Below are 72,089 nucleotides of genomic sequence, written 5' to 3'. Positions count from 1 at the left end.
GGAAATAAAAGTCCACTTAAGTATACTTAAAGAGAATAGGCGGCTAGCGCAAAATGCGGCATCGGCATCTCGAAGCGGCACTTCCGGTGGCATCTCCAGCGGCCATCAGTGCAGCGGCATCTCCAGCGGCCATCAGTGCATCGGCATCTCCAGCGGCCATCAGTGCATCGGCATCTCCAGCGGCCACCAGTGAGCGGCATCTCCAGCGGCCATCAGTGCATCGGCATCTCCAGCGGCCATCAGTGCATCGGCATCTCCAGCGGCCACCAGTGAGCGGCATCTCCAGCGGCCATCAGTGCAGCGGCATCTCCAGCGGCCATCAGTGCATCGGCATCTCCAGCGGCCACCAGTGAGCGGCATCTCCAGCGGCCATCAGTGCATCGGCATCTCCAGCGGCCACCAGTGAGCGGCATCTCCAGCGGCCACCAGTGCATCGGCATCTCCAGCGGCCACCAGTGAGCGGCATCTCCAGCGGCCAGGACTTTCTGGTGCAGCGGGATCTCCAGTAATCAATATTTTTTATTTTATTAACTGCATTTTAACTAAATAACATTATGTAGCTACCACAGAGTAGCATATCATGTGTAACTTAGCATATCCTTTGTAAATAAAGTTTTGAGTTTCTGATTCTCCATTACATCAGAGAGCTGCAACTGTTCTGAGTAGCCTATTGATACAGGCTAGGTAACGTTATAGGTTTCCAGCAAGAAGTGTCAATCAATATCACTTAATGTTTCAGAAAATGCTGTTTATTAAATTAATTTGAAATGTTATTAAATATGAATATAAACGGTTATTCCGTGTACAGAAATGAGTTCCGTTAATACAGAATAGAGAAATGAGTTTCTGATGTGCTGCACAATTCTGAAATTAATTCAAATAAGCTGTTAGGCCTACAAAGCTGAAATTGCGGCGGCATCTCCATCTCCAATTCCAGCGGCCATCAGTGCAGCGGCATCTCCAGCGGCCATCAGTGCAGCGGCATCTCCAGCGGCCATCAGTGCAACGGCATCTCCAGCGGCCACCAGTGAGCGGCATCTCCAGCGGCCATCAGCGGCATCTCAGCCAGGGACTTTTCTCCGGCAGCAGAAGCCGCTGGACATATATTTTGTTTTAATAGCCTATTTATTTTTACAATACATTCTTAAATGATTATCAAGTGATGCTAAAATTTTTATGTATGTTTTGTGAATTCCGTTTGAGAACAAGTAATTTACAAGCGATTAGTAATTGATTTAGTTGATTAATTAGTTATGAAACATGACTATAAACAACAGGACAAATGTGAGACCGAGAATAAAACACAAGGACAAACAGTAGATAAGTAGCCTATATGCTACATTTTAATGAGCAATTACATGATGGGGCCTTTGGGAACAGAAGAATGAACAGGACGCCGTTATATAGGCTACATGAATTGTCTGCCCGATTCCTCGTCTCGTCTGCCTGGTTCCTCGTCCTCCCTGTTCCCAGTCTCTCTAGTTCGTCGATCGTCTTCATTCAGATAAGACAACTCTCCATGTGATCTTCAACCAGTTACCGTTTATATTCATTTATCATTCACCCTGCTTAATCCGTACTGTGCTCGTTCAATAAACCTATTTGTGAATTACCTGTTTGTGTCCTGACATTCTATGATAATAGCTTCCGTGCATTGGATGACATGCTGTGTAAATTAATTACACAATCTATGATCCCAGTTAGGACGACCCTTTCAGGTAGATAAAACTGGCTGCTTGAGAATCAGCCAATCAGGAGCGTCAATGTGCTAGTGCCAAATTCGGCGCGCGGAAGGAGACAGTTTAAGTTCCGGTTTCGGCGCGCGGAAGGAGACAGTTTAAGTACCGGTTTCGGCTCGCGGAAGAAGTTTCCATAGACAGTAAAAGAAGTTTCAGTTTCGAGAAAGTTTGGAAGAGAGCGCTGGCGTCGAAAGACTATATATCTTTATTTATATAGATTATTTAAGAGAGTGTTGCTGACTGTACTGATTCACAAGTTCCTAGAATTGTGTGCGTGCAACTATCAAAACACACACACTAGCCTATACATTTAAAGTTTTTCAATAAAACACCTAACGGAACATCTTGTCTGCATTCTAATCGATGCCCCCTGGTGGCCACAACCATTTAAAGACAAATTATAGTCAAAGTCAAACGTATACAGTCCTTTCCAATCACCAAAATAGTTATTTGTAAAAAAAAATGTATATACATCCACATAATTTGTTTGAATGTATGGATTCAATGCATGTGAAATAATCTGCTAACAACTTTCAGTGTGAAGCTTAAAGTATCATAATTTAATATTAATTCAGATTTCAAATTTGTATTATTTATGAGCTGTATAGTTTCCAACATTAGGTGGTCAAATGGTCTTTAAACAGAAAAAGAATTGTGTTGGGTAAGAGCAACTATACCAGCCTGTGTCATGTGCCTCTGGCATCAATACCACATGCAAAGCAGTCTTCTATTTTTACTTAAATTGTTGCTTGTAAAGAAGTAATGCAGTTTGGATTCAAATTCAAATGATTAAAATACTATTAGAGATACAATTGTGTTATATATTCACTGATGGCCGCTGGAGATGCCGCTCACTGGTGGCCGCTGGAGATGCCGATGCACTGATGGCCGCTGGAGATGCCGATGCACTGATGGCCGCTGGAGATGCCGATGCACTGATGGCCGCTGGAGATGCCACCGGAAGTGCCGCTTCGAGATGCCGATGCCGCATTTTGCGCTTGCTCTCTCTCTTAACACAATTAAGTACACTCAAAGATTTTAGATATAGAAGATGGTGCAATCATATGAATGGGAGAAAGTGCAATGTGCAATATGGTGGAATAAGTCCCGCCTTCTAAATAAAAGAGCAAATCACCAATTGGTAAAGTCAATGAGTCACTGCAGCTACCATTAGAAGCTCCAGATCAAAGCCACTTGAAGGCAAGCTTGCAAGGTTGGCAAAAAAGCTGTAATGTGATTGGTTATCAAGGCACACGTGATCCATGTTGGCCGTTACGCTTTCTCCAACGGTAGAGCCACGGACCCTCGTAACTCCCAATAATAAGACCATCTCTGTCCAGATGCTTTAGAAACAATTAGTTTTCTGACAGCCCATGCTGTAACGCTAAATCCAAGGAAGGCGAAGATGAAGCGAATATAACACAAGGTTTATTTAAACAACTCAAAACTAAACAGCCAACATGTATGACAACCTTTGAAAAAGAAATAAAACCGTGGACTGAACATAACGGTGACAGAACGCCCCCCTCCGAGGAAGCGGCTTTGGAGAAGGAAGAAGAGTTGGCAAAGGGATGAAATCAAGAGGAGACAAAGGGCTGCTGAGGGTTGGCGGCAACAGAGGAGTGGCAACCTCCGAATGATGACGAGGTCCCAGCAGCGAAGATGGAAATGACCCGATCGCACAGACCTAGAGCTTTCCAGTGCCGACAGCCCACGGCAATGTCGAGGGAGGGAGGAGCCAAGATGGTGTTGTGGTGGCTGATGTCATCTAGGGGACGACCGACGGAGACTAAAGCCTAGTTCACACTACATGATTTTAAGCCCGATTTAAGCCCGATTTGCAAATCGTTGAGCTCGCCGACAGGTCAGGGTGTTATCGCGTGCAAATCGCGGGGGATTAGCGGGTGATGAACGCTCGCCAATCTGTTAGTATGAAAGAGCCAACAACGCTTCAAAGACGCTCGCAGACACCTCGCAGACGCCTCGCAGACGCGTCGCCGAGCCCAGAAAAATATCTGGCATGCTAGATATCCAGAGCTGTCGCACGACTCAAGCTCACGTGATGTCATGAGCTACAGCCAATCAGAGCAAGGCATGTTCGCGTGTTGTGTTCTTCTTCGTCTTCTTCGCTGGGTATTGGCGCGCGTGCTGTTTCGCGTCATTTCCGGTTCGTTTTATCGCGTGATTTTTCGTGACAAAACGTGGTTTGTAGACAAGATAGAATCGTTGGGTGACAGAGTTGTTGTCAACTCGTGTAGTGCGTTACCTCCTGTTGCGGATCAATCACGTTGTGTCGTGTGGTGTGAACTAGCTCAACAACTTGAACACTCCTGATTTCACAGAGAGCAAGTCATGTAGTGTGAACCGCACAGTTCAGCCCGACGTTTTAAAATCATGTAGTGTGAACTAGGCTTAAGGTGTAGAATCTGAAGGCGCAGATGGGGGGTCGATGGAGCCGAGCGATGGTGCAGGTTCAGGAGACCTTGGCGCAGCTGCTGCGACAAGCGTCGGAGGCGGAGCCAGAGTACCTGAGGACTGGGGCTATGCCGGTGTGACCGAGGACAGAGGTGAAGCCGAAGGGAAGGAGGAAACCGCTGTAGCCGCAGGGGTGGAGGGATGGAGCGCAGCAGACGGCCCGTATATCCGTGGCAGAAGTAGAGTGATGATTGACCAAGGGGGTGTAGCCGCAAGGCCGAGGGTCTCCGGTGAAGCCGAAGGTGGGAGGAGCCAAGGCAGAGCCCACAGGTCGACGGGTCGAGATGGAACGAAGGGTAAAAGAGGCCGGAGGCGGTGCCGCAGGCTTCTGGTGGTTGCATGACCTGCGGTTCGACGTCACTGCAGGGCATCCCCAGAGACAGCACAGGGCTGTAAACATCCGGCAGCGGCAGGACTGGAAGACTGGCCTAGCTAGCAAAGATGAAGCGAATATATAACACAAGTTTTTTTTTTAAACAACTCTAAACTAGACAGCCAACATGCGAGACAGCGTGTGAAACACAAACAATACCGGACAAATTAAGAATGCAAAAAAAGGAACTTACAGGGATAGTTCATCCAAAAACCTGAAGCCATCCTAGTTGTATATGACATTCTTCTTTCAGACAAATACAATCGGAGTTATATTAAAAAATGTCCTGGCTCTTCCAAGCTTTATAATGAGAGTGAATGGGTTTATTTTTTTGGAAGTCCATCAAAGCACATCTATCCATGATAAAAGTGCTCCACACGGCTCTGGAGGGTTAATAAAGGCCTTCTGAAGTGAAGCGATGCGTTCATGTAAGAAAAATAACTATATTTAAAACTTTATCGACTAAAATAACTAGCTTCCGGCAGACGGCCAGAAGAGTAACCCTTGAACTTGATGCACAATGTAATGACGAACGGGGTTACCCAGCCCTGTTTGTTTGAACCGCGAGAGGCATCAAAGCTTATGCTACTCCTACATCCCACGTCATACATCGTCAAGTGTTACTCTTTTGACGTAAGTCGACTTGCTCACGACCGTCTGCCGGAAGCTAGTTATTTTAGTCGATTTTCGTTATTTTGCTGCAGTCCGTAAATTTTTGCAATCTAGCGGTTAATTAACAGAACTGCATGCGTCTTGCGGAAGAACATTGTAGCCGGAGCTACTTCTCTCTGTTTATGCAGGGCTCTCAAGTGTCACGCATTGAGCGTGACAGTCACTCATTTCGGTCTTTTGTCACGCTCTCCCGCCACACATTGTATTTCTCACGCTGAAAAACTATTTGTAATATATTTAATATGCCGCCCGCAGCGCCCAAAACTCTGGCCGCGCTGCTCTCACTGTGAACCGCCATGAATCAAGCGCGTTTCCTCTGGTGTTGTTCGTCGAGCTACACAATAGCTAGACATGTGCCGGTATTCGGTTATGCGATAAATCGCGGTAATGAATATGCACGATATTGTTATCGCGGGGACTTCGAAATACCGTGAAAAATAATAGATCCGAATTTAGATTTTTAGAACGCGCATCAGCTTATTTTCCATCAACCGCTTAAAAAACAATGCGTATGCTGCGCAAAACACGTGCGCACTTTGATGTAAACAATCCCCACATCACATGTATAAGCACTGTGTGCATGCAGTGCGCACTCTAGTCTAATGTAAACAATCCTCACGTGGAGAAGAAGCACGGCGGAAGGAGGAACGCTGCCGACTATTTATCCCCCGCATGGCTGCCAACTCTCACGCATTCAGCTTGAGACTCACGCAATTGACACTTTCACACGGTCTCGCGCCACACATCCATTTTCTCACGCAGAGAAAAATCGCGGAGCAAAGAGGACACTGACACCGACAGACTAGACAGAGCAGGTTACTTTTGATATGAAAAAAAACATCAGCTCTCAGGTTCTGTCCATTTTATAACGAAATTCAGACAATAAATACTGTTTTGCTGCTTGTAAATGTGACGTGACAGATCGCGCGCCTCAGTTCAAGTAAACCGATCCTCTGTTACTTTTTATTAAAGATACAGTACAACCCACCGAAAGGTACGTACTTTCGATCAATCAGTGTTTTTCAACCACGGAAAGAGGTCAATAAAACTGCAGGAGAACAATTATGTCACAGAACGTTACATTTACCTCAGGAAAGCCATTTAATGTTAGTTGACTATAAGAAAACAGCTATAGAGAGGAGTATTTTGCTAAATATGTGCACTATATTACATATTTTAATATATGTTTACTTGTCATTATATAATTGTTATTATAATGAAAATTACGGCATATTACATTTTTATATTTATATTATTATTATATTTATATTGTATGCATTATATTTAATTTCTCTCTGTATGTTTACAGCATTATGTGAGATATTTTTTCTTGAGAAAAAATTTAAATGCAGGCTATCTACTGTAGCCTACCTAATATTTATCCAAATGAGTCAATATTGAATCAAGATTGAAATTAAATCCAAGAATTTAATTGAAATCGTGAAAATTGTGTTAAGCAATAATACAAACAGTAGCCTCAGTAACTGTACCATGTAAACATTGTAACATGTTGTCACTAAAAAATAAAATTAATGTTTTGACAATCACAATTACACATTGTGATGCAAGTTTTTTTTAGATACCCCCAATCCATCTGTTTCTCTTGTGCAATTAAAATATCGTGATAATACCGTATACCGTGATAAAAGCTCAATCAATTAATCGCAGCATGAAAATTTGATACCGGCACATGCCTAACAATAGCCAATCAGAAAATAGCACTATTGTATCTGGGTAAGATTTTGCGAAATCCATCGGATGTGATGTGCATGCGCGCTCCCGAGCCTCTCTCCTTTTTATATACAGTCTATGCGACGGCACTGCAGCTAACGACATGGAGTCTGATAACACCAAAAAACGACCTGCCTCCAGCACAACACACACTCCAACACAAACTCCACATAAATATAAAAAACAAAACAAAAAATGTATCTGCTGAAGCTCGTCAGGCCAAACGTGAATCGGATCGACTAAGGACAAAAACACGGATCAACATCGGCAGAGTGTTTGAATTTTGGAGAGACCTCCGAGAGACCTCCGCTGTGTTTTCAGATATGCTGAAATAAATAATGGTAAACTGTAATGAAATAGCAAGGTAAACTACAACATACATGAGATGTGAAATGAATACAAAAGACTGTTCCAGGATAACAAAAAGTAGGTGCTTTAGGATGTAACTTTTATTTTATGTACTAGATCTACTGTCTAACGTCACTCATCCCTCTACTATCATATTGTTTATAATACACATTTCCAGACACGTTCAGTACAGTAATGTTACTTCCTACGATCTTACTGTTACACTGAAATTGTTCAGTCTAGTTCACTAACCGTTTTCGTTATTATATTATACATTCATCTATGTTGACATTGCTGATTGTGAAAGATATACACGAATAGTTAGTGAAATGCCTTATGCTAGATAACACACATGTCGGCTAAATGCAGTCAATGTAATGTTATCATGGTACGAGCATGGAGCATTAGTTCAACGTCAAGCTGATAAAAGTAGTCTATTATTGTAACGTTGCAATGGGAGTTTACATGAGTTTCCAGCATGTTGTGTGATGCTTTCTCCGGTGTGTTGAAAGTCTCAGTGTGGCCGGTACCATGAGTGCTCGCTCTTGTGTTCGAGCACGCGCAAGAGCACGAGTGCTCTTGTAAAAATTGGTTGCAATCTGAAACATCACCGATAGAGGCCGCTAAAAAATACATATAGCACCTTTAAGTGTTATTTTAAATATATTATAAATAATATTTTTTTAAATATATTTTTGTGCTTTAAAGAAATACATTTATTTTGATGTGTTGACTAAAATACTGTAATGTGTCATTTGATATTATGTTTAAAGTTAATATATTTGTAATGCACTAAATTGCAACTTCAACATTACAAATGTGTAATTACAAATATATTTAAATACATGACATGAAACTTTCAATACTGAGAAATCACATTAAAGTATCTTTTATCTTACCACAAATGCTTATCAGTACACTGGGCAATACACTTTAACCATATTTCAATGACAAAGTAATTATGAAATTGTATATGTAAAGATGAACATTTTCATTAAATTGTACTTAAGCTGCAATTAAGTGTCCAAAAACATTAAGTGAAGAAGTGATTCTTATGAAACTTTAAGCCTTGTTCACCATCTGTAAAGACTGCTTATACAGACTGCTAAAAGAAGCTTTATGCTATGCTAATGTCATATGCCGTTAGCTAGAACACGTCTGACACATTTGCTACATTAATTAGATTACTGTGTCGTCCAGAGGTGAGGGTGATATTCATTATAAATTCATAATCGGGGAAACAAAGGGCTCCCGGCTGCATGACTGACAGGTAAAGTCACCTTTGGACCTCCTCTACTCAGCATAGACCAGCGAGGGCAGCAGGGAGCTCACCAAATTGGGGTTGAGAGGACACACTGCTGAAGCTGTCTTATTAAACCACACAGGGTTTGTTGGGTTGTCTGTGATGTGTGTGTGTGTGTGTGTGTGTGTGTGTGTGTGTGTGTGTGTGTGTGTGTGTGTGTGTGTGTGTGTGAGAGAGAGAGAGAGAGAGAGAGAGAGAGAGAGAGAGAGAGAGAGAGAGAGAGAGAGAGAGAGAGATTGTGGGTGTATGTGTGTGAAGGCAAAGCGTACAGTGGGCATGAGTGTATGCATTACCCCTCCCGTCACTTTCACACATGGCGGTAATGAAGCTGTCATGGCCGCCAGCATGTGGATATGGTTGATATTCAAATGAGAGAGCCATTCACCTTCTGAAGACAGACCAGTCCAATTACGGGCGCAGAGACAAGGCCCAGGAATAGGGCAGATGCACTGTTCCACTGCCGTTATTTGCAGTCTGGAAAATAATTTTCAGGGCAAATTCCCTCGCATGGTGTCTAGAACACAAAGTAAGGAATATTTGATGACGGGCTGATGAATTATTAGAAAATAATGCACAACCGAAGTGGTAATGTGGCCACGACGCGAGTGTGCATTATTTTCTAATAATTGAATGGACTGGGTTCAATTATTTCGCTTAGATTATACTGCGATTGCCACACCTCAAGACATTGTTCAGATGTTGTATTTCAAGACAATTGTCAGGTTTTTGTCCTTAAAATGCTTTTGTGTTTAGGACTAATTTCTTAAGCCTCCGTTGCTAATGCAATTTTAAAAATGCAGTAAACATTAATTTAACAACATTAAATATAACATGAAACCCTAATGTACATAACTGATTAGAAAAAGAAAACTATGAAGAAAGTTATTTTAACAAAAATACATCAAATGTGAAGTGTCATGCAGGGAATTGTGGGAATGTCAATTTACGTTTTTTCACTGTAAATTATACAATGAGTTGCTCTTTTTCACTTTCAAAAACTGTAAATTTAACGGTATTTTACAGTAAAATTACATTAAATGTACCATTAGATCTATCACAGTTATTTACCGTATATAGTACGGAAACTTTCTGTTAACCAATTAACAGTCTTTTACCGTTAAAATCACGATCATTTTTTACAGTGCACTTAAGTTGCTAAACTATTTTACTGATAAAAATCGTCAGAGCAGCGCTAACAATACCTTTCTATGCGAGTGTGTATCTGTACTGTATGTGTGTGCGTTTGAATGGGAGAGAGAGCGGGAGAGAGAGAATGTGTGTGTTTTTATCCAATTGTTTATATATTATATTTCTTATATTTATTGTCATTGTCATTGGGTTTTGGTTCTTTTGCTGTTGTAGGACCTTTGAAATAATTGAAATCGTTTGGCGAAGTAATATGGAACTGTAATGCGGTCAAGACCTGCCTGGAACTACTTTAGCCATGCGTTTCCCTGAAAATAATTGCACACCTTAGATGTTTTTTAAACCAATCAGATTCAAGCATTCAACAGCCCTGTAGTATGGATAATGCATTAAATTAAATAGTCTTGCAGTTGATACTGAATATTATTTGGTAAAACAGTAAGTTATTCATTTTTAAGTTTGCAGTAATGCAAAGGTCCAGACATTTTTGTTTATGTCGCACTTGAGGATACAACTGTGATCTCGTGCGTTAGCCTGGCACCTAGTGGTGTGGAGTACAAAATCGCCACAAAAAAAGCAATTGTTTTACAGTACATTTGCTGTTATTCACAGGCATATTTGTCACCAATGAATGATTTGTTTTACAACTGAAAGTTAACAATAACTAGATGGGTTACTGAGATAGTAGTGTTAAGCTGGTGGTGTGATCTCAACATGGCAGCCTCTGTGAGATGACCTACTACATGCTAATTAAAACAGCTTTTTCTAGATTATTGATATAACTGGAATCTTTACCTCATATGAATTTACATCATTTTACACTGTCAAACAAATCATTTTGCAAATTTGTCAATTCATTTCTTTAGCACTTTTTAATGAGGAAAAAATGACTGATTGCACCTTTCAGGAATAGTCAACCCCAGGCCCGATGGACCTCTTGTGCTGTCTCCTAAATGAGAGGAGTATTGTGACAGTAAATTTCTTTTTAGCCATTTCAGATGCTGCTATTGACTTCAGCGGTATAGTGCTCGAGTCTGAGAGAGCTATTGACTAGTCTGTAATTGTCTGTTTCCCTCTTCTACAGACTGTTAACCTTGAGCTGCCACAGGGGGAAGAGGAGCAGGAATGGCCATGGCTGTCAGTCCCGCTCCACTGTCCTGACAGCACTAAAAACCGAACAGACCTTCACCTTCACCAAGTTTGAAGCAAACATGTCTTATATCTAATGCAAGGGTTTTCAACAAGGGGCCCACCGGGGATCTATAAAACAGAAATGTCTAAATATTTTAAATCATGACATTTCTAAATTAGAACTGATTATATTCTAACTGAACGCCCTAACTGACCACATTTTACAGTGCAGCAAAGTTAGTTTATGTTAAGTCTGCAGGTATGAGGGTTTTACCTTGATACTATAAATAAAGACAACATCTTTCTAGATTTGCAAGTCTGTTTAAATGAAAAGGTCCCTGAAAAATGTCAATGTGCTTCTCGCCAAATAAATTCCTGTATCATAATTTTTTTTAGACATTTGATATATTTCTTGATATTCTATTTCAGGCCTAGTTATATATGTATTATGGCATAAAATATTAGATGATTCTGATTTAATTTATTGTTAATAGGTAATAAATTCTCAGTCTTATTTATCTGATTCAAAACTTTGAATCAGAAAACTTTGAAACTTCAATGAATTTACATTGAAGACATACAATTATGTTTTTATATGGTTAGAAAAAAAAGTCATCATAAAAAAAAATTCAACCAGGGAGCAAACATTTTCCCTATATAAATGTTAATTTCTGATACTGCTGATGATTCTGTTGTGTGTGTGTTTCTGTGTTCATCATAGTGTGTGGAGGTCATCTGTTCATGCTGAATGCGCAGAATGAATTCTCCACAAACAGAAGCTGCAAAAGGTGACGGAGAGGGGAATGACTCCACAGGGGACACCACCATCTGCTTCAGGGCTTGTCAGCACTTTTTATGATACCAACTGCATATTGTCTCACAACATACACATGTTCACTCATACACAGATTAAAGTCATATTTAACATTATTTAGTTTGCATTTGACCTTTATTGTGCTTATGCATGTATTGTGTAGTGGATCAAGTGATGATTGCCATACATCAAGATACATAAGTGATTGTTGTTGTAAAATTAACATCTAATGGAGCAAGTGGATGTTCAGAATTGACATTATATATTTTGAATGCAATTTACCAAAACTGAATATTTTAAAACTTATATTCCAAATATAATATGATTTGAAACTCGTATGAACTTTTTTTCTGTTAAAGTTGCACAGTTGCTCTAACAAATAAAAATATATAATATCTGTGATATTTTTTAAATATTCGATTTTATCAAATAAAACAAAATAATAATATAAAAATATACTATGTCAGAGTTTGAAAGCTTGCATGTAAAAAGTAAAAACACTATCCCTATAACAAGTCTAACAATTATTTGAAAACTGTATCTTTTTCCCTTTTTTTTTGACCATACCCTCTTAGAAGAAAAGGTTACATAAAACCATAAAGGGTTTTGTCAGGTGCTCCATATAGAACCTTTTATGGGTTCCCATCATGGGATTATTTTATGAATTTAGTTTTAATTCATTAATCTGGTTTTAATTCTCTTTTAATATTGATAAAATTGTATTAATTAAACAGCACGTAAAAATACTTAATCACTAGAAAAATTTAAATAACCTGTTAAACATGAAAGTAATGTAATAATTTAAGACATTTCTCCTTTTATAGAACCTTTTTGGCATAAACGGTTGTTTAAAATTGAGTTACTTTAAAAAGTAATGCATTACAATATTGCATTACTTCCTAAAAAAGTAACTAATTGTGTTACCTAGTTACTTTTTATGGAAAGTAATGCGTTACTTTTTCTTACCTGGACTGGGCTTGCTTGTTTGTTTTTAATAACAAAAAAAAGTTATATTTTTGGCAAATGTAAAAGCCCTTTCACACCAAAAGTGAAATGAATAAGCCTCAGGATGAAGGGAATGCAAATTCACTCCTGTGCTGTAGAGGACGCAGGTCAAACAAACCTTTCAGCTGTGCTGCCATTTTGGATCGCAGAAGAATAGGACGCATGAGAAGGAAGTTCAAGACTCCTACTTCAGCAATAAAAACAAAAATGAAACACAAATCTGATGTTTATCTAAAGTAATGTTTGCTAATTAATATGGTTGAATTGGATCTAGAACTACAATTTCCATCATGTTTACACACCGCACTTACTCCCGAATGCTCTCAACATGGGGACAGGAGAGGTTTCAGTCAATAAAAGGGAAAACAAAGTAACCTGCATTTCGTTTTTGAAAAAGTAACTCAGATATTTTGTTGTAAACATAAAAGTAATGTGTTACTTTATTCGGGAAAGTAATCCGATTACATAACTCATGTTACTTAATGCATTACACCCATGGTCAAGAGTCTTCTATATAGTACCCCATTGAACCTTTTTTTTAAGAGTGTATCTTATCTTGTCTGGTACAACAACTGTCGCCCCCTCCAAAAAATAGGTGCAATATTCCCCTTATGAAAGATAGCAGGTCGTTGGATAAGGTCGCACAAACTGTTATAATGCCAACAAACACACACACAAAATTGAATTACAAACACACTGTGATCTACAAGCAAGATCCTCTTCAAAGGCTTCTTGTGTCTTTCATACAATATCTACGCTCTATCACCTTGCAATAACTCATTGTCTTCCATCAGGATCTGAAGGGGAGGGGACTCGTCTATGTGTCCTGTCTCAACATTAAGCTCCATCTGAAAAACAGCCCTCCATGCCAGCGCTGCCAATGCCAGACATCTTCCCCGTCACTCACTTGTCGGCAGGGAAATGAATCTGGATGCAGCATGTCCCCCATTCATCAGCCTTGACAGGCTACCTTTGCCTGGTTCCGCTCGGATGGGGTCCGCGTCACTGCGGGCAGGAGAGCATATTTCTGCTGCAGATGAAGAAATTACTGTGTGTGCAGCGCTGTGAAGTGACTCGTGAATGGAGTGTCATTTGGCTGGGTGTTAAACGGCATCAAGTTGCCCTCATCTCACAAATACTTCTAGAGGGCAAATGTAAAGATTCACATTTTATATGGCAATCATCTTTTTCAAATTCTTTCACATTATAATGGGTTGATATACTCTTGAAAATATAACATCCTCCTGAGAGCAACTACATATTATTGTGTGTACCTTAAATGTCTTTGAATGAAAGGTACTAAAGAAATATGTGCTCTGAGAGAGTACCTTCACAGTCATATTTAACCAATATCACACAAGCAAGTCTGCTTTTGTTCCTGAATATTGGCAGTGCCATAAATAATTAAATAAATATTCGTAAAAGCGGCATGATTGTTGTTATATTGTTTTACTAAAACAGTTCAATAAACAATAAGTTAATAGTAAGTAAATTATTTTAGACACAATATTGCCAGTTCCTTTGTCTTACTTTGTTTTTCAATGAAATAGTTTCAAACAAAGCTAACATTAACTGGTATCGAACACATTTGGCGGATTTTCGTAAATTTGTTCCTGAACGAATCAGCCTTTTTTAATGAAATGGTTGAGTTAATGATTCAATGACTCATTCATTTAGACATTCTGCATACGAAATTGCATACTTTTCTACTATATTGGTGAAAAAGTAGAAATAAAGTATAAGTCCGAATTCACAGTATTCAAAATACAGTAAGCAAAAACTACCTGGATGACCTACTACTTCCGTGAGGTGTACATCTGTTGGGCACTTTACTATACTTAGCCAGGGTAGCACCATATTTAATTTTTGATAGGAATGAAAAGGAGACTCTGGGATAGAAGTAAACTCTTTGAACAATCAGATTTGTGTATACTCACTGTTGTATACATGGTTTAATTGGCACTCAATCGCCGGCTTTGAATCATTATAAACCATGGTTTTTGCTTCACACATACATTCATTACAATACATTTTTGTATTAACCGACTCTTAACTTCATCTATGGCCCATTGTACTATACTTATTGAGACAGAGAGCCCCTTAGAGGGGAAACCAACCACTCAAAACTCAAAATGGCATCATTGTAATCTGTTCCTGAATGAATGGGCATAACCGATTTCCGCAGACACATTTTAAATAATCGCGTGCGGTGCTTAAAAGCACAGTTTCACACAGCCCCCACGACGTGACGAATAACAGTGCCAGAATTGCGCCAATCTAATATCTTGTTAGAGGAAGAAAAGGGACGTGCCCAATGGGTGAGCTCTATGTGTGTGTGTGTGTGTGTCTGTCTGTGTCTGTGTGTGAACGTGGAGCTTTGGGAGGGAGAGCTTGGTCTCTTGAGGGTCCCTTGTATCCACGCCAGACCATATAAATCAGCACGTGGCCCACGGCCGCAATAAGCTAGAAAATAAAAAAAGCATAAAAGTGTCGGAGTGAAATAGAGGAAGGGAGAATTCTTTTATGATGAAACTAAATTCTCCTTACTCTGCAGTAGATCCACTTCCCATGGTCTGATTGTTTACTCCTGACACCATTCATCATTACGCTGCCACAAATGACTCAAATTACCACACCTGCTCCTCGTATAATACCCACCCAATCAGGGCTTAACACTCAGGTAATTGTTTCAGAAGGAATTCCTTCAGTAAGGCCTGGTGTGACGTCGCGTACATGTGGGAGAGAAATTAAATCCACACATTTTGGACCTGTGGTGTTGAATGTGGCTAAACAGTAAGATTCATGTTGATGTAATAATCTAGAGTGGTCAAGAATCCAAATTTAGAGAAATGTATCAGTGCATTTTTATTTTATTATATTTTTCAGTTAGGGTCATTATTGATGAATATATTGAAGCTGTGTGTATTGATGTGAGCATGTAGATAACATGAAGGCATGTGAAAACCATATACAGTAAAATTAGAAATACCCCAATGCAAAAATTCTAGCCAATACAGATAAACTGATAATTAATGGCCAATAACAAACCAAATTAAATTCAATACTATTCATTTATTCTAAATGAATTAAAAACACTGCTACATTATAGACCCACAGGGCCCTATATGTTGATTTTCTAAAAGAGTTTGCAGATTTTGATTTTGATAAAGTGCTGATTGTCTGAGATTTTAACATTCACCTAGTCCTAGATAATACAAATGATGCATTAATCGCTGCGTTTACAGACTTACTAAACTCATTTGGGGTCAAGCAAAATGTCACCAGACCCACTCATCGTTTTATTCATTCACTACACCGATCTTACTGATATAGATTTTCGACTGCACAATGATGATGTCACTACCTTGTAATGTGCGTACTGCTGACATTTGCCACGGCTTCGGAGGCAGGGAAGGTCGGACCGAGCGTTGTTAAATGGGACGGTCTAGCCTACGGAGGATTGTTCTTGTCACCTAGCAACTCTGACAGCTTCCGTTGATGAGCGGCAGTAACATTTGTACTGGACTATTTATATTCAACTGCCTAAAAACTAAACTTTCTAAATGTTCCCCTTGGTGCATTTATGTAATGAAGAGAATAAACTATATATAAAATCCCATCTTGGTAAGATGCAAGGAATTCTAGGATAGGGTAGGACACAAAGGATCCGTCTGTCGTATAATTCATTGCCCAGGAAACACAGGACACATTTCAAGGCTGCATTTGAAGGAGCCTTCGAATACCCTGCCTGATCTGTCTCAGCTGCTTAATGTACCCAAACACACAAATGAACTTGATGAAATGACTAGAATGGGCACTATCTTCTCTTGTACATTAGAAACTGTTGCACCCATCATATTAAAAAAGGTTGGAGAGAAAAGTACTGTACCATGGTACAACAGTATTACTCCCGCTCTCAAGAGAGAAACTCGTAACCTAGAGTGCAAATGGAAAGAAACTCATTTAGAGAAACTCATCACGTGGAAAGACAGCACTTCCCGTTATAAATAGCCGCCAGGGCAGAGCATCTCCGCAAACTCATAGAAAATAACCAAAATGATTCAAGGTTTTTATTTAATACAGTGACTAGATTAACAAATAAACAGATGTCACCTGAAATAAATATTCCAACACAGTTTTATAGTAATGACTTATGAATTTCTTCACTGAGAAAATCGAAACCATTAGAAATACAATTGTAAATGTACGACCTTTGGCAGCGTTTTATGATTTAGCCTCAATTATTGCCCCTCAAGAACAATTGCAGAGCTTTACAACTATAGGACAGGAAGAGCTCAATACACTTATCATTGCATCTAAACCGACAACATGTTTATTAGATCCAATACCCACTTAACTACTGAAAGAGTTGTTACCGGTAACAGAAGAGCCTCTTTTCTTATTATTAACTCGTCTAAATCTCTGGGCCATGTCCCAAGATGGTTCAAGCTGGCCGTTATTAAGCCTCTCATTAAGAAACCACAACTAGATCCAAAAGAATAGTCAAATTGCAGACCCATTCTAGAAAAAGTTGTGTCTGCTCAATTAGGCTCTTTATTGCAAAAAAATAAACAAATAAATAAATGAAAAATTTCAGTCAGGATTTAGCGCCATCTTAGCACAGACACTGTACTCGTTAAAATTTGAAATGACTTACTTCTAAGCTTCTGACCAAGGCTGCATCTCAAAACTAGTTTTACTTGATCTTAGTGCTGCTATAGGTCATTACATACTCTTAGATCGATTTTAAAATGGGGAATTATCCAAGTTAACGTCAATAAATTATGGAGTGCTGCAAGGGTCAGTTTTAGGCCCTTTGCTATTTTCAATATACATGCTGCCCCTTGGTAATATTAATAGAAAACATGGAATTAGTTTCCACTGTTATGCTAATGATACTCAGTCAGTCATATATTTCATCACGACCAGATGAAATCTCTAAATTATCCAAGTTGACAGAGTGTGTTAAAGATATAAAATATTGGATGACCAGTAATTTTCTTCTATTAAATTCAGATATGAAAAAATAATGTTCTATTAAAAATATTCTATTAAATTCAGCATGTTACAGAAAGCTAGACCCAAGTGCAGTTTATTTACTATAATCCAAAGTGAGCAAAACAAAGACTTGACTTGACTTGACATTGGTCAATAACATAAACATGAAAATAACTCACCAACAAAGGTTACTCATGGATGAGGGCTATATATACACAGAGACTAATGACTAAACCAGGGACACCTGTGCACAATCAAACAATGATCCAATGAAAACAAGACACATGAACAAGGGGAAACACATGACAGGATCACATGATGGGATAAGGGAATCACATTAAAAAACCAAGAACAAGACAAAAAATAAGAGACATGAAAACATGGACATGAATGCAAAACCCAAAACCAAAAGTGACACAGACAATACATGTCCAATATTGACTGACAGTGATAAATAACAAAAATATCTAATATTGGCCAATAACTGAAATGTTTTTGATAATGTTACATTGGCTGATATGTTAGTTGTCTTAAACATATACTGACACCTAGTGGTGTGGATGCAGCATCACACAAAAGAAAAAAGTTGTGTAACCAATGCCATTGTAGAAATGTTCACAGTCAGCCATGAGTAATATAATGGAAAAATCTAATGGAAAAAATGAAGGAGTGCGTTTGTGACGGAGTAGTGCAGATTTCAGACAACAAGAATTTCGACTACGCCACCCATGGGAATTTCACCCCGGGAAATATGAATGAAACCTAAGAATTTAGGTCACACAGGTTCGACTCTCTTAAGAAGGTAGGCAGAAACGTGGGTACCATGAAAAAATACAAAGTTTTATTAATACAAAGTCATATTTAAAAAAGAGAATGAGATTCACATTAAAATAAACTCTGTTGCACCCGAATGGGTCTAGTGACTCGTTAGTGCATGGCTGACATTGGCTTCAAAAACAAACAAAAACAACAAATGACGTACAACAATTTACATAACTAATAATTGCACAAAAAAAAAGAAATACAACCTTACAGGTCCGAGGTTCACCACGGAGAAGTGATCACAAAGCTAGTTAGTCAAAAGCACACTTGCACACACACACCACCGTGCACTCAGATCACGCAACCAAAACACTTCAAAAGTGTTGCACGGCAACCGTAGGAGGAGCACCACCACCACAAGAGACCCTTCACCCGTGGGACCCCGGCGACTGAAAGAAAACAAACTTAGAATAAACTTCAAAACAGTTACAATAAATCACAATTTGATTACATCACTGTATGATCAAAAGAACAGGCAGTGATAAAGTCATATCAAATCACAAATAATATACAATTTTTAGTACAATAGAAAAAGAAAAGAAACAAATTAACTCAATTCAAATAATAGGGTAGACAGGCTGGAAGGAATCAACCGCGGGGTGATTCCTTCCGTATTTCACAAATAGTGCACGTCAACCCCAAAATACACTAAACTATAATATAACGAAACCAAACAGCGACAATCCCCCTGAACAGCTGGACGATACGGCGTTCTCGCAGTATGACAGCAGAGAAGCGAACGGGACTTCAACTATGGCAGAAACAAATTGCCCACGAGCGAGAGAGAGAATCCTGAGACAAATACACAGGAAACAATTACTCAAATGCATACATCAGCTGCTAAAATTCTCAGCATATAACTACGTGCATGACAACACTTACCGAAAAATGGAGATAAGCTCTATTATCCCTTTACAGGCACGGGTATATGGAATTCATATGACTGCCGTTCAGCTGAGATACAGGGAATACTGCACACAATACGAAACATCAACTAATCCCCAAACCCCACAAGGCTAACCAATCTGCTTTCTATAAAACAGTTCGCACATACCTGAGAGGTTAGCAGTCTTAGTATCCACTTAAAACAAGCCGAGGGAACCCAGGAGGAGAAAAGACAGGCTAGGATGCACCATAAATCATTACTGCCATGCACACAGCAAACAGAACTTGCTACCTGCTAATGGAACATACCTGTGTCCACTGTCAACAACAGAAAACGGGGAGGAGCCGGACGTGACGCATCCCAGGCCACAACCAACCAGCTCTTAAATAGTGGATACTCCTTGCTGATTGGTGCTCACAACCGTCAATCACCACCACTCATCTCATTCATTCGGTTACAATCCACCCCCAGCTTCTGCACCGACGCCCCGACGGTGAACTCAACAGAACCTACACTCTGAGCCCTCACTTCCATGGCCGAAACCAAGTAACAGATGTACTACCCACTATACTAGCGACCGTCCCTACCCCCACAGATCGAGGGAGGTGATATACATTAGGGTGCTGTCCAGCAGTACTCCTTCCCGTCCTCCTGACCACAGCAGAGTCTGAAGGAAGACTCATTACCGGCTGCAGGTTCACCTCCGTCTCCAGAATTTCTTCTGTCCTCTGGGCTTCACCCGGTGGTACTTGCTCAGGCCTCTGAGGGACAGAAGGTACAATACCCCGAGGAACCGGCCCATGACTAGCTTGGGATGTTTCCGGCACCAAGACAAACAAGTCTCCATCCTCTAGATCCTCCTCTCTAGGAAGCTGAACAGGTTCAATCACTGGGCTTTCCTGCAAAACGGGGGAAAGGTTCCCGCTAATCTGAAGTTTCAGCAAGGATCGGTGCACGTGCTTCATCTTATCCAAATCTGTGGCGGGGGCAATAGTATACACCACACCCCCTTCCTTAGGTGCCCTCAAGACTTGGTACACCACTGAGCTCCACAGGTCGTTGATCTTATGTCTACCTCTCACGCTATGGTCGCGGAGGTATACCAACTGACCCTCCTTCAGTGGTGCGTCCCTTACCTGCAGATCATGCCTTGCCTTCCGACGATCTGCTGCGGCCCCCAATCGCTCACGAGCACCCTCGAAAGCAACCTGCAACCGATCCTGGTGCTCAAGAACCCACCTATGCACACTACCTGCCAGTGGTTTTTCAACCCTACCCAGCAGGAAGTCAACTGGAAGTCTAGGCTCCTGCCCAAACATCAAAAAATAGGGGGACTCTCCCGTAGATTGATGAGGAGTAGTATTATAAGAAAAGAGCACCTGAGGAAGACAGACTGGCCAATCCCCTTTTTTTGATACCGGTAGTGTGCGCAGAAGATTGTGCAAAGTTCGGTTGAACCGTTCGCACTGGCCGTTTCCAGCCGGATGGTAAGGTGTGGTACGCGATTTTTCAACTCCATATAGGCAGCAAAGCTGCTGAATGAGCGCTGACTCGAAATTACGGCCCTGGTCTGAATGGATCCGACCAGGCACCCCAAATTTGCAGAACCATTCAACTACCAGGACCTGGGCCACAGTCTCAGCTCGTTGGTCCCTGGTGGGTACAGCCAAAGTGTACTTGGTGAAAATATCAGTCATTACCAACACATTCTCGATACCGGTACTTGAGGGCTCCAACAATGTAAAATCTAAGGCTACAATCTCATTCGGCCGTGCCGCCACCAAATGTCCCATGAAACTAGCATGGGTAGGCTGATCTCCCTTGGCACACTGGCATCTCTCACATTCTTGGCACCAGCGGGCAATGTCAGAGGACATCCTTGGCCAATAACATCGCTGCTGCACCAGCTGGGTGGTGCGCTCCACCCCCTGGTGCCCGTGCTGCTGGTGAAGTTGAGTCAGCACTTCAGACTTCAGAGCCGCCGGTAAAAGCACTTGGAGAACCTCCTCTCCACCATCCGGGCGAAACACCCGGCGATAAAGCACTCCCTCGTTCTCCACCAAGCGGTCCCATTGCCGCAACAGAATCACAGCAGATCTGGAGAGCTTCTTACGCTCTTCCGAGCTAGGAGGTGACTTCCGCCTCCAGAACGCCAACAGCTCCCCAACGACTGGATCTGCCCTCTGCTGCATGCCCATATCACCGGTAGGACAGGGAAATGATGCAATTTGATTTACCCAAGTGGTCAACCCACCTTGGGCGGCTTGACGCAACAATACAGGGACAGCTGCACCCTGACACAAATCTTGATCTCCCTCCCTCTCGAAGTTTTGGCGTGACAAAGCATCAGCATTGCGGTTACTCTTACCTGATCTATATTTAAGCTCAAAGTCAAAGGCTGCCAGCTGGGCAGCCCAACGCTGCTCCATGGCCCCCAACTTGGCAGAGGTCAGGTAGCTAAGAGGGTTATTATCGGTGTACACCACACACCTATGCCCCAGGAGGTATTCGCGGAACTTTTCGGTCATGGCCCACTTGAGTGCAAGAAACTCCAGTTTCATGGAACTATAGTTAGATGTATTGCGCTCAGTGGGCCTAAGACCCCGGCTGCCATAAGCAATGGGACGCACCTTGCCTTGTTGGTCCTGTGAGAGAACCGCCCCAAGTCCCCCATGACTGGCGTCCACCTCCAGGATAAACGGAAGTGAAAAATCAGCATAGGCAAGTACTGGAGCTGTGGTAAGTTTCCTCTTTAACTCCTCAAAGCCACTCTGACACTCTGCAGACCAGGCGTCACCGATACGCTTCGACTTTCTTGAATGCTTGGGATTTGCCAGCTCCGCCACCAACCGATGTAGGGGGGCAGCTAGCCTAGCGAATCCCTCCACAAAACGTCGGTAGTAGCTGGCAAACCCTAAAAATGACCGCAACTCTGTCACATTGGTTGGGAGCGGCCACTGTGAAACTGCTGCAATCTTACCTGGGTCTGTGGAGACCCCCTCCGACGAAATGACATGACCCAGGTACTGCACTTCTTGTTTAAAGAACGCACACTTAGATAACTTAGCCTTCAAACCCTCCTTGTATAGCCGGCTTAGCACTACCTCCATCCGAGCCAGATGTTGGTCAACTGAAGAGGAAAACACGACAATGTCATCCAGGTAAAGAAGCAAAGACTGGCACTGTTGGTCCCCAAACATCCGTTCCATCAATCGTTGGAAGGTGCCGGGGGCATTGCACAAACCGAAAGGCATCCTGTTCCATTCAAAGAGGCCAAACGGAGTGCAAAAGGCAGTCTTTGATCGATCCGCCTCAGTAACGGGAACCTGATTGTACCCGCTGGCAAGGTCCAGGGTGGAAAACCAACGTGCCCCCACCAGCGAGTCCAACGTCTCCTCAATCCGGGGCAGAGGAAAGGCATCCTTCCTGGTCTTAGAATTTAACTGACGGTAGTCTACGCACATGCGCAGACTACCGTCCTTCTTCTTGACCTGGACGATGGGTGACGCATAGGGGCTGCAACTTTCTCTAATTATCTGGGACTCGAGTAGTTGGTTTATATGAGCTTTCACGACCTCGTACTCAGAGGGAGCAATACGTCTGTATCGCTGCCGCACAGGGACATCATCCAGCAGGGGGATATCATGGGAAATAAGATTGGAGCATCCCAGGTCTCCCTCATGCGTGGAAAACACAGTCACGTACTTTTCAAGAAGTGCCCTTACCTTACCTTGTTCCTCTACTGACAGTACAGATAAATCAATCGCCCCTATCTGTTCAGATATAACGGAAGAGACCAGCTGTGTACTCACTCTAGCCGATACCACTTTAACCTCAGTGACCTCCGGAGGTAAGCTAACCACGTAAACCTGATTGACAGTACCTATGACCGTGCCAGCATATAGTAATACGTCTGCCTCGCTAACATTAACCACGGGCACATAAGCTGTACCACGCTCCACTGGCACCAACGAAGGAGAGGCCAACAAACCGGCAGGAAGACCAGCCTCTGGTGGTTCAAACAGCACTGTACCCTTCGAGTACTGTGCTGAGCAGGTCACGACAACCAATTTCATTGTGCCGCCTGGGATGCGACACGCCCGACGTCCACGCACCCTAACTCTTCCCCCTTGTTTCGAAACTGACTGGAAGTCAATGTGACAGCAATGTTGTAGGGCCTGGAAAACAGGACTAGGGGCCTGCGACACAACAGGTAAATCGAAAAGACTCATGCCATGCTGGCCAAAGAGTTCCTGGTAACAGCGGCTCAGGACATTCATTCCTAGAACGCCGGGAACCTGAGCACACAAACCACCCGGAGGGTCCTTGACCACTAGCACCCCGCAACCTAAAACCACTCGCCCGCAAAGCTCAACATCCAGTTCTAAATAACCGATGTACGGAATTGAGAGGCCATTGGCGGCCCGGAGCTGTAGCCAATGGCACGACCGAAGCTGTTCCTGACCCCAAGATTCAAAATTTTTCAAGAAACAACTCTCCGCAATGGTGGAGACCATAGAACCGGTGTCCACCAGGCAAGGTACCTTGACCCCCCCTATCCCCACGACGAGTTGCGGACAAGTTGACATAAGACGAGACATAAAATCTGAACCAAGCAAAAAATCCGAGCCTGTCCTTTCCCCAACCGAGCGGCGGCCCTGCGGCTCGGCGGGAATTAGTTTCCCGACGACTGTCTAGATGGTGGCTGCGCACTCCCCGCCGAAGAGGAACCCGCGAGTGCTGGTAGGAAACGTGGTGGTCGCCGCTCCCCATCACAATCTCCAGCATAATGACCAGGCTGTTGACACCTTCTACAAATAATCTGGTTAGGCCGGGATGGTCGCAGTCGAGGTTGAGGATTTTGGATTTGAGCTATGCTTTGAGTCAATTGGTTCAACTGTTGTTGCTGCATTTTCAGCATCTCTCGTAATTCGCTCAATTCAGAGGCAGTTGACGCAGCGTTACTACCCGTGTGCTGATGTCCCTGTACCCCATACTGAATACCATACGCAGAAGGGACAGATTGACTTCGACCCCGTGTTCCCCCCGGCACTCCCTCACGTTCCCAGCGAATAGCTTCACTGCGAACGTCCAACAACGTAGCAGTAGGTTGGCGACGGACTAGCTGTTTTAGTTCACGCCGGAGAGCACCGTCATTAACATATTCCACAAATTGATCGCGCAACAGAACTTCAGCATTAGGCATACCATAAGGTGATTGATTTTTTACCTTTTCCAGAAGACCCATCAGAACCAGAGAGAACTCCAATAAGCTCTCCCCATCCTGTTGTCTCCTGGAAAAAAACGACTCTTGAAGAGCAACATATGATTTCGTACAACCATACAGGTTACGCAAGGCCTGAATAATTTTCTCCGGATCCTCCCTCTCGTCCCTCGACCGATAACGAATCTCTTCCCTTGCTTCTCCCTCCAAATGATCAACCAAAAAATATGCCCGATCAGTATTAGAAAGGTGGCGAAGCCGCATGCAAGCCTGGGCCTCCTCCACCCACTCATCGATAAAAATGCCAGACCTACCATTAAATTTTGGACACTTTCTGTCACGAGGGACAAAAACAAATCGCTCTGTTGCACTAGAACCAGTGGGCGGAGGAGGGTCCACAGCGGCAGATAAAGGAGCACTAGATGAACCAGGCTGCGCAACTGGCGTCTGCTCCTGTCGCAATCTTTCATTGTCTGCCTTTAATTGGAGTACTAATTCCTTTAACTCACGTAGTTCATCGTCCATGACTATAAATCACGCACAGCACTTACCAATACAGATACGAAACTCACCGGTCCGTTTTAGAGACCCCCGAAAGAAACTGCCGCTGTCTGGTTTCTGCAAAAAGAAAAACAAAAGAAAAACCAAATATCCAAAAACACTAATACCAACAAAAATACCCACGTCTTTGCACTACACAAGAGATCCTGCCGACTGCGCCAGTTTGTGACGGAGTAGTGCAGATTTCAGACAACAAGAATTTCGACTACGCCACCCATGGGAATTTCACCCCGGGAAATATGAATGAAACCTAAGAATTTAGGTCACACAGGTTCGACTCTCTTAAGAAGGTAGGCAGAAACGTGGGTACCATGAAAAAATACAAAGTTTTATTAATACAAAGTCATATTTAAAAAAGAGAATGAGATTCACATTAAAATAAACTCTGTTGCACCCGAATGGGTCTAGTGACTCGTTAGTGCATGGCTGACATTGGCTTCAAAAACAAACAAAAACAACAAATGACGTACAACAATTTACATAACTAATAATTGCACAAAAAAAAAGAAATACAACCTTACAGGTCCGAGGTTCACCACGGAGAAGTGATCACAAAGCTAGTTAGTCAAAAGCACACTTGCACACACACACCACCGTGCACTCAGATCACGCAACCAAAACACTTCAAAAGTGTTGCACGGCAACCGTAGGAGGAGCACCACCACCACAAGAGACCCTTCACCCGTGGGACCCCGGCGACTGAAAGAAAACAAACTTAGAATAAACTTCAAAACAGTTACAATAAATCACAATTTGATTACATCACTGTATGATCAAAAGAACAGGCAGTGATAAAGTCATATCAAATCACAAATAATATACAATTTTTAGTACAATAGAAAAAGAAAAGAAACAAATTAACTCAATTCAAATAATAGGGTAGACAGGCTGGAAGGAATCAACCGCGGGGTGATTCCTTCCGTATTTCACAAATAGTGCACGTCAACCCCAAAATACACTAAACTATAATATAACGAAACCAAACAGCGACAATCCCCCTGAACAGCTGGACGATACGGCGTTCTCGCAGTATGACAGCAGAGAAGCGAACGGGACTTCAACTATGGCAGAAACAAATTGCCCACGAGCGAGAGAGAGAATCCTGAGACAAATACACAGGAAACAATTACTCAAATGCATACATCAGCTGCTAAAATTCTCAGCATATAACTACGTGCATGACAACACTTACCGAAAAATGGAGATAAGCTCTATTATCCCTTTACAGGCACGGGTATATGGAATTCATATGACTGCCGTTCAGCTGAGATACAGGGAATACTGCACACAATACGAAACATCAACTAATCCCCAAACCCCACAAGGCTAACCAATCTGCTTTCTATAAAACAGTTCGCACATACCTGAGAGGTTAGCAGTCTTAGTATCCACTTAAAACAAGCCGAGGGAACCCAGGAGGAGAAAAGACAGGCTAGGATGCACCATAAATCATTACTGCCATGCACACAGCAAACAGAACTTGCTACCTGCTAATGGAACATACCTGTGTCCACTGTCAACAACAGAAAACGGGGAGGAGCCGGACGTGACGCATCCCAGGCCACAACCAACCAGCTCTTAAATAGTGGATACTCCTTGCTGATTGGTGCTCACAACCGTCAATCACCACCACTCATCTCATTCATTCGGTTACACATACCTTTAAAACATTGCCTCTGAATTGCCTCCTTTTCATAATTATATGTTGGAACAGCACAGCATCACAGGGAAATGATCTGATTGACTTCTCCCGACTCAGACATCTGAGAGACATCCACAATGTTATATCAAAGAACGCAACATGTCCATGACCTCTCCGTGGCATAAGTCACATGCCAGCACCTCTCCAGCAACCCGTGACAGATGTGAGCACCCTCTGGGGCTTGAGGTGCTAAATCACTTCAGGGACAATTTTGGCAGGACCTCGGAGGAACACAACCCAACCATGAATGACCAGCCATTCCTCAGTGACACTTTTAAGCTCAGCATTTCCAACCTGATCAAAATACACGCTCCTAACTTATCCTAAATGCTCTCTTCCTGGACACAAATCCCAGCTGTACTGTGAATCACAACATTGAGCTTAATAGCTAAAAATGTGTGTGAGTCTGGATGCTGTAACATCGACCAGTCCAAATAGAGTTTGGCAGCAGCCTCTGGTCTCCAATGACTATAGTATCAGATGGCTGGTTTGTCTTCTCATTGGCTAGCTCACACACACAGGACCATCAGTCATGCACTAACAAGCGTTAGCATGCCAAGCTGGACACTTTTCTGGCAATCAGAGTCAGGTGTGCCATAGCAGTAAACAGGGGAGCAGCCCAGTAAATATTCTGAAACGCTGGGACAGACGAGCGTGTGGGAGAGATGTTTATAGCAGGTGGAAAAACGCTTGTCATGCTGATGGCCCTGATTTATTCTGGGAGAAAATTTGGCACATATATCACCTCTGATGGCCAAGCAAGGCTTCATTCTTACACGCACGCACGCACACACACACACACACACACACACACACACACACACACACACACACACACACACACACACACACACACACACACACACACACACACACACACACACACACACACACACACACACACACACACACACACACACACACACACACACACACACACACACACACACACACACACACACACACAGGCATTCTCTCTCAATTCTCTCTCTCTCAGCTCTCCATACTGGGGGGTCTTAAACATGACACCAGGCACTGGGATGATGAAACCCACCATGCTGAGAAGTTTGTGTCGATATTCTTCAAAAAAGAAGTTTTACTCCATTTTAGATCCAGTTACATGACACAACTAAGAGACGATTTAGTGAGAAAGGCTAAGATCTATTCAAATACAGCCAAAAATATTTTCTTAATCAGCATTTTTTTCTTCTTGGTTTCTGGATTTTTACTAGTGTTGTTATTATGTTAACTACACTGAACAAAATTATAAACGCAAATACTTTTTCTACACAAAAGGCCTATTTCTCTAAAATATTGTTCACAAATCTGTCTAAATCTGATTACTAAGATGCTGATTAGACAGCATGATTATTGTAAAATAATTATTATTATAAAAAAAAAAAAAAAGGTTGTTGATTGTGGCCTGTGAAATGTTGGTCCACTCCTCTTCAATGGCTGTGCGAAGTTGCTGGATATTGGCAGGACCTGGAACACGCTGTCGTAAACGCCGATCCAGAGCATCCCAAACACATTCATGCTGACTCCAGGAATTTCCGCCAGAGCTGTTGCCCGTGAACTAAATGTTAATTTCTCTACCATAAGCCATCTCCAAAGGTGTTTCAGAGAATTTGGCAGTACATCCAACCGGCCTCACAACCGCAGACCACATGTAACCACACCAGCCCAGGACGTCCACATCCAGCATCTTCACCTCCAAGATCGTCTGAGACCAGCCACCCGGACAGCTGCTGCAACAATGGGTTCGCATAACCAAAGAATTTCTGCACAAACTGACAGAAACCGTCTCAGGGAAGCTCATCTGCATGCTCGTCCTCATCGGGGTCTCGACCTGACTGCAGTTCGTCGTCGTAACCGACTTGAGTGGGCAAATGCTCACATTCGATGGCGTCTGGCACTTTGGAGAGGTGTTCTCTTCACGGATGAATCCGGGTTTTCACTGTACAGGGCAGACAGCGTGTATGGCGTTGTGTGGGTGAGCGGTTTGCAGATGTCAACGTTGTGGATCGAGTGGCCCATGGTGGCGGTGGGGTTATGGTATGGGCAGGTGTATGTAATGGACAACGAACACAGGTGCATTTTATTGATGGCATTTTGAATGCACAGAGATACCGTGACGAGATCCTGAGGCCCATTGTTGTGCCCTTCATCCACGACCATCACCTCATGTTGCAGCATGATAATGCACGGCCCCATGTTGCAAGGATCTGTACACAATTCCTGGAAGCTGAAAACATCCCAGTTCTTGCATGGCCAGCATACTCACCGGACATGTCACCAATTGAGCATGTTTGGGATGCTCTGGATCGGTGTATACGATAGCGTGTTCCAGGTCCTGTCAATATCCAGCAACTTTGCACAGCCATTGAAGAGGAGTGGACCAACATTCCACAGGCCACAATCAACAACCTTTTTTTTTCTTTTCAATACAATAAAACGGCACATTTTAGAGTGGCCTTTTATTGTGGCCAGCCTAAGGCACACCTGTGCAATAATCATGCTGTCTAATCAGCATCTTGATATGCCACACCTGTGAGGTGGATGGATTATCTCGGCAAAGGAGAAGTGCTCACTAACACAGATTTAGACAGATTTGTGAACAATATTTGAGAGAAATAGGTCTTTTGTGTACATAGAAAAAGTCTTAGATCTTTCAGTTCAGCTCATGAAAATAGGGGCAAAAACAAAAGTGTTGCGTTTATCATTTTGTTCAGTGTATAATGTTTTCAGTAATTGAAATAAAAATGAAATATAAATATTATATGAAAACATAAACATGGAAAGCTGCCTTGCCAACTAGAGCAATAAAGGTTTAAGTATATAAGTATAATACGCTGAAGTATAAAACTACTAAAACTGACAAAAGCACATTAAACAATGCTTAAACTAAAATTAAAATCAAATGAAAATTTTAAAATTAAAAGCTAATTCAATACATAAAAAATAGTATATAAATAATACTAAAATAACACTGAAATGTACTTTTCTATGGACCCTTTTCACATTTATGGGTTCTCAGAAGTGGAAGTTGTCATAGTTGGGTAAACTTATATAGTGGTGAATGGAAACTGCAACAAGTTCCCATTTGCCAGTTGAGTTCCCATTTGCCAAAATAGTAAAAAAAAAAAGAAATAATTAAAAAAAAAAAAACTATAACAGCGTTTTCTATGATTTTACAAACCAGGAGAGAAAAAAATATCAAGAGACTGACCAACGTAAAGTGCAACGTAATGTTGGTCAGACAAGAGAAAAATACCAAATTTGCCGTCACTCCCTCGGCCATTAGAAACATGCATGCAGCACCGTTAACTAGATTTCTGTAATTTAATAGCAAATTAAAAACTGCACCACCACAGCGTGAAAAAGGTCCATTATTACTTTTTTGTTGTTTTAAGTTAAGCATAAACCCCACAAAAATATTTTATATTTATTTTCAAAACAAGACTATTACTAATAGTTTGTTAAATTTTGCAAAGTGAATTGAAAAATTTAAGAAAAAGACAAAACAGAAATAAAGATGAAGGAAATTATTTTTGCAGAGTAATAGTATAAAAAAAACCTTCGAATTAAACTTATTTATTCCCCTATTTAGAGTGGATGATGTTTATTTAAACTATCAGAGAACCACATTTTTACTGTAAAAAGCCATGGGTTAGAGAGCAGCGTTTTAGGTCGCATTTCAGATGTAAAACTTTGATAGAACCTTTTGAAAAGTCATTGGAGGGATCTCTCTGTTCCTCTGATAAATGAGACCTGGCTGTACGCTGCCACCACCACAGCCAAATTAACAAGCAGCATGACAAACAACAATTAATAATGGCCTGGGGTTTGCAGGGCACGGTGCTTTTAATGACTTACCCATCCCTTTCCTCTGCTGTCTCATCTCTGATTTAACTCAAAGCAGCAGATTGCAGACAACACCTCATAAAACCTGTTCCTCAAATCACCCTGATACTGCAAATGGAGGTAGTCAAATTTGACTCATTCTTCCAAAGTCACTGTAAATGTTAAAGTTGTGAGTGCTAAATAAGGGCACTGTTCACATGATAACTGAACATTCACCAGCAACAGGTTCAAAACTAAAGCACTTTGCGCTGCGTCCTAACCGAGGAGGTCTAAAATATGCAGAGAAAGCGATCTGTTAGCTTTCCCATTCAACTCAATGGCAGTTGCTCAGCTGACACATGACCCCTAGAAGTATGTGACCTGCAGGTTTTCATCTCTAGCAGACAGGGAAAAGTCTTTCCACAGCCCTCCAAAAATAATTAATCACAGTTAAAATATCCACTATAATACAAAGAAATAAGTTTATATGTTGTTTGCGTACTTTTGAATCATATGCAAATTTGATTCTTGCTATCATAGTGGTACAGTTACGCATACCAGCAGGGGGTGCAAATTTAATTTTGACTTACAAATGAACAAAATCACAGCCAATTAAAAGATATTTAATCATGTTTAATGTGCCTTTAGGAGTCTAATCATAAACCAATGAGATGTATCAGTGGGCGGGGCCACCTGCACAACATGAATTATTGCCCGCCCAATTTTCCCATAGGGATTGTTTTATAACTCTTCGTTAAAGTGTCATTAGCCATGAACCAAACCAACTAGCAACAACGTGAATTACATTACAAACTTTTATATGAAGCAAAACATTATTTTAAAAAGAACAAAAAGGTACAAGACTGCATATTTAACGGCTTTAGTTTGGGAAAGCAATCCCATGAAGCATTGTGAATGACACAACCGAATTATTGGTTTAAGTATTAAACTATTCATTTGAATTTGTTAGAAATTAAATATTTAGGGTTTATTGCAAAATATAAATAAATATATAATATAATATAATATATATAAATAAATAAAATAAACTAAGTGCAATGTAGTGCTGTCAAAAATATATATATATTTCGATACATATCGATACTGAAAAATCTGAAACACTTCCAATACTCATTGTCCGCAGAATACAGCGATACCAGCTGCACCTTCTCGTTCTCTCGTCTCCCCGACAGCGAGTTATGTTTTGTCCTATGTCCACACAGTCAGTTATGTTTTAAGTGAACGTAAACAGTTGAGAAAGAAAACGCCTGTGTACCAGTATAATGGATCCGTGCGTCAGGTGGTAAAGTGACAGCAGCCTATACCTGCTGCCAAATTATAAGATAATATAGCTATATTTTCCCCATGGTATTGATGTCAAAAATTGGCCAGTGAAAATGCTGAGTGGCAAGTAACTTTGGAAAACCACTAGCCACAGTGGCTGATGAGCAAAAGAGTTCAAAGTTAATGTCAAGCCCTGTATATACACACACACACACACACACACTTAAGCATAGCGAGGCGGACTCGTTCACAAGAGTGGGCAGTCCTTGTAAGCTCTTTTGCTGCGAATGATTGGTGGAGTTTATGTACAGCATCATGGGTAATGTAGTTTTCACCCCAAATTCCACTGTTAAACAGAATTCTTTTTAAAATAAGTTACCTGAAATAAGCTTTGAAATAATGCTAACCTAACGGCTTCAGCAAAAGCATGTACCATCAATTAACAACCTTGGAACTCACAGTAAGTTGTTAAAAATCAATTTCCCTATGGCTTTTACTTCCGGAACCCGACTGTTGCACACTATGCAGCAGAAAAGCAATCAACAAAATATCCTGGCACTCGTCGTAATTAGTTAGGACAAATACTCAGATTTACATTGAAAAGAATTTCAAATGCTTTTACGGCATGTTGCTTTATCGCATCTGGTTAGGTTGTACAGTCTATCAGGCGAGTACCACAAATACCGCTTTTTGACTGTGCAACTTACTTAACAATTGGGTCAGTCTGAGGCAGTTACACAGATCTAAAGCTAAATTCTCTGTGGCACTAGGGTAACATCACAGCATTTCCTTTAATTGATAAAACACTTGCCTGGTAAAATATGAAGGCCAAGCACTGAGACCATTATGAATCATAGCAGCCATAGCCAGCACACGTGGAAAATGTGAGGCGTCAGCAGCACCCCGCTCTGTAATGCCATGGGTCCACAAAGGTACTTTACATTAGACGCCTGCATGAGTTGCATCTGCTGCGACTGACCCCAATTAATATTTGCTTACATTTCAGTGGTGTCTGCATCAGATTTAGAGGCGTAAAATGAAGACAGGGCCTTAATGGGATGCTGACAGGAGGCCAGTAGGAAAAGTAGTATATTTCCCTGAGGAACACCCGGGGATACCACATAAATAAGCCCCTGTTATTTCCAAGAGAGTTAGTGAGGTGTGCCTTTCTATAAGTGTATGTGTGAATGAAGGAAAGTGAAATAGAGAGAGAAAAAAGGGGGGCAAGTAATAAAGGTGTGAATAGTTCTGGATAAATGAGCAAAGAGGTCTTAAAACACCACAATGCTCCTCAGTTATATGGTAATAAATCACACGTACACCTAAAAAGGCATTTGTATTTTTAAATTGATATTTGAAGGTATGACTTTTTGTATGAATTGATATTTAAAGGTATGCCTTTTGTATGACTTTTATTTAACATTGTACCCTATGTACTTTCATTGGGACTCTTACTTTTTAGTCTTTATTTATTCTCGCTTGCTCAACCACCTTTGGGTATCAAGTATTACTTTTATGCCGATGACACACAAATTTATATTCACTGTAAATATGGTCAGAGTGAGGCTGTCTCATTGCTCACTAAATGTAACTCTGAGATAAAATCATGGATGGCTAATCATTTTCTGTGTTTAAACAGTGATAAGACTGAGGTCATGTTTATTGGTTCTCCTCATCAGCTCAGTATAGGGCTTATCAAAGTCCTCTTATCATTGATGGTCCTGTACTCGAGTTTCAGACGAAATTAAGGAATCTAGGAGTGATCTTTGATTCTTCATTGACATTTGACCCGGCCTCATGTACAAAATGTTAAGACTTCTTTTTTTTTTTTTTTTTGCAAAATTGCACTCCATGCTATCCCTTTCAGCTGCAGAAAAGTTAATTAACATATTTGTTTTCTCTCGCATTTTTGTAATGTGCTTCTTATTGGGGTTTCGAATACTTTAAGTAGTACGTTCAAAATTCTGCAGCTAGAATTTTAACTGGGGCCAAAACTAGAGATCTTATTTCTCCCGTTTTGAAGTCACTATACTGGCTACCAGTTAAGTACAATTTTGATTTTGAAGGTTTCATCCGTTCAAAGCTCTCGACGGTCTGGGCCCAGAGTATTTATCTCAAATTTTAAAACCTTATATTCCAAACCAAAGTCTTCACTCTTCTCAATAAAGGTGTGTTGGTTGTCCAACATATAGAGCGATATAGCATGGCTACATTGCTTATTTAAAGCATATTATTTCCATAACAAGTACTCTTTTTTTAAAAGTATGCTAAAGAGTAATTGACTGAAGAGTGATTAAAAAATAAGCCTTTAATATCTTAATCCATGTTATACACACAAATACATAAAACAAATTCAGTATCATGTCCCGTAACTCCAACACAAATAACGACATAATCCATCTGTGAACGGTCATTTTCTTTTACAGTGTTAGCTCATATAAACGGCATCATTACTGAATTGAGCAGTTAAACCAGAAGGGCACCTGCTCTCCGCTTTGCACTCTCTGCACTATTTTCAACTTGACTCATCAAACTTCTTGTCCAGTTGCCCGTTTTAATTATTAGCGTTTTAGCATCATTACTAGAATTTAATGCGCCCCTGATTAATTGTTCTGTGGCATTTACTTATGAAACCTATATTTTTCCAACAAATTGTAATAAAGGATACGCAGCTGTCCGAAGCAGAGCAGGGGAAGGAGTGCAGATCCATTAACCAAATCATTTATTAGCCTATAAAATCAAATGGTAATATTTAGCAAAACGGGCCTCGGCGACAGCCAGCGCGGTAGCTCTTTCATCACAGGATAGATTTTGCTGAAAGGAAAGTCGATGGCAAGATTGCCCCCTGTCTGCAGGATGTTTGCAAAACCTACACTGTAAGAAATGATTACTGGAGTAGAAAATGTGTTTCTTTGTAATTATTTGTGAAATTTACAAGCAATTTCTGAGTGAAAAACCCCCCCAAAAATTTTTAGCCATGCACCAGAATTATGATTCTAGGAATCACTCGGAGGAGTTTAGAGGGGGAAAAACCACCAGATTACGTCCTTATCACCCATTTGGGTTTGAAACTTTGAAAATCACAACACGTCTGATCTCTGATTAGACAACTGGGGAAACTTCCAGTGAAATCTCTGCTTTCAACGAACACAGATTTCCGTCCCCCATGATGGACTGCTCCCTGCGGCACACACACCTCCCGTTTAATGTAAAACCGCCTATGACTAATTATGGTAATTCATTACATCTCCAATTAGGTTGTGGGATTTATGGCAAACTGGCCCCATAAAGAGCAGGATTTATGGAGCCTTTGAATGTCACCCAGAGGACAGAGGGTTGGCTTCATATCATTCTGCTCTGAGCCTCCAGCTCACTATATCATCAGCTCAAGAGACAAAGACACTCCACCCTGCTTTGTTCAAGCGCAAATGCTACCCATCACCGTGGTAAAAATCAAGGCCTATAGATGTCTCTACAGTCACGTACAGTTTAACTATATAAAACCGTGATTCAAGTGTAACCTCTTTTAACCTGAGCTTTAATCTTCAAACGTGTGATCAATAGTGACCGGCTTATTTGGACCAGCTCATATAATCAATACTTCAATATCTGCAGTGCAGTCCTTTCCACATACGGCCCTGCCATCTGCAGCTCCAGCTTTGATTTTCATGACTATCATCTGCGAGTAACACAAGCACAGAGCTTGTAAACACTGACAGCCAGGCGGTCCTAAAAACGTGAGGACCCTTTGCCCTGTTTTTTTTTGTCCTCGGAGCAGAGTCGTGTTCCCTGCAGCAGAGCCGCGGGAAGGCTGATTTGTTCCCTGGCTGGAGCTGACAGGAGCTGGTGATGTTGTTATGAGTCGGCTCCAGCTTCTGTGTTTCAATCAGGCACACAGCGGGACAGCCCATCTGCTGCCGCAAACCTCCCAGCCGCTACAAAACTGGACCTGAATGGAAACGAGCGTTCTTTCAGCATCCTAGAACACAATCTATGTGTAAACGTAACAACTGTAATCTTGCACTTATTGTGTTGAGTTGTTCAGTTTTCCAAACGATCCAAACCAGTATTACTTTCTTTCTTCAGTAGAACACAAATGAAGATATTTTGAAAAATGTCTTTTGTCCATACAGATAAAGTCAGTGGGTGTCATATTTACAGGTGTAACTCAAAAAAATTAGAATATCGTGCAACAGTAGATTTATTTCAGCAATTCAAATTAAAAGGTGAAACTAATATATTTCGTATATATAACTATATACGTATACATGATTATACTTTTCAGAGGGCCGACATTTCTGTATTTCAAATCCCTTTTTTATTGATTCCATGTAATATTCTAATTTTCTGAGATTTTTAATTAGGGTTTTTCTTAAGCAGCAAGCCATAATCAGCAAAATTATAACTTCTGCACGATATTCAAATTTTTCGAGTTTCACCTGTACATACTATTACAGTAAATCATTGATATTTTGAAGTAGCTTTTATTTTTGTTTTCAGTTTTTGTTCTTAAATAAATGTATTTTTGACATTCTATTAAGCTTTATTTTTATTTCTGTTTTAGTTTTTAGTCATTTTAGTACTTCAGCTTAAACTTATTTGAGTTCGATGGTAAGGCAACTTTTATTTAAAGTTGCAATTTTTCAGTGCGACTTTCATTGCATTTTAAGCTTTTCAGTTTTTCATCTGGTGGCCGAGAGAGCTCAACGCGCTGCAACTGAAGCAAACGCGTGCAAATAGAAAAAAACGCGTGCAAATAGAAAAAAACGCATGCAAATAGAAAAAAAAGCGTGCAAATAGAAAAAAACACCTGCAAATTAAAAAAACATCTTGATCAGTTTCACAACACACGTGTGCTCCAAATACACAAACGCGCTGCAAAAGTTCACAACACAACCAAATACAGAAAACGCGCTGCAAATAACACAGACCACAACGGAAATGTTTCCAGGGGAACCAAATAAGTGACGAACCCGGCTGGGACGTGCTTATTGCTTGTGAGCTTCCCTGTGCCCTACTCCCTTCGAAGGGCAGATTGCAGAGCCCTTAAAGTGGGACTGTGGAGTGAGCAGGGCTCTAGTGTGCTGTTAGGCAGCCGTGTGGAACGCACTTGATGAAGGGAGCAACGACAGACAATGTAATTTCCTCATTATTTTCACCTGAGATGTTCCCATGACAACGCAGCACGGTGTCCATCAGCTGGTCTTACGACAGAAATATAATGCTGTTAACATAACGGATGCAAATATTACCTAACATTTTTTACGAAACTTTTCTTTATGAAAATGTAATAACATGAAACAATTTGTACAGTGTAACTGATAGATAAATATCTTTCCTTCATGTTTTTCTTCTTTATCTTTTTTATTTATTTATTTTAGTTTCCAGGTAATTGTTCTTTTCTCATTTGTATTCTGATGACATTGAACATATTGTTAACCCTTTGATGCACAACGTGGGTCTAAATAGACCCGACTGAGTTTTCATTTTCTATATCTTTGCAAGAAATTAATTTCATCATTCAGTATTCCAGGTATTCCTCAATTAACTTGTTTTAGATCATTACAAATCTTTATTTAAATTTTTCCTTTCTTACTTTTCGAATAAAAATCGTTTTTGTTTCACTACCCTTCTAATGCGCAACATGGGTCTAAAAAGACCCGTAATTATGTGTCTTTGCTGAATATTTGAAAGAAATGTATTTTATCATTTATGAATCCAGGTATTCATTAAATATCTTGTTTTGGATTTCCACAAATCATTATTTTTATTTTTCCTTTCTTACTTAACAAACAAACACGTTTTTTGTATTTCTACATCAATTTTACACACATGGGTCAAAAATGACCCATATAGGAACCTTTGATATTTATAAATAGTATAAATATATTTACTGCAGAAAACTATTCACCTGCCACACATTTCACAATTCAACACGGCTGCTTTTGTATATTTCATGCATGTACGTTTTATTAATACATTTTTTTGTCACAGAAAATATTTGATATTTTGTGAAAGACATAGATATAGCCTACAATTTGAACGTTTAGGCTAAGGTTACCTTGACCTTGAAATCCATTACTAGTGCAAAAGAGAAACATGTCCAATACTATTAGCTAGCTTGCGGTCGACATATTTTATTTTATCTAATGTTAGCTAGGTCAACAAAATAAAAGTTGCAATAGAAAGCAATTATATATATAGCCTACAAGTATATATTGGAGCTGTTGGGCAGAAACCTTACCTGGGCAGTACCTCCATATTAATTTTTATTTGTGGTCATAAATCAATGCTATCGTTCACGTAAGCCGTCGTGTGGTGGCGTTGTGGTGCACTATGGCTGCTGTCGCATCATCCGGGTGGATGCTGCACATTGGTGGTGAGGAGATCCCCCTACAGTTGCACTACACTACAGTTCAATTTCAGTGTTATCGGTTAGGCTATATGTGTGTTATGCGTGACAAAGTGGCCAATAAACATATTTCAAGTGTTATAGTAAATGTGTTGATCTAAACAACTGTGACAATGGTTATTTTAACAAAAAGTTTTCTTTATTCTTTTGTTTTATCACGCTTGCATAGATGGGTCATTTTAGACCCATGTGTGTAAACTTGATGTATTTACACAAAACCTAGGAAGTATTAAAATATGAATTTGTGATAATTGAAAACACGATATTTTGAATATTCATAAATCATGAAATTTATAGATCATGAAATATAAAATGCTCAAATAAAGTGATTTCAAAAGGTGAAACAAAAAAATGCCGAGCCATGCATGAAATAACATAGGAAATGAATAATGCATGTTGTGCATTAGAGGGGGTATCCATAGCTTGCGCATCAAAGGGTTAATACATTTTGTACATTGTATACAAGTTGTATGTCATAAAAAATGTAATCTCTGAATGTTTTGCACAAATAAATAAAGTATAATTTTAAGCTTTAAGCACCTGCACGCATAGATTTATGGATATCTATGCCAGCACGTCCCATAGACAGTAAAAGAAATGGACAGAGCGATCTCATTGGAACTCAGTTGAGACAGTTGAAGCCCACTTTTAGCGATTTTTGAGAACTTCCGTTCCTGACGCGCAGACTCAGACCGACTCAAACTAAGCTTGATGACGTGAGCAACCTGTCTGACAGACGTGAATCTTCTAGTAGCTGTGCGTGAAAATTGCCAACGTTAATCTTGCAGAGACGGGGAACTTGAGCAAAGAGTTCTTTGGCGTGAGTGAGCAGGAGTAAGTATTCCGTTGCTTTTATGGACTCATTATCTATGGGCTTCTCCCTTGACGGGACGTGCCCCCGATTGCCTGCGAGCTTCTCCTCCTGTCTGTACGGTCATTTCTGTACAGCGCGACAGAGAGTCGAGTGGTTATGATGCAATCGTTAGCTTATTTTTACTAAATCTGTTTCTACGGGGCCATAATGTAACATAGAAGGTAATGGAGCCCTTTATACATTGTCGTGTTTCTTTAGAAATAAATAATGGACAAATGGAGTCTTTAAACGCCTCAGATGTAAAGTTATTCGCTGTCAAAGTGACGCCAAAATGAATGGGATTCAATGGGAATGCTAACGCAAGTGAAGTTCTGCTACAACATGGCGGCACCCGGCGGGCTTCAACATCCGGTCGATGGATTACCCCCTTGGCACGTCCCAGCCGGGTTCGTCACTTATTTGATTCCCCTGGAAACATTTCCGTTGTGTTCTGTGTTATTTGCAGCGCGTTTCTTTATTTGGTGGTGTTGTGAGTATTTGGAGCACACGTGTGTTATGAAACTGATGAAGATGTTTTCTTAATTTGCGGGTGTTTTTTTATTTACACGCGTTTTTTTCTATTTGCATGCGTTTTTTTCTATTTGCATGCGTTTTATTTTATTTGCATGTGTTTTTTTCTATTTGCATGTGTTTTATTCAGTTGCAGCGCGTTGAGCTCTCTCGGCCACCGTAAGTATGTTATTTTATTCCCGGCATATATAAGTTAATGTGTTAATAGCAAAACTGTTTGGTCCCAAAATATCTTCATTTGTGTTCTGCAAAAGAAAGAACGGAACGACGCGAGGGTGAGTAAATGATGACAGAATTTTCATTTTTGGGAGAATTAACCCTTAAAGTTCACCGACAGGAAGCCATTATTAAAGCAACTCACTGAGGAGGGAATTCAAAGGCTGCACCAAAATCTTGTGCTGAATTTTACGTAGTTGGACGCTCCATTCGGCTCTATATATGAACAGAGGCGCCATTTGCAATTCGGAGCCCAGTTTCAAAGAAACAGTTGTGCTGATATTTGGGAAAACAGCACACTATATCCTATTTTTGCCCCATGTATCTTAAACTTGGGGCAATTTGTATTCATTTTGGTGGAATTTTTGCCCCTAGCCCCAGCTCATTTCCACGATGGCAGGGGGCAGGGCTCTTTTTCGAGTGCAAGCGGAGGCCCATTCTGTTGCGAGGCCCATTTCAAGTGAGATGGGTGAAACATAGCAAAGGCCAGTACCGTCTATGACATCACACTCCTCTCTGTTTCAGTATATCTCTGTGGAGGAGACGGATGTGCCCCTCCTCTTTCCGCTCTGCTTAGGAACTGGTGGGAAATGTATAATGAATACTAATGAATCCCCACCTCCCTCGACAGGTGTCTTACCTCCACCCCTCTCACTACTAACATCCTGTCCTCTCCTTTCCTCTCCTCTCTCTCTCCCCTTCCCTGACAGAGAGGAGTGAGCCGCTGACATGTGATGTGAATTTAACACACACAAGGCTCAGTGGAAACATCCTCTCCACCCTGAGCTCCTTCATTAGAGCTGGTTCTTTAACAGACTGGACGAGTATAATCAGGAAAGTCACTGTTCCAGATTTCACCCTTCCAATAAATGATCTGGAAACACAGTTAAAGAGTGAAGAAATAGTGCACCTATATAGCAGGATGTTTTCTGCTAATGGAATAAATGTAATTTCTTAATTAATACTGCTTTGTTTTTAATTCATTTCATTTATAGGCTATATATTAGAAGAAGAAAAAACAATTATAGTATAATATAAAATTTTTAATAATATAAAATAATGATATAATACAAATGTAAAATAGATTAATTGCGATTAATCGCATAAAACCCATACAAGTGTGTGTATATATTATTATATTTATATATATTTCTGTGTATGCTGTACACTCAGTCATATATATATATATATATATATACATATATATAATATATATATATACACACACACACACACACACACAAATATATTATGCAAACACAGACTCTTATGTTAGATGCGATTAATTGCAATTAATCGATTTTACAGCCTTAAATATTATCATATCATATAATAATATAATTCATATAATATAATAGCCTATTTTAGTAACATTAAAATAAATCCATTTAACCCACCCAATTCAGTCAGTTGGATTCAGTTATAATGTAATGCAAAATAAGATCTAATTTTGATCTTTAATTTGAAAAGTAATCCGTCATTATGATTACTTGTAAAGTAATCAATATGACACTATTTGATCTACATTTATTTTATACTTATTTTACTTTTAAAATGTCAGACTGATTTGACTTAAATGACTTTTTTTTTTGCATTTACATTAAAACGAGAATCTCAAATGAAGAGGACATGTAGGCTAATATAAAATATAATTATTTAATACTTATGCTTTTGGTATCATTAGACATATGTATTCGTGAGATTCTAGTATTCTCAGATCTTGCTGATGTTAATAAAAACACTTTTAAAACAGATTTATATATCAAACACGGTGTCAACACTTGATTTAAAATACATTTAAATTACCTTTAACAGCAGGTGGTCCAAGTCTAATTGTTTATCAACTGGTATATAATATATTATTGTATAATGATGAAATTAAAATGTCTTTAGTATTTATTGTGTGAAGCTTGACTGAGCAAGTTAATATGCTAGTAGCAACACTTCGTTTGGATACGTTCTTCCGGGCTGGCAGAGAAGGTAACGGCCTGACATGTGTTTTAATTAAGTTTCTCACTTCAGTGCCCAGATATTTGTGGATGTCAACGCAGCGGTCCATGAAGACACGATCCGATATGCCAAACACTTCTCCTACAGCAGATAATTAATTCCACATCTGAATAACTGCTTTTTGATTTGTTTGTTATGTTCTGCATAAAAGGTCAGAGATTTTGTTTCCCATCAGTTCGCCATGTACAGCTACATTGAGACTCTATACTGTGTACAAACAGCACTTACATCCTGTGTAGAAACCTGTCTTGTGTTGTCTACTCTGTTCCTCTGGAGGAATCAAATGGAGTTGCAAATGAAGACATTCCACACATCTGCCGTGAAAAATTGTGACGCAAGCTTTAATATTAAAAACAACATTATACGCTGCTGCCACCTGGCGGCTACATTCCAAACTGATACAAAAATACTCCAGAACATTTTGTGATAGCGTTAAGGTGCGAGCTTTATTTCATGTCGTTTTTGCTTACAACATAATGCATTTGAAAGACAAAAAAAGTCACAACATTCATTCAGTCATCCCTATTAAATACTAGAGCACGTTAATTAAATAATAAGCTAAAGGTATCACATTCTTCACTGAACATAGGCTGCTTTATTATTTGTGCTTTTTAACAGGCAGTATGCTTTACATATCAGCTACATAAAATAATAGAAACACACAGGATGAGATGGCAACTTGTGGAACATGAAGCTACAATGGCAGGTCATCAGAGGTTCCTAAATGAACAAAAAAGACAACTATTTAGGATTTACTGTACTTTGTTAAATTGCTGCTAGTACAATAATTGCAAAGAAACGCAACAAGTGACGCATTGAATTATAAGTGACATTTTGAAGTAGAAAGAATGAAATGGTATTTTCTTAATAATCTTTGTTTTATTGACAACTTTGAAAAACACTTTTTTTACAGTGTAATAAAACAAGGCATATGGGCTGCCATTCATTTTCTCACCTCAGACCCTTTACAGCACATACAGTTCCATAAGATACTCCTTAGGCACGATTCCGATGACCCCTTTTATCTCCCCCACCCACCAACCGAAGATGTCGTACTCCTGTGGGGGAAAAAACAGAAAAAACGATAACCAACGTTCATTAAACTCACTCACCGTTGAGGCCAATCAGAGCAGTGACACAATCAGCGAGGTCAAATCTCATAGGTCAACGCCCAGGGGAATGAAAACTGTCAATATATATAGTTCATATTACCCATTCATCTTCGGGTTTTGCCTCATTTTCTTCTCATACTGTCTCTATCCGTACATCCCTACCCCCCTTTTCCCGCACCCCTCCCAATCTCCTCCATTCTGTCTGTCTTTCCAAGGCCAATTCAAGGACACAAGGCCCATAGGACCTATAAAGATTACACAAGAGAATGTGAACGGGCGATATATTTCTTATGAAGCACAACAGATCTGTGAGCCTGAGGACAGAGTCCTTTTCTTTGCATACAGAGACAGATCAGCTCTTCTCCAGCTCATGGAAAAGATAACCATAAAGATAAGAACCAGATAAGATCCGTCAATCCGTCTCTCTTTCTTTATTCCATAATCACAAACAGATCCCACAGTGCCATTCACTTCAAAGCTACTAAACCCTGTGTTTTTTCCCCGCCTCTGTTTCTCACAGATGCCTTCTAAACTCTGGGGTTATACCGAGGCGGATCTGTCAGGCCACATCGCCATTTCTTTCAAAGAGGAGAACGTTGGGAGGCAGTGAGAGGAGACTGGACTGAAATGGACGTTAGATGCACTGAAAGTGTGTCTGATCTCCACATAAAACTCCATTTCCCAGCAGACCTTTGGAAGAACCGGACAAACTGGGGTTCACGGACCCCCACTGAACTGCAAAGGGGTGCTGGGGGGCCCATGAGAAAAAATACTAAATGTTTTTTAGGGCAGTTAAAGTTAAAGTGCATATGACATTGATGATTAATATACAAACACGGAAATAATGAGATTAATTGGAATTATGTTCATTTTATTGACTAGAAGGTCAGTTTTAACAGTAAGGGAAAAAAAAAACAATAATTATAAAATAAAATAAAACATATTCTCAGATATGCTGTAAACTTTATAAAAACTAACTATATTCCAGAAGATAATATAGTTCAGCTATATTATCTATATAACTATATAATTAGCTGGAACTATATTCCAGCCAATTACCGTTTATACACTACGGTTGCATATTGTTTGTGGTCGGAAGTCTTTTATTCTCATCAAGGCTGCATTTATCTGATAAAAACACAGTAAAAGCAATAATATTGTGAAATATTATTGCAATTTAAAATATTTTTTAAATTATAAGTTATACTTGTGTTGGTAAAGCTGAATTTTCAGCATCATTGCAGTCTTCAGTGTCACGTGATCCATCAGAAATCATTCTAATATAATGATTTGGTGCTCAACAAACATTTATTATTATTATCAATGTTGAAAACAGTTGTGCTGCTTAATACTATGGTATTCACTTTTGATTAATTGAATGCATCCTTGCTGAATAAAAGTATTAATTTCTTAAAAACAAAATCTCACTAACCCAATACTTTTTGGACGGTATTGTAATTTCAGAAATTTCAGATTATTTTGTTAATTTTGTTACAAATCACACTTAATAATGTTACTCACACAGTATAAACTGGTGTACACGCTTTGAAATATATAGCTGCCTTTATATTTTAGAAAAGAGGGGGGTTAGGGGTCCCATAAAAAGCATTAATTATATTGGCATCAAAAAAAAGAAAATCCCGGGGTTATACTATACTATCTTGCAAAGACAGAAACACAGTAACACATTTTGTCAAAACTGAGTTATGACTGAATGGGGTCTCTTAAACTATGATGAGTTTGGCACGGGATAGATGTTCAGATTCTGTTTTAGTTGTAATGTAGTTACTGTGCTTTGCTTTTGTAGGGCAGCATAGAGGTATATAGAGAGGCCCCAGGCTGCGAATCTGCAACCTCAACTGTGTTTCTGCAAAGGTTCCCACATAAACACGGTCTCTCGTTTGATGCTCCTGAAAAGAATGGCCAGCTACAGTGAAACCCTGAAACATCTCAATCCCGCGTACTCTTACTGACAGTTAAAGCCTTTTTTCTCTCTGACATTCAAGTCTTTGATCTCCCCAAAGCTGACAAGACACTCACTGCTCATCTACCTTCATCCTTCACCTCACTATCGGAGAAAAAAGCCTCTCTGTATGGCTCAGAAAGAGCAATGAGGTTTGAATCATACCCCATCTGAAGTTAAATATGAAGTTTGTGGGCCCCTACTTGACCCCGGCAGCCTAAGTGATTCCTGCTGTATAAAGTATAGTGCTCAGCTCCGGCCAGCAAACCTCTTACTGCATGCGTCCACGTAACTGTCTATAAAACACAGGTCTGGTTATGCAGCTGCTGACAGCTGCCGCAGACACACACACTGTAATGGAGAGCGCCGACTGTCCTCAATGTGCACCATCCTCCTCACAAGACTAAAAAGAAAAGGAAAAACTTGCTGAAAGACCATAGGGTTCAATAAATCTTTCTTTAACTATCTGTAAAGCTTAAGATGTGGAGGATAACCTAAAATATATTACATTTATACATTCTAAATAAGTCAGGACTGCAGATCAGTTGTTTTTAAACTGCTTGTATTCAGACTTTTCTATTAACAGAATGTTGATGTGTTAAAATACATAGTTTAAATTTTGATTTAATGATAATTATGTTATGAATATTAATTTAAATACTTTTAAGTCATCCAGGGGACCCTTGGTAGTTTGATGGGGGCCCCTAGTGGGCCCCGCCTCCATAGTCAAGAACCTATGTGCTATACAAATACATTTGAATGATTCATAATGATTTGTAATGAAGTAATTTTTGATAATGTAAATTTAATGATATTAAATACATTTACATTTAATGTACAGATACATTTAATGTTTTTTTATATCACACCTTTTAATAAATAAATAAAATTTGCATTTAGATATATTTCTTTTTTTATTAGTTTAATTAATTAATTAATAATTAATTTTATTTATTTATTTAAATAACAATTTACAAATACACTTAATGTTGTTTTTTATATCACACCTATAATATATATATATATATATATATAAATAAATAAATATATATGTATAGCATATATGTATATACACACACACACACTCACACACACACAAATATCAGACTATTTTTTACAAAGTATACATTTGTTTTAAAATATATAGCATTCTTTATATTTTAGAAATAGGTGTGTTTTTTGCAAAAGTGATATTCAGGAGTCTGTGGCATTAAATCACTTGAAAACTCCTGCTGTACATAATTGCAGTTACGCAAGTAGAGATAAAAGTGCAATGTGTTAAGGAGCAGGATTCACACACCTCATCCCACACAGGCTGCCAGATATAGGGCAGTTGTCCGGGCTGTGTGAAACGAGACAGGAAGTGCACATGTGAAAGCTTCCTGTAGCCGTCCTTTGATACAGACACACCTCACTGACAGAGCAGCGTCTGGTGCCGTGTGTGTGCGAATATGTGCGCGTGCAGGAGGGTCAGATTAGGAGGCAAGTGTGACAAATAAATCTGCAACAGGAAAGCAATGCAGACCTCACACTCCGCCAACATGCCCACACACACAGCGCCCGGCATCTAAGGAACCCGGCATGTAAGGTCACAATATAGACTTGCTAAATTAGTGTTTAGAAGACCAAAAGAATATTCTAAAGGTAATTTATGTATAATTTACTACAAGATGAATAATTAAAATCCTGCATTATTAAAATAAAGCTAGTATGCCATATTCAACTGAAATGATGTGGGTCTTTGAGGTTTACAATACTGCTGGACCCCAGACGGACCATGTGACGCACTATTTTGACCAAGCATCATTTACAGCACACACTGGCCTGCTTTGAAAAGAAGAGAGCTTGGTGTGTGTGATTTAGGGCCCTGACACCTCCCCCTGGTCTGATGGTCAATACCCTTTCAGAGCCACTGAGGGTCTGGACAGGGGGGTAAATGGAGGGGGGGGGGGGGGGGGGGGGGGTGTTAGACTTGCAGCTGCTGCATGGCCAAGGGGAAGGAGGTAGGCCACTAATAGCCCCACTGGCCCGTTCCCCAGACTGCTCTGAATGGCCTGTGAGCCACAGCTGGACACTAAACCCACACCAGCTTTACGGTCATCCACAAGCCTGGCTGAAGGAAGGGGGGAAGGGGCTACGCTACAAAAGACAGCCTGCAATATTCATGGTAGACCAAAGCCGTGCAGTACCCATAAAATAGCACGAATACAACACAGCATCACTGGACTGTGGATCTTTCCTAACATATTTCGGCAACGTGCAGGGTTTATGCTCATCTCTTTTATGGAGTGCGATACATTTCAAGTATATTTCATTTACATGTATATAGGTTATTAATCGTACAGAGACGATGCTTTTTACAATTTCAATCCCACCCCAAACAAACCTAGAAGTGCCTTAGAAGACATTAATAAAAATGTTACAATCAATAAAAATAAGGGTATAAATTAAAAATAATAGTAATAAATGATATATAAATATAAAAAAATATTAATATAAACATTACTAATATATGTATATAAAATGAGTAAATATAAAAATAAATAAACTGAAGTCACTCCACTGTTGAACATCATGATCAATTGCTCAAACCTGAAGCTTTAAATGGTGCTTTTAGATAAATAAAAAGCAAAACAACATAATCATGTCTTCCAAAAGGCAGATTTCCTTTTGTTGATAAAGCATGCTGCCTTACTAACTCTAGGCACAAGATGGCAGACTTGCTCTGAAAAACCCAGTCACCCCTGGATCCCATTCAGACCATATTCTGTCATTTTCTGACAGCCTGCTGACTTTTAACAGAATGAGATAATTTCCCCATTGGCATGCTTTATATATCAATTACAAATTATGGATTTTTAGCCACTGGTGAAATTGAATGTCATCTCTATTTCTCCTGAAGATACATTATCTTGCTACTGCACATTCCTGTGTCTCTAGTAAAATGAATATAAATAAATTGGGTAGAATTATGGAAAGCTGCATTCAGCAGTTCTTTCTGTCAGCTTCTTTCCCGTGTAATCACTTCTGGAGACCTAAACTTTCACCATTACTTAATGGATCGCACTAGATGACATCATATTGGCATTGCTAGGCTTTTTTTAAGGGGGCTTCAGAACACGTGTTCATCTCAGCCCTTAAAGAAATCTTAGATGAAGCCGTCAGGCCGCTTGAAAATCTCATGTTTGCTGCAGAGAGAAATCAGAGATGATTTTACTCTGAATCCTCTATTTACCAATCATTTAAAAAACGAATTACATTAACGTATAAAACCCTTTGTTCTAGTCGGTGGCAGACAACAGCATATACGGTGACAGTATATTATATAATATTATATCATTATTATATTCGGTATAGAGCACTATCCCAAGTCTACAGCCCTCCACTTCCATCACCGTCAGTTCCAATGAAGAACACAAAAATGCTAAACACTATCAAATACTGTGCAAAAAGATGCAATTTTGAATCAATTCTTGATTTATTTAAAAAGTATTGTCAGTGTAGGAGCATTTAAAAATCGCTCAGTCTTGATGCAATAAATATTCCTCTGACCCACATAACAAGCTTATGTTCCAATAAGAAGCCGAGCCCCATACAGTTTAAATCCTAGAATCAAACTCCCATACACTTATTTCTTTGTCCCATCTATCAATTTATACAAAAATACATTAAAATGTAATTCACACATACACTGACACTTTTCTATAATGAGAATTTTTAATTAATGTATTAAAATTTATTTTGAAAATATCAGGATGATAAAACTGTCCTGATATCCTAATGGAAAAAAAAAGAATGATATTCTTAAAAAGAAAACCTTATTAAAGGGACAGTTGGCAATTAAAAATCTGTCAAACCTCCAGAACCTTCTGTCCCAAACCTGAATGACATATGGTACATTTTTCTGTGGATAAAAGCTATTTTAAGAAATGTCTAAATGTCTGTTGTTGTTTTTTTTTTTTTGGTCCATACAGTGGAAGTCTACAGTCACCAAAACAGTTTGGTTACAAACACACTTAAAAATATATATTTTTGTTTTCCACAGAAGAAAGAAGGTCAACACAGGTTTGGAGCAACATGAGGGTGAACTAGTTTAAGCAGTTTGGCTTTATCTTTATTTATAGTTTCTTGAAACAATTTAACAAAATAATAAATCAATAAATAAATACTGCTTAATATATTTTTTGTACTTTTGTCTAAGACATATGGTGCAACCAACAAGCAGAAAAAACAAAACAAAACAGGAAATGATATCAGAGGAGACTCATGCAGATCTTCATGTCTGTGTGTCAAGGTCAGTCTTTTAAAATATCAAATAGTTTGACTTTTTATGACAAGGCATGGTTAGTTCAGGATATAAAATGTCATGTGGTGCAACTACTCAAAAACTTGATATTTATTAAATAATTCACATTTGACTATGTATATTTATTTATATATATATAGGCCTACATACATTAGTGTGTGTGTGTGTCTATATATATATATATATATATCACACACACCCACACATACACATATATTTTTATATACATATGCATATATACATAAACATATATATTATATAAACAAAAACTCGACTTTACAGCCCTAATATTAGTATATATATATATATATATATATATATTTATTGAAGGTGACACCACATGATATTTTTAGTCATTAAATTCATTAAACTTTAAAATGGTATTTAATAACTTGAAAATGGTATAAAAGTTTTCCCAAACCATATGAAACCATCAAGAATTGAAAGAATATATTTAGAATAATTTGGCACATGTGGTCTAGATCATGGACCATTGTCCCAAAAAGGTCTTTACAGTTGTTCACTTATCCTGTAGAACACAGATGATATAAAAACACCACCATAGCGTCAATACCTCAAAACCCCTCTTTCTGAAATAAGAACCCAAGAACACGATTCTAATTTAAGATTTCCATTTCCTTCTCTAAAGGGCAACAGTGCTAAGTAGACAAACCGCAAGATAGCGAGTTAGTTTCTGGGAACGGATCAGCCCGAGCTGTTTTAAGTAGCCCTGAGAGTTATTGAGCTAATTCTGTTAGCCAGGTACAAACCCCACAGGCAGTACCCAGATCTGCACAGCCTGCCTATGCATCGGAGCTGACAGGTAGGGGAAGTTTTTAACCAAACTCACTTCTACACCACACCTGGTACGAATAGAGAGGTGGATTCAGCGTTTCCTGAGAACACAGACTGCCATTACAGCCATAAATAGTGACAGGCTGAGATGTGTATATGCTAAAGGTCTACGTACGCTTGCCCTTACAGAACATGGCGTTGAGCCGTCTACCAACACTGAAATACCCCTACACACACACAAACGCACGAGCTCCGAATGGGCAGACATGGAGAGAGGTGACAGAATGCCACTGGCTGCCAGACTGCCCAGCTCAGGGCCAAGAGCACTAAAACGGTTTCCGTAGTGACAGGACTAATCCCATCACCGTGCACAGAGAGAGGGTGTATTTAGCTTAGAAACCCCACTGCCGAGCACACGAGACACCGAAACGATCTTTTTACATCTGACTCATATGCGTTAACCAGATGTCACCGCATATTTTTTCAACGTTTTTTGTTGCAAATTCATGTTTTCCTGCTGACGTCGTCTAACAGGGCAGGGTAATAAACATTTAAATATTATTTCTGTCCTCGATCACGTGGGTCGAGCAATGGCTCCCGTCTTACCTTGCTGAGGATGTAGATTGAGTCTCCTCTTTTGAAGGACAGCTCATCGGGGTGGTCGCCAGCACAATCCCACAAGCCCTGGAAGAAGTTTTCATAGTCTGTGCTCTTGTTCACTGCCGCAGGGGCTAGAATAATAGAAGATTGAATAAATTATTTAATTAATGAAGAAAGAGTAGAGAGCATTTGTGATGGCATTTCAAACCTATGCGTCAAAATGTTTATGATGAGCTGTAAAAATGGTGATTGTGGGGTTTGTTGGTTTGGTCTCTGAACACCAAAGAGATCTAATTGTCCTCGTATGTACACTGTTCAAAGGTTCACTAATTTGGGGTTAGTAAGATGCTTTTGAATGAATGTTGAAAGTCTCTTATGCTCACTAAGGCTGCATTTATTTGACCAAAATACAGTAAAAACTGTAATATTGTGAAATATTATTACAATTGAAAATTTAAAGTGATAGATCACCCAAAAAATGAACATTTTGTCGTAATTTCCCAGACAACAACTTGACGGTAGCCATTTACTTTCATAGTATGAAAAAAAAAAAATACTGTGGAAGTCAATGAGGTCCATCAACTGTCTGGTTACCAACATTCTTTAAAATATCCTCTTTTGTGTTCAAAAGAATGAAACTCATACAGGTTTGGAACAACTTGAGGGTGAGTAAATGAAAAAAAAACTTTTTTGGGTGAATTATCCCTTTAATGAAAAAGGTTCAAAAGAACAACATTTAGTTGAAATAGAAATCTTTTGTAACATTATACATGCCTTTACTATCACCTTTGATCAATTTAATGCGTCCTTGCTGAATAAAAGTATTTATTTCCTTTAGAAAAAAACCCTCAAATGGTAGTGAAAAATTCCAAGAGTTTCTCTACATGCAATGGTGGTTTGGTGCATGTCAATGGATCTTCAACGGGAGTAAGTTACACCAATTATTGTTTGATTTCTTATGTAAATACTTTAATATGGTACTATACACATTTAGTATATGGCTTAAAGTGTCCCTGCTATGTTTTTTCTATCCACCAAGGGGTCCTTAGTTAAAGACCCCCAGTATAAGTGTTTTTCTGGCTCAGAAAGTTCCACTAGTGGGCAGCAGAGAGTAAAACTTGCTGAGCTGTGGCTCCTGACAGATGGGATGAAACTTAAAAACCCTCTAATGAAAGACCCCTCATTACAGCTGCAAATTGTTGTAAGTTAACATGTAATGTTAGAAGACATATTTGTTGGAAGTTAACACACATATATATATATAACACAATTTTGAGCTTAAGTTTCAGTCTCTTATTTTCTGTCTCGAAACTAAACCATTGTGGATGAAATATGTTAAACTGGTATTTCAGGTAGATTTGCTCTTGGGTTTACAATTACCCCCTCTTGCTCTTGGTGTAGACCATTATTTAGTCATATTTACTAATCTATAATGTCTGCCCAAAGGCGGCACCATGAGTGGGTGTTCAAGAAAAGTGCTTTCATAAAGAAAAAAACAACCCTAAAGGTAAATATCTTGCACCAGACTTTATAGCTGGCAGATTCCCAGCTATGCTGATTTGGCAGAATATTATAATTATTTTCTAAATATAACCATACCCACTGCTGCTTTGAAGATTTTATTCAGTGCTGCGTCTTAAACAACCAGGTATTAGTGTTACACCTACTGCAGTGGTCTGGTATCAGTAGTTACATAAATGCATCCACTTTTCAGGATTTTAAAACATTATGTAAAAAACAAACAAAAAAACCTATCAAAAGATGACAACAAATACTAATAAAGAAAATTCATATGATAATCTTGCTTTCCAGGATCCATGAGGCCTGTTTTCCCTCCATTATGGCTCTGTCTAGTGCTCTAGCTGGCCTCCTCCCCTGAGCATCTGTCACAAGATCCTGCCTCAGCCATCGTTTCTGTCAGCAGGACTTCCTGTGCTGTGAGCCTGGAGCAGAGGGCCATAGTGGGCCACAGTGCACCAATGGAGTCAGCTTCCTGCCAGTGCCTACCAACCCCTGCCCAGTGCCCAGCACCCAGCAGGATACATGCTTCCCCCACACAGGACCAGAAAAAATACTGAACCATTTTTAAATAAAAACTGCAAGAGTATTGTTTAGCGTTTCTCTTAACAATCAGCACAAATATGTCAAACTAAATAAATATCATTACTCTAAGAAACAATCAATACAAATTCCAGGTCTCTTCCTGAAGGCCGTTCCTGTGGTCCAGACAACCTTCCCACTCCTATCATCAGTGTTTCTTCACCATCTAACCTCCCAAATCCATATGTACCCGCAATATCCATTGCCTCTCTTTCCACTTATCATCTTTTGAAAGACCTCCTCCCTCTCTTTTATATATATATATATATATATATATATATATATATATATATATATATATATATATATATATATATATATATATATATATTAAAAAAAAGTTGGAGAGACAAATGATAGCCACCCTGGCAGATCTGGGAATATATTTGGTGTTATGGGACAGCAGGGCAGGTAGGGGATGGACAGGCCTGCTGACCCAGTGGTAATTACCTGTCATAGGGGTGGAAGGTAGTGGAGGTTTGTTGGCCAGGGGTAGGGCCACTGTTTTTTTAGCAGGCTGGGGTTCATCTTCCTCTGAGAGGGGGAAAATAGATGTTCCAGTTAGAGCGAAGAGCAATATACCAAATTCACAATTTCTGTAGACATTTTCCACCACATCCATAGGGGAATCGAGAGGTTTTTACATTAATATTTATGTTGACTATCAACATCGAAAAATCATATATAATATAATATAATATAATATAATATAATATATTATAATATAATATAATATAATATAATATAATATAATATAATATAGGCCTGGTTTCACAGACAGGGCTTAGATTAAGCCTTAGTTTAATTAGAACATTTAAGTAGCTTTTATAAATGTGCATTAGATAAAAGCATTAAAGGTGTGCATCTTGAGACAAAACAATGGCACTAACATATTTTAAGATATGTTAGTGCAAGTTGCTTTCAGTTAAAACAGCTCAAATATGCATTTTAATCCAGGACTAGGCTTAAGCCTCGTCTGTGAAACCAGGGGAATGATATATAATATAATATAATAATTATCAGATAAATACACAAACAAATATGAAATTTAAGTGCAAACCAGGAAGTTCTTCATAGATGTCATCATCGATAATTTCGGGCATGGTTGATTGGGAATGGGATACAGATAAGCAGTCATCATACTCTTCTTCATCTTCCGGAATGATTCCACCCATGTCTGAGAGTGAAAACCAATATACAAGACATTATGCATTTGTGCAAAAAAAAAAAAGACACCTGCTAGAACAAGTTTGGTGATTGAGAGTTTTTATGATGCACACTCCTACCTTTAATCAAAAAGTCGATGTGCTCCACCCACTCTTTAGCATCTTTCTCGGACGCAGCACAGAACTGTGGCAAAAATGTGTTTTACGAGATAACTATCTCATGATAAGAATAAACAAACACTGCATGTTTTACATGAAATGAGAGGTGACCAACCTGATATACACGCTTGTCTGGAGCTGAGATCTCAAAGCAGCAATCTCGCTTTGCATCTTTCCGCAGGGTGTTGTTCAGTCTGACAGTGTATCCGACAATATTAAACCCTCCCTTCTGCTGTTTATCTAGTGAACATTAGTGCAGATTATTGAATGATACGATTTAAGAAAAGATAAATTGAATTCAGAAGTGCATTTAATTGGTGACGACCAGTGTTGGGGGTAATGCATTACAAGTTGTGGGAGTTGCGTAATCAGACTACTTTTTTCAAGTAACTAGTAAAGTAATGCATTTATTTTAAATTTACAACAAAATATTTGAGTTACTTTTCCAAATAAGTAACGCAAGTTACTTTGTTTTCCCATTTATTGACTGACACCTCTCCAGTCCCCATGTTGTGAGCACGGTATAAACCTGATGGTTATTGTAGTTTAGACTAAATGTGAGCAGGGATTTACTCATCTCACTTGCACAAATCAGTATTCCTCAAAATGGATAATTAAATATGTTAAATTACAAAAATATACTTTATGTATTTAATCTCACTTTATTAACCAATATATTTGCTGCTGTCCTTTGGTAATCCAATTCAACAATACTAATAAGTAAAAATAATTTTAGATAAACATGTTTCATTTTTTTATTCCTCAAATAAGGCCCTGTCCCAAATGGCACCTTAAACACTCGCGGTCCTCCTCTGAGTCCGCACTTTCGTGACGTAACGCCGCTTTGACTATTGGGAAGAAGTCTGCTGCCGAGCTCGCTTCAGTGAGGGCTCGCCAAAAGTGTGCATCGAGGGAGCATATCAACCACCAAGTGGTCCTATTTTTCTGCGATCCTGAATGGCAGCACAGCTGACAGGTTTGTTTGAGCTGCGCCCTCTACTGTACAGGAGTGAATTTCCATTTCCTTCATCCGGAGGCTTATTCATTTCACTTTTGGTTTGAGAGGGCCTTTACATTTGTCAAAAATAAAACTGATTTTTGTTATTAAAAAACAAACAAGCAAGCCCAGCCCAAGTAAGAAAAGGTAACGCAAAAGTTACAAAACCCATTACTTGCCATAAAAAGTACAGCAATAAATCACTTTTTACGGGGTAACGCAGTATTGTAACGCATAACTTTTAAAAGTAACCTTCCCAACACTGGTATTGACACATCTGATCATAATAGTAGTTTTCCAACCTTTTTCACTGCCATAGTAGTAGAATATGTTGTTACTTAAGGCGCACCATCTCTTCTGCCACTCATTGCCAAAGAAGCTGTGATCTATAAGAAGTCAAATGGAGGTTATTTTTTCCACGTCAACAACCTGTTTGTGAACACAGTAAGGTTACTTACCCTTTCGGCGCTTCTCCAGGTAGCCACTCTTTAAAATAGATTGAAGTTCTTGAGCTGCCACCGGAGGAGACTGTTGAACACCTGATTTCAACAAACAGACAGAAACAGAAATTCATTCAATCTTACTTCAGCTTTTTTTTTATGACTAGCAGCGAGGAATCCACAAAGAGAAGCACCTGTCTTCACAACAAATTGAATACATTTGCTAAAGGCAACCAGAAAGCTACTTCCACCCCCTTTAGGTTTAAAAATCAAAGGTCGATGTCAAGCGAGACTAAAGTTAGCAGAGATTCAAACCCGGATGGACTGAATAGAGTACAGCAGTATGTGAAACAGATGCATGGTCTGTTTTCAAAGCAAACCTCCCCTCTCGTTTACACTGCCCTCCCCTCTCTTGTGTACACACTACCATTGCATTGCTGAATGAGTGTGAGTGAGCAGAGCAGTGTTATGAATGACACCAGCAATTGTGGAATGTTTGCAATTATGTATAAAGTGCTGTCAAGGGAGCATGACACACGCTGACTGTGAAAAGTAAACTAAATACCCTCAGAGCTAGAGCTGATTTCTGTTAAATCTGGAAGAAAAATGTCTGGTAGAACAACTGCCAAAGAAAACATAAATCATGTGTTTTTCTAAGAGCAAAACAATGGCAAAAAAACTAAAAAAGATAGTGTTTTGGATAATAAGAACATAAGAACACATTGGCACAGAGCATCACTTGATTTTTTTTTCTCCCTTATTGCAAAATAAAAACAAATAAAGTAAAAACACCATATACACTATTGATCTAAAGTTTGGGATTAAAAAAGATTTTTCAGTTAAAGCTGCAGTCCGTAGCTTTTCCTCTTTGTCGCCATCTCTCTGTTCGAAATCTGTAACTGCAGTGATTCGCGGAATTATCATCTTTACGTGGGTTGTAAATCGGCATGAAACAGCGCGGATGAACCCAGTGTTTTGAGGCGAGTGGTGCTGTCAGTCACCGCGCCGGTGTGGATACTGTCATACAGAATCACAGATTCACTTTTTGAAAGTTTGACCAACATAAGAATTTTCATAAGAAAATGTCTTCTGAACAAGTAACATCCATTTTTGTTCTGACTAACTAAGGGGGAAAAAGCATTCGACATGATAAGCTCCGTTAGATTTAATCAACGCGATTTAAAGCAACCGTGCAAATTATAGCCTACTTTGTTCTCAAATTGTTCATGTTAACAACATCACATCAGCATTGCACGACTAATGTTAAATTTAATGTGTTTTATGGTTACCTGTGTAGTTCAGAATTCATATTCTCCATAATAGCAAAACGAGAAAGGCACAACAAAGGAAACTCCATAACTGTGTGAATTAAGAAAACGTACTGTTACACGATTGAACTATTGAAATGTCTTAACTTACTTGTTCAGCAGAAAAAAGCCGTCTCTTCTTCCGTTTTGAACCCCTTCAAAAGCCCCGCCGATGTTTAAATCCTTGTGTTCGCATGAGACGGTTTCTTTCTCTTTCTCTAGCCACCTTAAATACGAAGTACGAAGTCTTTTGGGTTTTATAACTGCTGAAACTCCAGTTGACACTGATGATTGTTGTTTGGATCTTTCTGGATGCCATAAGTTTAATCATGTAAAGTGCTGCGAGAAAAGCCTATACATCTAAACATCTCGTCACGCGCAGTATAGCCGAAGGAGCCGAAACTCCTTCTTTATGTGTACGGGTGTGACGTAATGACGCAAAGACATGCTCGAATTTTCCGCGGAAACCCACCAGTACCACTGGAATTAAAATCATTATTACAAGCTAACCGTTTTGAATCTAGCTATGGCAAGCAGATAGTTTTGACCACTGGCAGAATAAGTTTTTTTTAATATAATTATTTTGGATTATTTTTAACTTAAAAAAGCTACGGACTGCAGCTTTAAATGAAAACATTTCTTATGTTCACCAATGCTGCATTTATTTGATTAAAATACATAGAAATATAGTTAAATACTGCATATATATATATATTCTCTTTGATGACAAAGCTCTATTTTCAGCAGCCATTACTCCAGTCATGATTCTTAAAAAAATTAAATATTATTTGAAAATGGTTGCGTTGCTAAATTAGGTTTGGCACTGGCAATTGAATGTCTTTTTCAGGATTTTATGATGAATAGAAAGTTTGAAGAACAGCATTTGTTTGAAATAGAAATCTTTTGTAACATCATAAATGCCTTTACTGTCAAATTTTGATCAGTTGAGTCCTTGCTGAATGTGTCTTTAAAAATAATCCCAAACATTTGAACGGTGGTGTAACACAAAACAACTATAAGCCATGACTTAAATTATATTTAGGCATGGTTCCACAGACAGGGCTTAGATTAAGCCGTAGTTCAATTAGGACATTTAAGTAGCTTTTATAAACATGCCTAAGAAAAACACAATGTGTGCATCTTAAGACAAAACAATGGCACTGACATAATTTAGGATATGTCAGTGCAAGCTGCTTTCAGTTGAAACAGCTCAAACGTGCATTTTAGTCTGTGACTAGGCTTAAGCCTTGTCTGTGAAACCTGGGGTTAATATGAACACCCTTGAACAAACTTTAGCCAAGCAGCAAATGCGGTTGATAAAGGCTGCAAATAAATAGTGGCTACACGCTTTGCCTTCATCTTCAGCTATAAAACGAGTTTCCTTTTTATGGGCTGAATGTATAAAGAGAGTAAAGACTCACAGCTCTCAAATAAGTTACAGAGGTGAAGCTCTGACTCTCAACAAATAAAGCCTGAGAGATGTGTGTGTTCTTTTTTCATGAGAAGAAATCTGTCTCATGAAATCTCAAAAACAAATGCCCTGTATTTACCCAAATAGCGGCATTATCAGTTGCATGAGCTTATAAACTTCACTTGGTTTAGTACATTTGTCCAAAATAAATAGGCTCAAATGACTTTTTGGTTGATCTCCAAATGCTGTTTTGTTTCGTATAGGATCTGCAGTGTGTACTAAGAGGCTTCGGTCCCATCTTTGAGCAGAACAGCTGTTCTCTCTGGCAAGCACAGGGCAAAAGGACCAATAAAACACATGAGTGCACTAGAGCTGTAAACCTCTTTCTACCATATACATACATTAAACACAAACCACTCCCAGCCTGTATCCTACCCTCTTGATTCTGTGAGTTTCAGAATACAATAATCGGATATGTGGCGTGACTCAAAAATGATTCGGATGAATTCGATTCCCTTGAATGTAAATTCTACCAACAGCGTTCATTTAGCAGAAGCTAATAAAACAGAAGCCTGAATTGACATTGGATGTGGATTGTCTGAGCTGCAGACCATAAACCATTTGCTCAGAGACAAAAGAGAGCTAAACCCTTAACGTCTGTGTCTTCAAACCGTTCCTGAGACTGTTGCCGGGTTACAGCAGTCTTTCAAGCACCTCATTCAGCTTTTGTGTTGTTCTACCACTACTAAAAAATCCTAGACAGGACATGACAAAAGACTGCCACAATGATACTGTGTTATGACAGCTAAAGCTGCAGAAAAGATGATAAGTGATGCATTCATAACCGGAAAGGTTTTTGTTTCTTAATTTATGTGAATTCTCTACATGCAATCTGTGTGCAGAATAAATTGCCATGATTCTTTTATAATACTCACAATTACAGCATTCTTCCATGAGAGAATTCAAGGGAACAGTAGCTCAGTCACATGATGTTCCTGTCTCAACAGTTCTTGCAGATGCTCCACGCTCTCTTGTAACACTTTTAATATTGCAATAAATCCCACAATTTTACACTCACCATCATAAGCGTTTTCATCATCCCTGTCAGTCTGCTCTGAGTGAAGCGATCCTCCGTCGTTGGTGTCCGCTTCGTCAGGCTCTGGGAACTCTTCGTCTCCTACACAACAGAGTCTTCATCAGCATTCCCAAAAAAGAGGCAGCTAGGAGGCCACATTTTCAATCCTCCACCAGAAAAAGACACATTAACTAACTAAAATGATCTAATTCAGATGTTAAGCATGTTGCTTGCATGGTGCCTGGGAAGAGAAGCATGTTTGATCCAGTGATCTCCATTTGCATGCAGCATTGAGTGAGCCATGTTGTCTCAATGTTCACTAGAAACTCACTTTGCATAGATTTGGGATATGGAAGATATCTTATAACACTGTTTGAATCACATTTCCTGATAAGTTCATGTATATTAAAGAGCATATTGATGGGAAAGCTAGAATTATGCACGTTTGTGGTATAATGTTGAACATGAGCAAAAGCACTTCCTGTAATGGGGGTATAATAGTGCAGCTGTAAAGTGCATGTGTTTCCTTGCCCACAACGTGCTAAATCATACCCAGCCCTCTACCCACACCTTAACCGTAAATTAATTATAGGAAATACAAAATGCATCAGGGAACAGTCTTTATGTGCTGACATAAACCTTTTTTAAGCACTCTTTTCACATGTTCCCATCAGGAGAGAAAAAAAATGTCATTCAAATATGTTTACATGTCATGAATAAGTAAACAAACTCTCAAATTCACTGATATGCTAACTGCAGCACATAGTAGCCTACCCTATCAGTGGGGAAGTACTAGTTCACTTCATCATGCTTGTCGTTTAGCCCCTCCCCTAGACACACGCACATTCACAAACACACAAGCACATCAAAACTTACGTTTTTCCTTGAAATCTTGTGAGTAGCTGGAACAGAGATCATTAGATTTGTTGAATACTATATCAGCATAGGGTCAAAAACATATTCAGGTCAACAGTAATTACATAAATCTGCCTCGTACCTCGTTTTCACATCTTTAATGCGCTTGATAAAGGCATCTTTTCTCTCTTTTGCTTTCTTGCTCAGATTCTCCGCTTTAAGGACATCCGTCAAAAAGTTTTCCAGATCTGAAAACAGATTAAGCGTAACCTCTTGTCATTTTGCACCCTTGAATTCCTCATCAGAATTACGACTACCGTTATACCAAACTAATGATGACAATGATTTGTTTACTAGCAAATATAGGCTTTTGCTAAAATGCTCGTTGGCCTGAAACAACTCAACTACAGACACAGTCAACCTGCTTTTTTGGAACATGGTAACGTTAGCTTGTCAACCAGCTAATGACTATCTATGATGACAACGTCCTGCACCATCTAATTACGAGCGTAAACCAGTTAAAGTTAACGTTACCATTTTCAAAAACATCGCTAGCATCATAAACTGGACTTTCCAACAGGTATGTTACCGACTGTAAAAATAAAAACGGCACAAAAAACCCGGAATATTCATCTGCAGTTGAAACTTAACATAGACTCTTTACTTTATAACCGCTTAACCTACTTATAGACAACACGTTAAAACACAAAATAAATCTATCCGCGCCAGAAAAAAATGAATACACTAAGAGCAGTTACTTTATGCTCAAACTACAGGGAAATATTCACAACGTCTGTCGGTAGACTAAACTTCCTCTTTTCAGCCAAGTATGTAATGTAAACTGGGGACAAAAAACTATTATAGCTTAATCTGATTGCCCTCGAGACCTAAACGTTCGCTTTATCAACTGTTGTTTTATCCAAATATTGCGATGGTACCTGAAATGAGTGTTGTTAAGTCTTCTGGGATGGACCTCATTGTGTTAAACCGCTTGACCCAGTAAGATAGCCTTCGAAACACGGAAGTTAAGTGGACTGTGAGATACGGAAGAGGCAAATGCCTACCCTGCAGAAACCACTAGCTATTCAAATTAGACAGTATTATTTATCACGTCTGCTCCAGCAGAAACATTTGGGTACCTCAAACAGTGCACTGGGGAATCACACGCTTCCTCGTCCACTTTTACGTGCTCGCTTTGACAGGAATAATTAAAGGACACTTTTTAACATTAGTAATTTCACTGCATTTATTGCATTATTCTTTGTATTGACATGTGACGGTGATAATGTTTACCTTTGTTTCTTTAGCGTGAGAGCGGAAAAACAGATGAGAAACATGAAGCATGCCAATCTGAATCTAAAACAACAACAAAAACGTGCTACTTCCATAGCTAAGGCACAAAGGTAGCGATCCTCATTCCGTGACTTTGGGTAAGTAACTGAATTTGAACTGTAACATTGTATACATTCAGTGCTGGTGCATTAGCTAGGATTTTAGTGAGAGGATCTAAGGACCTTTTAGAGATTTAGGCCTGCTGTTTGGAGTGGGCCCCACTTATCCTGAGGAGGGAGACAGGTGAAGAATGGGGGTGATGCACAGCTTTCATAGAAAAACACATAGCTATCCATCTCCATCTGGCTCTGTCTCTCTCTCTCTCTCTCTCTCTCTCTCTCTCTGCTCCTCTGCTGCTTCACAGAGATTACTGCAGAGAGCAGATCCTTGCCAGGAGACCTGCACTCTGTCACCTTCTGAAAGACAGTGACTCTACTTCTCTTAGAGGATGACAAGGAGAGGAATTTGGTTTGTGAGGGGGTTTAATTTTTAAAAGGAATACAGATTTAAATGTATTTTTTTCATAGTATTATTGGAGTGGGATGGATACTGATTTTGCAGACAAGCCTAGTGATATATTTATGCACATAAGCAAACGAGACTATTTATAGGAATGTCTCAAATGAAAGATTAAAAGGCTAATTTACTTTATAAAAGTACTGGCTGGTATTCAACACTGACATCCTGCATGCTTGTTCACTCGGCTTGAGCGCTGCTTGAACCTCATTTGACCTGGCCACAGATCCATCTGGCGTGGAGGGGGAAAGAGAGGTGAAGTGCCCTTTGACCTTTTGAAGGACAGGGAAGCAGCTTCATATCTCATGCTCCTCGGTCGTGCCTGTTTGATCTGGACTCACCTCAGTTCACACGTCTCAGCTTCTGGCCCACAAGTGGAGGAATGTGTGTGTGAGTGTTTTAATGCAGTTAAAGGGATAGTGAAAATTCTGTCATTAATTACTCACCCTCAGACTTTTGTTCATCTTCGGAACACAAATTAAGATCTTTTTGATGAAATCGGAGAGCTTTCTGTCCCTCCATTGACAGCTACGCAACTACCACTTTTACGCTTTAAAAAGTTCATAAAGAGATCGTAAAACGAATCCATGTGAATTGAGCGGTTTAGTACAAATTTCCTGAAGAGACTCGATCGCTTTATATGAACAGATTGAATTTAGGCTTTTATTCACATATAAACATTCATCAACACAAACATCAGTTATGATATAAAGAAGCTCAAGCATGTTCGCTTGAAGTGCGAGAACCAATGAGGTTCATTCTCATGTTACGCAGCAAGTTTGAGCTTCTGCAAGAACCAATGAGGTTCATTCTCATGTTACGCAGCAAGTTTGAGCTTCTGCAAGAACCAATGAGGTTCATTCTCGTATGTTACGCAGCACGTTTGAGCTTCTGCAAGAACTAGGGCTGCACGATTAATCGAAATGAAACTGCACACGACTGCAAAGGCTGCGATTATTTTATGCGCAGCTTGTCAGTGCAGTTTGGCTGATCGGTAGTAAATGCTGCTCCATCTGAAAGCCAGAGGGTGCTCTCACGCAGACACGCCAAATATGCCCCACTGCTGAAGTACACGTGTATACAGCACGTTTGAGCTTCCACAAGAACCAATGAGGTTCATTCTCGTGTTACGCAGCATGTTTGAGCTTCCTCAAGAACCAATGAGGTTCATTCTCATGTTACGCGGCACGTTTGAGCTTCTGCAAGAACCAATGAGGTTCATTCTCGTGTTATGCGGCACGTTTAAACTTCCGCAAGAACCAATGAGGTTCAATCTCATGTTACATTTGAGCTTCTATAAGAACCAATGAGGTTCATTATCGTCTGCTACGCAGCACGTTTGAGCTTCTGCAAGAACCAATGAGGTTCGTTCTCATGTTATGCAGCACATTTGAGCTTGGTAGTTGCGTAGTTGTATGGAGGGACAGAAATCTCTCAGATTTCATCAAAAAGTTCTTCATTTGTGTTCCGAAGAAGAACAAAAGTCTTACAGGTTTGGAACGACATGAGGATGAGTAATTAATGAAAGAACATTCATTTTTGGGTGAACTATCCCTTTAACATGCTACATTATAATCATCATCTTTATTAAATTAGGCATATTGTACTTCTCTTCATCCCACAGTTCTAGCATAATACTTTCTTGTTTTCTCTAGGGCAAGAACAATGTTTTAATCATTTTTGGTCGACATGACTCTGTGGTCGCCAGCACTGTCATGCTAGTTAATATGGAAACCACAGACTGGCAGATTCTGATTCATTCTTTTTTTGTGTGTCAGCTTTGTGACTTGAGTCTGTAACATTTGCATTTGCTTTGGTTTTGTTTCAGAATAATTCATTTATTGGAAGAACACAAACAGCACTGAATAAAAAGTTTTATAGCAGCCGAGCGAAGACATAACAGCCTTGAAAACGTACCTGAGATGGATGAGGTCACCAGCAAATACTATGACATGTCATGTGACAGGTAAGTCATATCTGAATCAGACCACCTGAACAGCCCCCAAACATAAAGGAAGAACATCAGAGGGCACGGTCTTGCCACTGAAATTCACACTGCCTGTAGGGTGCAGGGGCATCTGTGAAGTTCAACTTTGTGATGGATGAGATGGTGTTTTTGCCCCTTGGCCTCTGAGGGATTAGGCTGCTCAGGTGTTGTTTTTAAAAGACTTAGAATTAGCTTACATTTAAACATTTAAACTGTCTTTTGACACTTTCACCACCTGTTTTCTGGAGGAAAAAAAAGTCTGGCCCCCCTGGATTGAACCTTGAGTTCACGTTTCATGTCAACAAATGAATTCATGCGCAGTCATATATCATATCTGAAATGTACATTTGTAACTGCTGTAATTGTGTGACTCATTGGCAGAGCTTTGACTCTTTGATTATTAATTACTCTTGATATATTCATGAAGCGTTTGCAGTGACTGAGTCACACTGAGGCCTCGGTTGCAGCCTTGGGGAAAAAAAAGCACTTTTATGTTTAGTGAAAATAGATGTTTGAGAAGCAGACCACGTAAGTGCAACTAGAAGAGGAATAATTGCATACTTCAGGAATTCCATAAACATGATCTATGAGATAATATCATGCTTCATAGAGCTAATTTGTTCATTTGTATTCTGTGGTGTTGCTGTGGTTGGCCTTGGTTCTTGAGCCAGTTCTGATTCAGACCCTTAAAGGGATATTTCACTCAAAGCTGAAAATTCTGTCATAATTTATGCACCCTTATTTCACAAACCTTTATGGCTTTTTTTTTAGAACACAAAAAAATATATTTTGTTTACCTGTTTTTGTCCATACATTGAAAATCAATAGATTCCAAAACAACATTTGATAATTTTCAAAACCAAACAAAAATCTTCTTTGTGTTCCACAGAGTCATAGAGATTGTACATGAGGGTGAGAAAATTAAGACAGATTGTCATTTTTAAATGAGCAATCCCTTTAAGTGGTATTAGCTTTACATAACTGCACACTCAAAGTCATATATCAATTTGCAGCTATGTGTGTCTTGCTGTTTATATTTGGTGGTTCTGCTCTAATTTTGCTCCACCCTCAGAATATCTGCATGAAGCCCACCTGCATAGGAATGACAAAAGGGACCACCAAGCTTAAATGCATGTTTCCATGGAAACCAGCTGAAGGCTGAGTGCACTGACTTTAAATGCCTGCATAGACATTACAGCCAGAGTCAGTGGACTAGCAGTGCACAGGCCTTTCCTCTTTAGGCATTAGCTGTCGAGACCGGAATTGTACTTCGCACAGATGGTTCATCGTTCGTGGGATGATGGGATGACCAAAAATATGTCAGGCTCCCTAACCAAAGCCATAAACTTAGGCTGCAAAACACTTGAGAAAATAACATCATTGTCGGAGCCTCACACTGCACACACATATTATGCATGCTGAATGGTTTCACATCAGTTTTCATTAAGAAACAGTTGATTGTTCTGTTTGGGTGGGATCGTGAAAATGGTGGGTAACGCTTCCTTTTACAGTCCTGTTACCCATGTACATACTATGTACTTATTATAGTAATTACAATTACTGTGTAATAACTAGGTACTAACCCTGAACCTACCCCTAAACCTACCCCTTACCCATGTACTTACCTTATATTAGCCAGTACTTTCTAGGTAAGTGCACTGTAAGTACACGTACTGTACTGTAAAAGGAAGCATGTCAAACTTTATGCAAGTTTTTAATAAGTAAATAGCAGGTAATTATCCTTGCAATACCATATTTTAACATATTTATCTCTCTGCAGTGATACGCAGGTCCTAGTGTGGGCTCATGTGAGTTATTGTGATTCATATATACTATAGAAAGGCAAATTTGGTTTAAAGAGCTGACTTCCAAATCCAACATACACTTTATATATTTCAAATATTATGTACACACTTTTCTCAAGGAGAGGGTTACAATGACATTTTATGAGCAACACTTTTTTTTTATTCAGTGCATTTTTTTCTGTAAAAAATGATTTATCACAACATTTTTTCTTTTGTCAAATCAACTTAGATAATTTAGGCTATGTGGTTCAGATAACATAATATTTTTAAATTTCTGTTGATTAAACCAATCTACTTCATTGTATTAACTAATTTTTTTAAATGAATTCAAAATTTTAAGGCATTCAGGTTACTTACTTTTTAAGTTAACCCAACAATAATTATTTTACAGTAGTGTAGCAGTTTCTGAATGACTAATATCAAATAATATAAATAGCCTAATAAAAATGTTTTTAAAAAATGCCTATGAATTTATTCTAAGCTCTTCCCTGGCCTGCATACAAAAAAAAAAACCTCTCTTGGGTAGCCAGCTGGATTTGGATCACTTCTCTGTGGCAAATCTTAACTCAGTCTTTAACCTAGTTAAAGAATGCCGATCACGTGTTTGGTTTCGTCAAAGGACGTCAGTCAAACTATTTGTTCAGCCTCGATTTGGCGCTAAGCCCGTAGGCTATAGTGCTCTGAACAAGTTTCTTTAGCCTACACATCTCTTTGTGTATGATTAAACTTTTTAAATAATAGTTTAGAGATCATAATATCCATTTATTTAACCAACTGGAAGATTGGAGAATTTGAAACATATACTTTTGATAATATCTGAAAAGCCCTCAGACCATTGTAGACATAAACTATGCCGATAGGTCTACCATGGTGATAGTATCATATCAGTCCTACATCAGTCCTGTGTTGTAGCCTAACTTAGCCAGCCCATACTTATACTACGACTCGGATCATTCTGCGTCTCTAACAAATGCCTATGTGCGGTGTGAGCTGTTGGCTGCTAGGCCTCGTTTCCATTTCAACACTTACTGGTGCAACGTGGCGTCAGATGTTTGGAAATATTCCCCAACGCTATTTCACTGTAGGCCTACACTCTTTTCGATGAACCGCCGATTTCGTCTCATAGCCTATAAATGGAGTTTTGTATTGGTAACCTCACAATTGAATTTCGTACAGGAACGGAACTTGCACTTAATCGTGTAGGCCTGTACATATCATTAAAAATGACTCGAGTCACCCTTATTATTAAATAGGATCCACCAGCCACGGATAAGAACTAATCGTGGTTTAACAGTTTTTTATTTAAAAATAAATTAGGCTACCTAAATGTTTCCGTTAATATACAGAACTAGAATTGACAGTCTTTTTATTGTGCAAAAAGTAAAAAGCATTTGCCAAGATCCTCCCTTATCGATAAAGATTAAAATTGAGTTATGTTAAGGCTGTAACGAGCGTAGGCTATAGCCTATCAATAGAATTAGTCCAAGAGGACACAGGCCTAGAGTTCACAGAGGGCCGAAGCATTCAAATGAGGTCGTTTATTAGCTATTTATTCAGATTTGGAGTTAAAAAAGTATAAATAAAACACGAGCAGACCTAAGTCTTAGTTTATCCTATATTGTCAGATCATTCCTTACGGCGTTGTCTGTTGATAAAACCATAGTTATTAGCCGCGGTCTGATTTGGGATACGGTTAGCCTACATTAATCACATGCCATATACAATGTATATAAATTAATAATTATTATAAATTATATAAGCTAAATAAATTTTTTTTTTAAATGTGGTTTGACTGTTGAAATCCGTTCTCATTCTCAGCGGCGGATTGAATTACGCGGAGTGCTGCCTCAACACCAACCCCCTGTTGAAGGTTTAATAGGCAATAAAATTTAATTGCTGAACTCCAAAACGTTATAGCTCTTGGCCAGGAGATTCCATGTGTCGTCAGATACAGTAAAGGTCTTATTTACGCAGCATCAAAAACATCAGTCTCTTTTTGGGTGTATTCTGTTTTAGTCTACAAATTTGATGGCATCTAAAACTTCCCATCGGGTTAATTTTATACAGTTAGAAATCAAAATTTAACACCAACTACGCAACTGGGAAATTAGCAAAGATTAATAATAAAAAAGAATGTAGCACGCAATTAACTGCGTATTAATTGTGCGCGCTAATAGTTTCCAAGATAGGCCTATATTAGTTTTGATTAGCGGTTCTAAACTTAGCCTACTTTTGGCATCCTTATACATATCTGAATTTGTCCCTCGAAAAATGATGGAACAATTCATTAATCTTCAACAGGTAAATAGCCTACACAAAACTTTATCATAATACATCAGCAAAATAGTAGCCTAAATAGTAATAATATAGGTCTACTTTGAATCTTACTTCATGTTTAATAACAAACCTGTTATTTCTTAATCGGAATAGTGAAGAAAGAAATAACTCCGCTTTTATTTTCAATAACAAGTACAAATTTATTCTATGAAAATATGGCGCTTTGCCGACGAGCGATACAAAAATAAAACGTGAAAAATATCACTTCTTTTCCTGCCATATTTTCTCTGTACACAAAAATTATCACTCGATTATTGAAAAACTTACCTCATTGATTAATGGTCTAGGCCTATATTTAAAGTCACAATTAAATACACAGACCATCAATGTGAGAAAATATTGACGTCCCTATAATGAAACTTCAGTTAGAGTTAGTAGCTCAAGTGTTGCAGGTCGATTGTTGTAAGCGTCTCAGAGAAGAAATCAAAGGCCTCCGTTGATAAACCAATGGGGCTGTCTACAGATTCTGACAAACTTGGGGACACGGCATCTGAGAGGTGTAAGCATGAATCGTTGGAGAAAACGTTGAAGTCCTGTAAAGAGACGTCCAGGGCCGAGGGACTGCCATTGTCCTGAGCAGATGCACAATCCGGGGCCATTGTTGAGCCGCAGATAGGAACAGTGGGTGACGGGTTGGGAAAATGTTTCAGATGTTTGTCATTGCTACCTAAAGGAGAGGCAGTTGCGCTTTGGGAATCACTATTGTGTCCATTCTGTGACTGTTGTGAAGTTAAGGTATTCTGCTGAAATGGATAACCCTCTCTTTCCAAAAGCGCCCCTGATACATTGTTTGCCACTTGTTCGAAGAATGATTTCCCATCACCCCGTCCGCCTGCCTCCTCCAAGCTCGGTGGTTTTCCATCGCCGTTGTGGTTTTCTTTACACTGTGTTTGCCGTTTGTGTTTCATTCTCCGGTTTTGAAACCAAACTTTGACTTGCCGCTCGGTGAGATCCAGCAGAGCGGCGATTTCCACGCGCCTTGGTCGGCAGAGATACTTGTTGAAGTGGAACTCCTTCTCCAGCTCCAGCAGCTGAGTGTTGGTGTACGCCGTTCTGAGTCGACGAGTTGCCCCACTGCCACCATCAGAAATCTCGGGCGAGCCTATGAAGGGATTATAGCATTATACATTATTGATACGCCACTAATTATAACTCTTGATTTTTTACAACGGCGCTGTGGGGCTTAAAGCTGACCCCACAAACTTGTCAAATATATTGCGTTTCTCAGGGAGCATAAATTGTTTGTGGGAATGGAGCCACAGCACTTGAATAATTTGTGTCCTCATCCCCTATGCCAGAATATACTGATGTGTCTGGTGTGAGTGCGGAGAGGTCCGAGTGAAGATTAATGAACACGCCAGCTGCCGAGTTGAGTAATGGCAATCTATCATTCTTCATTACTGTCAAATATTAAAATTCATGCCCTGCACTACAAGTAGCTAACACACAGTTTAGGAGTTGTCCAGAACAGATTCTTTCGCATCCAAAAACGAACAAAAAAACTTTTAGGTATTAACTTGTTCGCGTTCAGTTCACATGACCCATGAGGATAACAAACTATCATGCATCTTCACCAGCATGGCCTTGCGCAACGCGGCAATTAAAAATCATAATACTGATAATAAAAACAATTGCATTTCGTTTGCAAAGAACTGTAACACGATGAAATTGCATTAAATCCAAATACCTTGAGGGGAGAAGTATAGTGGACCAGGGTCGGTGTTTGTTGCTGTCGAAGTTGTCTGGTTTTTCTTGGATGCCTTTTTCTCCTTCATCCAAGGGTACTCTGGGGGTAAGGATGCGGCAGACAGCGGGCATGAGCCATTAGGGTTCTGCTTGGGCCGGCTGTGGCGAGGGTGGCTGCCGGGGTTCAGGCTTGGAATGGTCTGCTCAAAAGGAGGAGGAATCAGTGTCGAGTGTGAAAGCGTCGAGCTCTTGATTGATGAACTTTGAAATGCATCACCGACAGGGGGAAAAGATGTCAGGCACTCAGCGAGCGACGGCTGACTATTGATAAAACCCGTCTCTCGCTCGAATTCGTAATTCATCTCCTCCAAGTCTTGCAAATTCGCCGCTCACAAATTTGTGACCCAAGGAAGATATAATGAAATATCGTGCCGGGTTAAAAAAAAAACTATTTTGCTGATTACGGCCGTATGGGGACCGCGGTGCCATTAAACTATTGCTTTCATGGAGACAAGGTTGAAATTGGACCGTATTGCTTGTCACATGATTACCTCTGTCCAATGACAATTTGGGGTTTAATCAAAAGAAGCCACTGTCTGTGTGATTGATCGAAAAAAGTCCAAGAGGAACGCCTCACTCTCTGGGACGGGCTAGTTTATTTACGCATTTATGGTCAGTTTGCCCACTGCTCCGTAGATGATAAGTATAGCCAGTACCTGAACCAGAGTGACAGTCTGCTGTTTATCCCTTATTTTTTGACCGGCCCTCGGCTGAAGATCCCTCAACACAGCAACTGAACACATAAAACACAGACCAATAGCCACGATCGAGGAAACCCATTAATCCAGAGTCTGGGTTTTTTACTACTTTCTTAGAGAATGCGCGCTCTCGTTTGTGAATGCACGAGCAAACGCGCGCGAGAGTACGCGCGCACACTGAGAGCGCAGGCAAATTCTTTGAAAGCCCTGACGTGCCCGCGTGTTTACACGCGCACTGACGCATTACGCTTGCATTAGTGTTGTTTTAGTTTGAGACATTGTAGCCTTGTTATGTTTAAATGACTGAACTCATAAAACTACATAAATTCCGATTTTTTTTAATTACATTCTTCTACTAGTAGGGCATCTAACATCGTTGATATTCAATGCAGAATTTCTGAAATGTCTGATAATACATTCAGTTGAAAAAGAATATATTTTGTAATATGTAAATAATAACACATTATGCATTTTACCTGAATTGAGCCAATTTGTTTAAACGTTGCTAAATCGTGCAGGAAACACATCGCTACACACCAATGTTATTATTCATGTAAAAATAAAAGTGTAAATCCACTAGTTTTTTTTTCGTTCAAGAATGTCTCTTCTATGTTGCCCTCAGAAGTCTTTAGCTAAGTAGGTGTAGGCCTCGAGCACTTTATTGCTTATATTCCAAACAAAGAGCCCTGGAAGCCTGCACGCTATCAATCTTACACGCCAAAAGGTCTGACAGCTTAGTGCCCTAAGAACACATTTAAACCATCTAACACTCCCTTAGATCATATGTGGCCAGGAAGAAGAGAACAACGTAGTACTAACGGTTGAGACTTTCTCCATTTTATAAATTAAAATGACTAAAGTGATATTTTCCGATTAAAGGATTGGCCTTGAACATAATTTCATACCGGATGTGCTTCGAATGGACCAGCGTTATTTCGGACCTAAACTCGTTTGTTTTTAGATTTTCGTTTCTGGAAAGCCAGCCTTTATCGAAGGGTTGGGAATGAATAGGATTACATATTGATTTTAAGAGAAAAAAACGTGTGTTTTTGCAACTACACAGGAGCTATTGTGTGTAGAAGAACGTGGGTGTCGGCATTCTTCTCCTTCCTACACATTTCCAACACGAACGAAAAATCTTCATCGTTTCTCACGAGCTGAACATCGAGATCTATCAAGGATGTGTCTTTATGGATACTGTTAAATGTAATATTAATTATATGTTAATTTATCTGTTGAAATATTAAATCATATTTACATTGCATTGTGTTTATTTTAATTAGATAGGCCTAACAGAATGGAT

At 39.5% G+C, this 72,089-nt stretch overlaps 2 protein-coding genes and 1 long non-coding RNA gene across 3 annotated transcripts; 1 reads left to right on the top strand and 2 right to left on the bottom strand.

The window, feature by feature from the left end:
- Positions 1 to 42,506: 42,506 nt before the first annotated feature.
- On the bottom strand, positions 42,507 to 61,448 carry skap2 (src kinase associated phosphoprotein 2). The gene is made up of 13 exons (XM_056234431.1): positions 61,304 to 61,448; positions 60,508 to 60,613; positions 60,387 to 60,412; positions 59,514 to 59,612; positions 55,736 to 55,816; positions 55,580 to 55,663; positions 54,396 to 54,520; positions 54,242 to 54,305; positions 54,016 to 54,132; positions 53,406 to 53,489; positions 50,862 to 50,986; positions 43,035 to 43,137; positions 42,507 to 42,799 (listed from the first exon to the last, which is right to left on the bottom strand). Exons 1-12 carry the CDS (start codon positions 61,341 to 61,343, stop codon positions 43,045 to 43,047), a joined length of 1,044 nt encoding a protein of 347 aa, XP_056090406.1. The 5' UTR covers positions 61,344 to 61,448; the 3' UTR covers positions 42,507 to 42,799; positions 43,035 to 43,044.
- An 811-nt stretch (positions 61,449 to 62,259) lies between these two features.
- Positions 62,260 to 65,682, top strand: LOC130070157 (uncharacterized). Its single transcript, XR_008803846.1, has 3 exons — positions 62,260 to 62,603; positions 64,042 to 64,179; positions 65,273 to 65,682. It is a non-coding gene; the product is annotated as an uncharacterized LOC130070157 (long non-coding RNA).
- Positions 65,683 to 68,456: 2,774 nt separating this feature from the next.
- On the bottom strand, positions 68,457 to 71,033 carry hoxa2b (homeobox A2b). Its single transcript, XM_056234432.1, has 2 exons — positions 70,030 to 71,033; positions 68,457 to 69,444 (listed from the first exon to the last, which is right to left on the bottom strand). Exons 1-2 carry the CDS (start codon positions 70,388 to 70,390, stop codon positions 68,714 to 68,716), a joined length of 1,092 nt encoding a protein of 363 aa, XP_056090407.1. The 5' UTR covers positions 70,391 to 71,033; the 3' UTR covers positions 68,457 to 68,713.
- Between the last annotated feature and the right edge of the window lie 1,056 nt (positions 71,034 to 72,089).

This window comes from Rhinichthys klamathensis, unplaced genomic scaffold (assembly GCF_029890125.1).
Source record: "Rhinichthys klamathensis goyatoka isolate OS25496 unplaced genomic scaffold, OSU_Roscu_1.1 h1tg000395l_1, whole genome shotgun sequence".
NCBI lineage: Eukaryota > Metazoa > Chordata > Actinopteri > Cypriniformes > Leuciscidae > Rhinichthys > Rhinichthys klamathensis.
The sequence above is the reverse complement of the archived record's forward strand: the minus strand, read 5'-3'. Positions and strand labels throughout refer to the sequence as shown.

Coding starts and splice junctions, on each gene's coding strand:
- skap2 (XM_056234431.1), bottom strand. CDS start 61,343: ATGAGGTCCATCCCAGAAGACTTAACAACACTCATTTCAG. Junction 60,614..61,303: donor CTTAACAACACTCATTTCAG/GTACCATCGCAA, acceptor ATCTGTTTTCAG/ATCTGGAAAACTTTTTGACG. Junction 54,306..54,395: donor CAGACAAGCGTGTATATCAG/GTTGGTCACCTC, acceptor TTTTTGCCACAG/TTCTGTGCTGCGTCCGAGAA.
- hoxa2b (XM_056234432.1), bottom strand. CDS start 70,390: ATGAATTACGAATTCGAGCGAGAGACGGGTTTTATCAATAGTCAGCCG. Junction 69,445..70,029: donor ACTATACTTCTCCCCTCAAG/GTATTTGGATTT, acceptor ATCCCTTCATAG/GCTCGCCCGAGATTTCTGAT.